Source organism: Physcomitrium patens, chromosome 4 (genome assembly GCF_059467195.1).
Source record: "Physcomitrium patens ecotype Gransden chromosome 4, ASM5946719v1, whole genome shotgun sequence".
Lineage (NCBI taxonomy): Eukaryota > Viridiplantae > Streptophyta > Bryopsida > Funariales > Funariaceae > Physcomitrium > Physcomitrium patens.
Genome location: NC_143413.1, coordinates 10600807 through 10672895, shown reverse-complemented (window position 1 = coordinate 10672895; position 72089 = coordinate 10600807). Strand labels below are relative to the sequence as shown.

At 33.6% G+C, this 72089-nt stretch overlaps 4 protein-coding genes and 1 long non-coding RNA gene across 9 annotated transcripts in view; 3 read left to right on the top strand and 2 right to left on the bottom strand.

Annotated features, from left to right (window-relative positions):
* Window positions 1-17056: 17056 nt before the first annotated feature.
* LOC112281051 (aquaporin NIP1-1) lies at window positions 17057-20933 on the top strand. Of its 4 annotated transcripts, none has more exons than XM_024517208.3 (6): window positions 17057-17555; window positions 18487-18904; window positions 19098-19322; window positions 19530-19724; window positions 19957-20018; window positions 20166-20933. In XM_024517208.3, the coding sequence occupies exons 2-6, from the start codon at window positions 18701-18703 to the stop codon at window positions 20365-20367; spliced, it is 888 nt and encodes a 295-aa protein (XP_024372976.1). In that variant the 5' UTR covers window positions 17057-17555; window positions 18487-18700; the 3' UTR covers window positions 20368-20933. The 4 variants fall into 4 exon arrangements, with proteins under 4 accessions (XP_024372976.1, XP_090105845.1, XP_090105847.1 ...); XM_090249719.1 differs by having other exon boundaries at window positions 17057-17661; XM_090249721.1 differs by lacking the exon at window positions 17057-17555 and adding an exon at window positions 17689-17938.
* A 9275-nt stretch (window positions 20934-30208) lies between these two features.
* Window positions 30209-35973, bottom strand: LOC112281423 (uncharacterized). Its single transcript, XM_024517924.3, has 4 exons — window positions 33792-35973; window positions 33200-33357; window positions 31847-32870; window positions 30209-31581 (listed from the first exon to the last, which is right to left on the bottom strand). Exons 1-4 carry the CDS (start codon window positions 35611-35613, stop codon window positions 30359-30361), a joined length of 4227 nt encoding a protein of 1408 aa, XP_024373692.1. The 5' UTR covers window positions 35614-35973; the 3' UTR covers window positions 30209-30358.
* A 3312-nt stretch (window positions 35974-39285) lies between these two features.
* LOC112281070 (uncharacterized) lies at window positions 39286-44065 on the bottom strand. The gene is made up of 13 exons (XM_073533207.2): window positions 43924-44065; window positions 43439-43749; window positions 43161-43228; window positions 42819-42900; window positions 42639-42693; window positions 42125-42158; window positions 41929-42009; window positions 41646-41681; window positions 41371-41496; window positions 41017-41087; window positions 40723-40887; window positions 40451-40524; window positions 39286-40320 (listed from the first exon to the last, which is right to left on the bottom strand). Exons 2-13 carry the CDS (start codon window positions 43662-43664, stop codon window positions 40184-40186), a joined length of 1155 nt encoding a protein of 384 aa, XP_073389308.1. The 5' UTR covers window positions 43665-43749; window positions 43924-44065; the 3' UTR covers window positions 39286-40183.
* A 1707-nt stretch (window positions 44066-45772) lies between these two features.
* Window positions 45773-46987, top strand: LOC141045284 (uncharacterized). Of its 2 annotated transcripts, none has more exons than XR_012217306.2 (2): window positions 45773-46530; window positions 46731-46987. It is a non-coding gene; the product is annotated as an uncharacterized LOC141045284 (long non-coding RNA). The 2 variants fall into 2 exon arrangements; XR_012217307.2 differs by having other exon boundaries at window positions 46712-46987.
* A 22348-nt stretch (window positions 46988-69335) lies between these two features.
* The window catches only part of LOC112281065 (alpha-xylosidase 1), a 5338-nt gene continuing 2584 nt past the window's right edge, over window positions 69336-72089 (top strand). Inside the window, exons 1-3 of the mRNA XM_024517231.3 lie at window positions 69336-70416; window positions 70558-71444; window positions 71579-72089. The exon at window positions 71579-72089 is cut by the window's right edge and continues 2584 nt beyond it. Of these exons, the coding sequence (XP_024372999.1) occupies window positions 70199-70416; window positions 70558-71444; window positions 71579-72089 (1616 nt within the window). The 5' untranslated portion in view covers window positions 69336-70198. The remainder of the gene's footprint in view (window positions 70417-70557; window positions 71445-71578) is intronic.

The following is a 72089-nucleotide window of genomic DNA, read 5'->3' as shown; positions in this document are numbered from 1 at the left end:
AACATATATAAAGTCAAAACAATATCCAAGAAGTTTCTAAGAAGCTTTTCAAGAAGGTATTATGAATATATCTACTTTTACATACTTTTGCTTATTCTTATTACCTTGATAACAATCATAGTAGATATATATTTGTAATACTCTGAACATCTTCCATACAAGTATGATTATTATTTCAGTAGTTGATATTGGTGATGCATGAAATTTCCACTCTAAGAATGTTGATAAGTTTGTAAAGATTTTCAATAGTTACAAATCTATTTTTACTTTTTTAAAGTATAATATCTATGATTTTTTCTTCTATTTGAAACAATTTAACAAATGTACAAGTCAAATTAGAAGAGAGTAATCTCCAACCTCTAATATCAAATGAAAATTTCAACAAAGAGGGATAATCCACTTTCTTCAAAGAAAAAATCAATATTAGAAAGTTAAAAAATTTATTCAAAGATAAGTAATCTACAACCTTCAAAATTCAATAATAGAAGTGGAATAATCCATTCACTTCTAAAACAAGATAAGAACAATGAATTAGCATTCTTGTTAAATTATCAAGGATGTAAATTTCAAAGAAAGAAAATTTCAATACACTCTTGTGTTATTTGAATCTTTAAAAAGAATATAATTATCTTTAAAAAGAATTTTGAATCTTCACTTTAAAGCTCTTTGTTTGTTTATTTGTTTGTTTGTTTGTTTGTTTGTTTTTTTTTTTATTATATCATGACTAAATTTTACTTCTTTGTAGTCTATTGTGAGTTCTTTGATATTGTTGGACTCTAATGCCATAATAAGATATTTTTAGAATTTTGATAAGCTCATAAGTAGAGTCATGATAATATTTGTATCTTCTATTAGCTTATCTACTATTATAAGTTAATTTGTAAGTGTCTTCTCCTTATTGATGTATGCCATGAGATTTTTATGTTCTTCTATTTTATAATTGTAATTTTTTTTCTTTATATGAAAGATATTAGACAAGGTCTTGTTCTTGTAGATGTTATCATGTATCTTTTATATTTTTACTAATCTTTTGTAAGTAATAATATGAAAATTGTTGGTTTTATTAATATTAATTGCAATGAATTCAATTTTTTTTTTTTTTTAAATATTTATATTTTTGTTCTTTTATATCAACATGAATATTTGGAACTTATAAAAAAATTGAAATTAAAATTGAGGGTGTTTTAAGAGTGAAAATATTAGTTTATTTATAAAGAAGACATTATAGGATTGTAATGCAATAATAATAATTTTTAATTTTGGAAGCTTTGAAATTCCTTCTCTGGATCTATTTTGAAATACTATTCTTTAAACATAGATTCAAATAAAGATGAAGGCTTAAGAATCATTGAAAAGTTTAAAGGGGATAATTTTTACTGTTGGAAAGTATAAATAAAACTTTTTTGGCTTTTGTGTATCTTTATATTATTTTAAAGATTCTAATTCCTAACATCAGCAACAACAACATAATGTACTCTTCACAACATAGATTTTAAATAATTTCAAAAATCAGAAACAAAGATATGAGGGTCTATAATCTATTGAAGAAAAGAGAAGTAGGAAGTTTTAATACTTACTATTATCAAGGTTGCACATAAACAAAAATTTGAAAATTATTAAAAAAAACATCATTTACATTTCTATAAAAAAAAAAAAAAAAAAAAAAAAAAATCAAAATTAGTTACCTTTGTTGTAAGGCATTTCTTGAGTTTTAGGATTGTCATTACATATTGACAAATGTTTTTCACAACATCTTCATAAGAAATTAGATTATAGTATATTAATAATGATAAAAATTCAACAAGTTCATTATTTTTATTATCAAATTTTATATAAGACTTTAAAAAACATCAAAGAAAAAACAATATATCAATTATAAGATGGAAGTAAATATCTTTAGATTATTTTTATAATACTAGAAAATTATTATATATATATATATATAATTTATCTATAGACGTATTATTTTTTTTGGTAAAAAGATTACTTAGTTTACTTATTTAAAAAAAAGACAAGATCTTAAAATTACCATTTTATTCTTAATATTTTAGATGTAAATTTTAATCAATATTAATCTCTCAAATACATGTTAATAGTAACTTCATTTGAAGGTTGTAATGCTTCTTTAATATAAATTATAATAATATAGAATATATCAAATAATAAAAGAAATTAGTAAAAAAATATAAGACTAAATTACTTTGATATTCTTGATGTATAGTATCAATTTAGTTACTATTCTTAGTAAGAATTATTTTAAATTTTCTAAATGGAAATCAAAGGACAAGAAACTTTTTAAGCATATATTCTGTCAAGGACAAAGACTCGATGAGGAAAAATATACACCAAAAGGCTATCTCGATATAATAAGTCAAAATATAAACAAGTAGGTATATTAAAAGGAAACTGGAATGGCTATTGCCACAAGACAAGAAACTAAAGACTCTTGAACCTGGACTAGAAGCAAGAAAGGAGTTGACAAGAGTGAAGAAGCCTTCACTCTTGTCTCTATATATACTATCTAACTAGGGGCTACGTGGCGACGTTCTATAGGACCTCCAATATGTGTTGACTTTGTAGGACACATGCCTTGACTTACAAGGCAAGTTTTTCTACGTGTGGGCCACATAGTTAGCTTGATCTTCAAGCTAACAACATGTGTGGCACATGGCCAACTTGTTGACTACGTTTCTAATCCAAAAAGTCAATTAAAGACACCTATGAAGTCAAAGTAGCGTCTAGGAAGTTTCTAGGAAGCTTCTATATTAAATATTATATAATTAACTTATTTTTATCTACTTTTACTTACTTCTACCTATTTCTATATGTAATTATTAGCTTACATGATTATGGCCGTGACATTACCCCCCCTTCTAGAGACGAGTTCCACGAGGAGCGGTCATCATATGTTGAGGAAATCTATGATGCGACGAATTATATTGGCCACATACTCTGATCTCTGTTCTCTTCGAAGATGATTGATAGGGCCTCTCAACCATCGGTAGTGTCCCATACCAGGGCGGGAAGACCACCCAGTTATTTGATCATTATTGAGGCCTTCATAACTTCCTTCGAATAGAATATTCGGAACACCATCAGCAGTTGTTCCTACCTCTAGCAAAATCACCAAACATCGGGAGTCCCTTCCCAAATCATGATACCAAACGCATTGTATCTCACCATCTGTTCGAGGAAGAACATGTCGTTCTTGAAGATCTTCATCTCGATTGCGTCGTCTTGAAGGTTGTGACAATCGTAATGTCTCGTCCGGCAGGTCAGCAAACGAAGGTTCTTGAGTTGAATCCGCTAGTTGTTGGCTCTCCATCTAATTAGCATCACAAATGTAAAGAAGTTACAAACAAAGATAGGAAATTGAATGTTATCTTGCCTCAATCTTGTCTCTTTTATAAGAGAGATTTTCATCTTGGTTTTGATGGATGTCGTTGATGAAAAACTTTGACTTTAGCTGATGCATTTGCTAGATTCCTGGATGGCTCCCATGTGCGTTCACTAATATCATATCCGCGCCAATGAACAAGATATTCCAGCTTATTTCGGCGCCGCCTTGAGTCTAATATCTCTTCCACCTCAAATTCTTCATTATTATCTACTTCTATAGGAGGCGGTGGCATTTGTCTTCTTCCTTGTATATCCACTGTCTTATATGGTTCAAGAAGAGATACGTGGAATACAGGATGGATCTTCATTGACTCCGGTAGATGTAACCGATATGCAACTGGGTTGATCTGTTCAGAAACAGAAAAGGGGCCAAGCCTACGATAGTCCAACTTGTCACAAGGTCGAGTAGTCTTGATATTGCGACGAAGTAGCCATACCTTATCACCCACGTTGATTTGTGGTTGCTCCTTACGATATAGATCTGCGTTTATCTTTTGTCGTTCTTGAGCTTCCTTCAATTGTGTCTTCTTGGTATTGCATGTAACTCTGACAACCGATTTGCCATATCTTCTGCTGCAGGATTATCAACTTTTGAAAAATCAAAAGTATCAAGTCGTGGATGATAGCCATAATTGGCAAAGAAAGGTGTTTGTTGCGTGGAAGAATGTACCGTATTATTATAAGCAAACTCTGCCAATGGCAGAAGGGTTGTCCAATCATCTTGTTGGTAGTTGATAGTACACCTTAAATATTGCTCCAAGACTTGGTTTACGCGCTCTGTTTGTCCATCAGTTTGAGGATGGAAAGCCGAAGATAGCTTTATGTCCACTTTTAAAATCTTGAAAAGGGTCCTCCAAAATCTTGACACAAATTGAGTTCCCCTATCCGATATGATATCTTTAGGTAATCCATGATAGCGATAGATATTATCAATGAAAAGCTTAGCTGTTTCTTCACTTGTGATAGATTTTGTACATGGCACAAAATGTGTCATCTTGGTGAAACGATCTACTATCACAAATATAGAATCATAAGATGTTGAGCTTGGAAGATCTGTGATGAAATCCATAGAAACAGAAGACCATGGTTGTTCTGGTATAGGTAATGGCTGAAGAAGTCCGTAAGGTCGATGACGAGGAATTTTTGATCTTGAACAAATATCACATGATTGTACAAAGTCTTTGACTGACTTCCACATTTGTGGCCACCAAAAATCTCTTCATATGAGTTCCAAAGTCTTATTATATCCAAAGTGCTCTGCTGCTGGAAAGTCATGACGTGCTTGAAGAACACGTAAACGTGCTTCTCCTTCTGGAACATATAGGCATCCTTCAAAATATAATAGATTATTCTTGAACTCAAACTTAGAAAGATCATGAGACTTGGAAGAATTATTCTCGATATCATAAACAAGAGGATCTGAGGACATACTGGACTGGATTTGCTTGAGAAAAGTTGAATCAACAGTCAATGTTGATTTCATTGCTCGGAGATGAAATTGCTCCGGTTTCAAGAGGACCGTTCTTTGTTGCTCAAAAGCTGCATCTCCTTCTTTTGGTACAAAATAAGAACGTCTAGATAGGGCATCGGATAAACCTTGTTGTTTTCCTGGCCGATAAGTGATAATGAACTCGAATCTTGACAAAGACATACTCCAACGAGCTTGACGACAATTCAACACGCGTGCTGACATGAAATACTCGAGGTTCTTATGATCTGTATACACAGTGACTGGACTAGAAGCGCCTTCTAGATAATGACGCCATTCTTGAAAGGAATCCACGATCGCAAGAAGTTCTTTATCGTGGATCTCATAATTGATCTCGGCTGCTGAGAATTTTCTTGAATGAAAAGCTATCGGATGGAGTTTGTCGTCTGTTCCCATTTGTGATAAAACTGCACCCAAGGCAAAATCTGATGCATCTGTTTCCATAAAAAATGCCTTGGAAAAGTCAACACGATATAAGACTGGTGCAGAGACAAACGATGTCTTCAAGGCTTCAAATGCTGCTTCCGCTTCTTGATTCCATTGAAATTTATCTTTACTAGTCAAGCGTGTAAGTGGAGCTGCAACTTGTGAGAAATCTTTGATGAAGATCCGATAGTAATTAACAAATCTCAAGAAACATTGGACATCTCTTACCATCCTTGGAATCTTCCAATCCACGATTGTTTGAACTTTCTTAGAATCCATCATGAGACCATCATTTGAAATGATGTATCCTAAAAAGTCAACTTGAGTAGTGTGAAATACACACTTTTCCATCTAGGCGTACAATCCTGCATCTCTAAGTTTTTGTAATACTTGACGAACATGTATTTCATGTTCTTCGACATTCTTGGAATAGATCAGGATATCGTCTAGATAGCAGACAACAAAATTGTCTAAGAATTCATGAAATATATCATTCATGAGATGTTGAAAAGCAGCTGGTGCATTCGTGAGTCCAAAGGGCATGACATTATATTCGAAATGTCCATACCTGGTTCGAAACGCAGTCTTCCATTCATCTCCTTCTTTGATCCGTACTAGATTATATGCTCCTCTTAGATCTATTTTTGTATAGATCTTAGCTTGATTCAACTGGTCAAGGAGTCCTGATATCAAAGGTAATGGATACCTGTTCTTGATTGTGATCTTGTTGAGTCCTCGATAATCAACACACATTCGTAAAGATCCATCTTTTTTCTTTACGAATAGAATTGGAGCTCCTTCTGAAGATTTTGAATGGCGTATGAAATTCTTCGCTAAATTCTCGTCAATATATGTCTTGAGTTCAGCCATCTCATCTTGCGATAAACTGTAAATTGGTCCAAATGGTGGCTGAGTTCCTTCCTTGAGGTCGATTGAACAATCATATGGACGATGCTTAGGAAGAATATCTGCATTCTTTTTCTCAAAAACGTCTTGATACTCCTGATATTGACTTGGAATGCCACTTGAAGTCTTTACGTTTTCAAAAATAGGTGCAGCATAAATAGCAAAAGTTGATCCTTCTTTTGCTGCGTGTATAAATGCTTTTGCACCTATCAGTACGGGTTTTACTGTACTAGACTTATAATTTTTTACTTGGTTCGTAGAACTATTAATAACGCTTTTGGAAAAGTCAAGTTTACGCAAATTCCAATCTATTCGAGGGTTATATTTTTTTAGCCAGGATAAACCTAAAATAACTGGATTGGACGGGGATTTAATTATGTTAAAAGCTATGTAGCTATCATGACCGTCTATTGTTACTTTTATAGGATGAGTTTCATGAGTGACATCTCCAGAAGACAAGGGACGACCATCTATGACTTCTACATGTACTGGTTTAGGTTTCTGTACAAAGGGTATTTTACGACTTTTAACAAATTGTTCATCTAAAAAACATGCTGAGGCTCCCGAATCTAATAAAGCAGAGGCTTTGTAATTCTTAGGTCCTAAATATAAGTCTATTATAAAACAAGGAGAGGGTTCTGAGGAGAGGATAGGACCTTCATTAGGAATTGTACAAGGTTCCAGCTGCACGGTCCCTATTGTAGCTGGACAAATCCGTTTTCCGACATGTTGTCTTCTTTGACCGTCGTACCCCTCATTTTATAGTTGCGTCGTTTCTTTGGACAATGTTGAGTAGTGTGCTTAGGTTCTCCACAATATAAACATAATCCTTCTTGACGACGACGAATCTTTTCTTGCTCAGTTAGAGGTTTAAAACGTACCGCGTCAATTTGCATGTCTTCTACTTCCGAATGTATGTTTGGCAAAGATGTTGATGTTGCCATTGAGTAATAACGTTGAGGTTCCCATGAATGATTCTCAGATCGAAATTCAAAAAGTCGATTATCACATTTTACCGCAAAATCGATTGCTTGACTCAAAGTTTGAGGATCAGGTAAGTTGAGCATCAATTTCTTTACTTCGTATTGCAATCCATAAAGAAATTGACTGATGAGTGCAGCATCATCCCTCTTGATGTCAATTGCAAGTTGTCGAAATTGTGAAGCATATACTGTTACTGAGCGATTTTCTTGTCGCAGAATTCGGATCTTATTTGTTGCAACACGAGTTGCATCGTGTTCACCATACATAGATCGAAACTCCACCAAAAAAGCTTCCAAATTGTCCAATATTGGATTTCGTTGTTCAAGAAAAGACGAAAACCACGATAATGCAGAACCAGAAAGTAGAGTGCCAATAAACCTGACTTGTGATCCTGGAGTTGGATAGCTTTGCGATTGAAGTTCAATTGCCAATTGTACTTGATTGATGAACCCTCGAAACTTTGATCTCGTACCATCAAATTTCTCAGGTAAGGCAATTCTTGGTTTTCTAGTGCTTATAGGGTGTTGTACAATTGGAGAAGGAACGTGATTTGTTGTAGATGTTGAAGCAGCTCCGATCATCTCTATATCTCCACTTTCTGCTATTCTTGTTCTTTCATGTGTTGGTAAATTGAGTTGATGCATCGCAAGCATTAACTCCCTCATTTGCTCTTGCATTTGTGCCATTGCACTCTTCATTTCAACAAGTTCTGCCATAATGACACTAAGAAGAAAAATTTGTTTGATATTGCTCAAGACAAAAGAAAAGAAAGACTTGATAACAAAGAAGATACTAAGAACAATATCAGTTTAGAAGTGGGTAATCCGCAAACTTCTAATACGCTTATGTCTTGTCAAGACATAGGGGTAATCCACTCTTACTCAAGAAAAAACAAAGCTCTGATATTGTAAGTGTACTCTTGTCAATCTGTCAAGGACAAAGACTCGATGAGGAAAAATATACACCAAAAGGCCATCTCGATATAATAAGTCAAAATATAAACAAGTAGGTATATTAAAAGGAAACTGGAATGGCTATTGCCACAAGACAAGAAACTAAAGACTCTTGAACCTGGACTAGAAGCAAGAAAGGAGTTGACAAGAGTGAAGAAGCCTTCACTCTTGTCTCTATATATACTATCTAACTAGGGGCTACGTGGCGACGTTCTATAGGACCTCCAATATGTGTTGACTTTGTAGGACACATGCCTTGACTTACAAGGCAAGTTTTTCTACGTGTGGGCCACATAGTTAGCTTGATCTTCAAGCTAACAACATGTGTGGCACATGGCCAACTTGTTGACTACGTTTCTAATCCAAAAAGTCAATTAAAGACACCTATGAAGTCAAAGTAGCGTCTAGGAAGTTTCTAGGAAGCTTCTATATTAAATATTATATAATTAACTTATTTTTATCTACTTTTACTTACTTCTACCTATTTCTATATGTAATTATTAGCTTACATGATTATGGCCGTGACATATTCTACCATATTCTAGGATTTCTTAAGCACCATAAAGATTATCATGTATATACTATAGTATACAGTGAAATTTTTTTATGGTTTTGAATGAGCAAAGTATGTCCATAAAATTACTAGTAATAAAGAAGAACCATTAATCACATCTTTTCTATTATTAAGTTTTTTTATTATTTAATAATAAAAATCAATTATTAGGCACAAAATAGTAGTTTTATTTTCTTGCTTAAGATTTATGATCATTTTTTAAATTTAATAGATTTAAAGAAAAAAAGTGATATGTAACATAACTATTTTTTAAAGTCATTTTTACATGCAAGAATTGAGAAATTCCTATTAGCATTATAGCTATAGATAGCTCCATTTTTTTTCTACACCATTTATTAGATTTAGGTTTTGATGCTTCTTCTAGCTCCTTTTTAAAAATCAAAGAAAAAATGAAGACTAATGTTAGAATAATGTAATAAAAAAATTAAAAGATGAATATTGTAATATTTGTCTAATGTCTTACATTTTATTTGATAGTATTTCTTGAAAGGACTTTCAATTTTTTAGTTGGAATAATCAAAAGAAATTATCTCTTTAATACCTAAATCATGTAAATATTTACAAAAAATCCATTCAATTAATTTCGAATTATTAAAATATAGGAAAAAAAAACTTTAAACATTAATTTAAGAAAAATTCTATACATGTCAAGGCTTTTTATTAAAAAGATAAATTTAAGAGAACATAGATGGTTGAATTTTAAAGGATTATAATTAATTTTGATATAATTATTTTATCTAATTTTATAATGTAATTTTAATAGAATGTAAAAATAAAACCATGAAGTTAAGAAACATAATTGAGTTATATAAGATACTTTGCATAAAATGTAGGTGGCTATGGAGAAAAATCACACAATGTCAAGAATTGTGAAATACTTACCAACTTGACCTTTTTCCTGTATTTTTGAAAATTTATAAAAAATGCTTTAAAATAGTCACAAATAAATTTAAAATTCACAAAAACTCCAATGTTAGAAGTTTGGATGTTAAGAAAATATTCTTTTAAAGAATCGATTTGGTATTATTGTGCTTAACATTCTTCTTATTATAAACTTATAGATTTTTTTTTATCTTATTATAATAGATCCAATTTTTTATGTTCACTATTTCCTTTGATAAGATTTTATTCAATGTCAAATTTCTAGTCAAATTATTGAATAAAAAATAGAAAAAAATAAAAAAATTGTACACTTAAGATTAGAAATTCCTACAAAAATATCAAAAAAAATTATTTAAAATTATTAAAAAATCTAAGATTTTTTTTGGTTTCCTTTAAACCAGCATTTTTTTTCAAAAATAGCATCAATTTTATTTTTAGTAAATCAAGTACTATTAGGCTAATGTATTTTATTACTTATAATTTTTAACAATAATTTAAATTAATTTTTTTTAAAAAATGATTTTAATATTTTTTAGAAATAACAAATAGGTTTTTTATTATTACTATTTTTTCCATAAAAACAGTGATTGTTCTCACAAACTCCTCATAATAATCAAAATTGACAGATTGTTAGAGAAGATTTCAATAATAGGCTTCAGATTCTTGGACTTTGCTTGGATATAGAGTACCATGGTTACTCCTATTTTAGAAATTGCTTTTTAAACAACCTTCTTCATTTAACCATTTAATTTTTTACTCATGGTCTTTATTAGATACATATAGAAGAGACATCTTCATGCTTTTGTTATGTCTATATTAACTTCAATGATTCTATTTAGAGAAATGATATCTTATTTTTATTTATAAATAAATATTTGTTTAAAATGTAGCACCATTATCTTTGATCAATTAATTTCTTATATTTCATAGAAAGTAGACAAGTATAGTAATGTGCTATGTTGTTTTGTGTACCCTACAATAAAACAAAATTAGATGCATATGAAAGCTTTGGATTTTAATAACATGTCTTTTTATAAGTGTTTTAATCTTTTTCAAAGATGAAGGAAAAATATATATACTATATGTTGTAAAAATAAATAGTTTATTTAAACTATAATGAGCTTAAATTATTTTTTATAAATTCTTCTAAACTCTTAAATTGCAACACATTAGTTATTTCAATTATAAACCCATGATAAATTATATCTTTTAAAATCTAAATCTTATATTTTTTTATTAAAAAATCTAAATTAAAAATATTAAAAAATTTCTAAATAGATTAATAGTTGAAAAATTCTATCTTTTTTATAATATATTCCTTCAATTATATATAAATTTTTGATACATTTTTTAAAAGACGTCAATGCATGGGCAGAACAATCAATCAATTAATAAGATATTGTATTAATCTAATCTTAGATGGATTCTGAAGTTTTATCTTAGTAATCAAATATTAGTTCAATCTTATCTTTATAGCTTGATAATGCACAAATATAGTTGATAACACCAAAGATGAATTGCAACTCTAATTAGTTGTTATAATGTAAAGCAATAAAAGTTATTGTTTCTATCTAAAAATAAGTTTTGAAATTAGAATTTTTTATTTTTTATTTTTATTTTATCCTTTATAAATTATAAAATTAAATTTTAAAAGATTAATACTTATAGTTTCATATAAATAGTGCCATTCTATAAATTGTCATACATATGAAAGAATCTAAAAGTATTGTCCCTTAAAAATAGTTTTTATTTCATATAGAAGGTTAATAAAGTATTATAATAAAATTTAAAACCATTAAAGAATATTTTAGCATATTAATTATTAATAAGTAATTTATTAACTATGTATAAAAATACAAAGTCTTAATTTTGATTTTTAATTTTAACTTTAATTTTTTACTTTTTCTTTTAATTTTAGTTTCACCTTATGTAAAATTTAAAATTTACTAAATCTACTTCATATATTTTTTTAATTTGTTATATTATTAATATGATTTTTATTCTAAAATAATTAAATTTAATATTTTAAAATAAATATAAACATAAATTTAAATATATATATATATATATATATATATATATATATATATATATGAATAGATTTAAAAAATAAAAAATTAATTTCTTAAAGATATTATAAAATTTTAATAGATTTGAAATATCTTTATTCTACACAGACTCCAATCTATACATGTTACAAAAGAAAATAATAAATATTTTATTACCAATATCATTATTATTTTTTATAATATCATATGTGTATCTTTTATCAAAATATATCAATTTGATCAATTAATACTACTACCTAGTCAAGATAAAAATCATATAAAGCATATTATTAATTTTTAAAATATCACAACTTAATTATACATCTTAATAAAATTTAGAATTGCAATTTAACCATTTATTATCAATTTAGTTTTATAATTTTTTATCTTTTTAGATGGCCAACTTAAAAAAAATTATAGAAAAATATTAATGTATACTGACCTGCATTATTTATTATTTAAATGCTTTTATGGAAAGTCATCTATTCCATGAATTTACATGTTGTAAGAAGTATTTAATACTAAAGGTCAAAGACCAGCTTTACCACCAAGAATTTGCTTTGATTTTTGTATTTTTATTTCTTAAATTTTTATAAAAAATATCATCTTTTTTATTTTAAAAGTTTTTAAAAAATTATTTAAGATTTAGATAAAAATAATAATATTTAGATTCATATTTATTCTATTTTTTTAAAAAAAATTGAACTAAATATTTATTTTAATCTTAAAAAGCTATTCAATCTAAAAATTATACTAAGATCATTAAAAATAAAATCTAAGATTATTTAATTTTCATCTGTATATTGAACAACAAGAAATAAAATAATTTTTTTACTTCATTTCTGATACTTGACGAATAAATATATTTCTTTTTAGAGACTCTTAAATTAATAAAAAAAATATTTCACTTTGCAATTTGATATTATAATTATATTTGGTATTCTAAAAATTTCTTTTAAAATTAAAACATCATTTTAATTTTAGCTTTTATAAACATAAATTAATTAATATAAACATATTAATTATACATATGTATAAACATTATATAATTTTATGTTTATATATGCTATAAATATTATATAATTTTAGCTTGTATAAACATAAATTAATTAATTTATATATATTTTTTGTAATATTTTACACTTTATGAAAATTTTTAGATATTTTTTGTTTAGTTCTTATATAGAAATATTTTTATAAGAATTAGGTCACAAGCACACCCTAAATTGATATATACACACCCATTAAATCTATATGCACATCCAAGGCTTCTAATTGGCTCATCTAGATTCTATTTCTCTTTGTCTTGGCATAGGTTTTGGCCCCCCTCCTTCTCTTCTTTCCTTTGGCATGGATCTTGATTCTTCTTCTCAATAAAGAAAAAAACAGAAGAGGCGACCAAGATTTGCATTGGGACAAAGAAGAGAAGGTAGAGGAGATTGCAACCTACACTAAAGCAAGGAAGAAAGATCAAGATCCACATTAAGACAAGAAAAAAAAGATCTGGATGAGCCAATTAGAAGCCTTAGATGTGTATATAGACATAATGTTTGTATATATAACAACTTGGGATGTACTTGTAGCCTAAGCCTTTTTATAAATACATACACAATAATAGTTTAAAAATTATATAATATTTATCTTTTAAATATTACTGTACTTTAGTTTTAATTTTGAATAATATTTTGGACTATTAAAAATTAAATATGTGGTTTTTGTATAAGAAATTATAATTATATGTTTAAAAAGTAAAAAAAATATATTTTAAAAAATATATTAAAGTAGAGATTTTTTTAATAGATTTATTAAACTCAAAGATATAATTTAAAATAAAAAAAGAAAAAAGAAAAAATCTTGATTTTATTTTGAAGAATACATATTTAATTTTAGTCTCAATTTTATTTAAATTTTAAGATCAAAAGAAAATTAATAAAATATTTTTAATATGAAAATTTACAATACAAACTCATTTATCATTTGTTTAGAATACTTCAATTTAAAAAAATGCTTAGAACATTTTTTCCAAAATGTCTATAATACAGTTTCCTTTTTTGGAATATGCAACTCAAACAGATGAGCTATTGAGTTGCATTGAGTTGCATTTTGTGGAAAGCTCAGTTCCAAGCTCAAATTTCCCAATAATCTCCAAGTTTGTGTGAACAATGCTTCCTTCTTACAAGTTGCAGTGTGAAAAGAAAAGACAAAATTCATTCTTTTCTATTCTTTCCTAGCAACATTCCTGTGCGATAGCAACATGACGTTAAAATACAAGCACCAGAGCAATAAAAAGCAACGGCATCTGATTAAAAATTCTATAAGAATGCTTCTGCAGGAAGCAGAAGTCTCCCAAGTGTGGCATGGTCGCAAGAATCATTTGTGTATCCTCTTTTGGTGTGCAAGAATGTGAGGATTGAGCATCTCCCTTTTTCAACTCTTTGCAGGAATGCTTCGGCTGGTGAAGGCATTCAATGCTCCGGTGGGACGCTTTGTTTTGTTTATTGCATTTGACGACCTTTTTCAAACTGGGTTGGTGTGTGAGGCTAGCAATTATTATGATCCGAACCAAAGCCTGAAATCTTCCTTCAAGTTTGTCTTCTAGATTTCGATCACTTGCAGGTATGTGAGAGAGGACTTGAAGCGGCTTCAAAATTAATCCTTTTGATGCAAGATCATCCAAGCAAGTCTTTGATATGCATTGTTTTTTTTTTTTCTATTTCTTTTTTCTATTTTTTCTATTTCTGAGTTATTTAAGACTTCGTTTTTTTTCAGTGATTCTTAGCATAGGATAGAGAGATGTCGTAGTCGATTTCACAGAATCTTACAATATTTATGGAGTCAGAGAGAGAGAGAGAGAGAGAGAGAGAGAGAGAGAGAAATGGGGCAATAATCATAGCTGAAGTGAGTGAGATATGAGGTTTTGCGTCTCTGGACTCTACTGTCGAAGAGGCTCATTGAATCCATGGCCTGCAAGTTTAAAGAAAAGTGTGGGACTTATTTGCGTGCTTTTCATACCACGGTTCATAGAAAGTCCGACACGTCGAGCAGGGGTGGAAATGCTCCAAGTCTGAAATCTCGGCATCAATCAACATTGAGGATGAGGAGATGGCACAAGCTTGACAAGTTGTCGGTTTAGGTTTTACCCACCAACAGTCTGGTCAATCATAGGAATGCTTTGGTGGCTCCCGGCCATAATTGACTGCCTCTTTCAATCACGCGAAAGTCTTTCTCTTACTTTTGTAATTTTTTTTCTTGGCTGTCTGTATGTGTGTATGTAGTGAATATATGTATAGAGGATGTTGGTGGAGTGGGTTAATTTGTTTGTACCTTGTCGTGACTTTGTGTCTTTCTAGACTCACGAGGGGTCCCATCCGCGTCAGCTCATACTCACTGCGGAGGTGAGAAATAAATGCCTCCCCAAGCCCTAAACCTAGTGCCCACAAGGTTTGTGGCTGTCCCTGCGTTCTTCACAAGTGTGCGTGCTTATCGTACCCTAACTTTGCAATATAATATAGGCAAATGAGATCTTACTGTAACCTTCCCGACTGGGTAGTTCTGATGAGCACACCGATCAAGCCCGTTGATTACCGGCAGAAGGAACGATACTTAACATGTTACTACTATCTTCTAGCCTCAAGGTTTTCTTCGTGCTTGAGCGCAATGATAACGCGACCTCTGACATCGAATAGTCAAGCACCATCAATTTGCTTGAGGTCCGGTGGGGAAATCAGAACGCCGCGGAGCAATCCTCCAACATGAAGTGACACTACTGGGACTAGTACCTAATCAGGACCTCGATCTAGCAATTAGATAAGTTACCGAGACACCAATGCATACCAAGCAGAGGGAGTAGAGATCACAATGTAGACGAGGCCCAACTGAACCACGAGAAGCTCATGAAATAACCTTCAACGCTACAGTTGGGATAGCTAAAGATCATATCATGCGATTGACTCCACGAGACTGTTCACTGACTGCTCTGGAATTACTAATCTTTCGTAGAGGATCAGATCAACAACCACAAAGTCCTTGTTCACTGAAGCCAAGCTGAATCCGAGCCATGAGCTTGCGATTTTGGCTGATGAAAAGCCATTGAGCGGCGACGCGGTGAGTATAGACCCTCTGAAAACACCAGCTGTATGTCCTCACACTCAAAGCACAACACTGTTGCACACACAGCCTTGGGCAGAAGCTATAGGGACTGAATCTTGCTCGTCGCCTCTGATCCCATGTCAGCTTTGTGTTTTGATCAGTGCTCGGAGACCATTCCCATGGAGGATTCGCTCGCTGCAAAACTTCGCCGTCATCACAGTAACGGCTTCGATCTACAGAAAGGAGACGTCATTCTGGAATTCTTTTGCATGCTGCCCTCCTGCCCTCTGGAAACAAGTTTTGTGTGAGGAAAACATGAAAACTTCATCATTTTGCAATTGGGCGTCATAAAGGTCCCGGTTTTAGCATTTTGTTTTTGCAAAGGTTTTTAATTATTAGGGCTGCCCACTGTGTGACTGACCACATTCTTGTCGGTGAAACTTTGTGGTCATGTCGATGGGCTTTTGCTCAAAGTAATGTGGTCGTTCAGAAACGGAAATTTAGCAGTTGTGTAAAGTGGGTGAGTAGGTTTGGCTTTTGTGTGAGATGCTCTCTTTGATCATTTAATCTTCACCAACTAAAGGATTTTGCGGTCAGTGAGGATTCCTTTGCTTGACATTCATGTTAAAATTATGAAGGTTCAAAAACTGTGTGTAAGTTGTAGATTCATTTTTTAATACTAAAACTTTCTCTGTGATGACTGATGTTTTGTAAATGGAATTAAACTTCAAAAAAAATAAATAAAAGAAAATAGAAATGATAAATATATGTACATACATGTATGGTTCTTATATGAAAATGATGTACAACAATCATGAAGTGCAATGATGTAGAATAATTTAAACTATTCTACATTATCTTGTAAATTTTCTTCAGTAGTAATATATATATATATATATATATATTTAGAGAGAGAGATTCATGCAAAGTATCTACATTTTCATATTTAATCTTTCAAAGTACCTACTTCAATCTTCCTCAACTTAAAATCACTGACTCAGACACACTCTCACTGGTACACATGTGTGAAGCAGAGAGAGGTAATGTGAGTGTTGCTTATATTCAATTGACCCAAGAATAAGAAAGCGAAATGGGAATGGCGCAAAGATGGAAACTTCCATTTCAGTTAAAAATCCACAAAAGCTATGTAGTTGGACCCAGCAGAGGAAAACAAGGGGAGAGGGCAAATGATGGAGAGTAGATGAACGAGGGAAAAAAATTGGGCCCACTGGCACAGTTCATCGAAGTGGGAACAGAAAGGAAAGGGAGAGTGCGAAGGGGCGTGAATACCAAGACAGAGTGGGATGTATGAAAATTGAGAAATGGGAAAGGGAGAGAGAGTGTGTGTGAGTGTGAATGCTAAGAATACTCTCGCATGCTTTGCACCAGCACACACAGCATCGCAGCTGACGCTTGTCAGAAGGGAGGAGGGCTCGGTGACCTGCTTGCCTGTGCTCACTTCCCCACCGAGCTAGCCACCTGCCTCATCATCCCCCCGCTCCTGTTATCAACGCTCTCGCTGCTGCTTCTGCACGTGCAAGTGCAAGTGCAAATTACACGGTGCTGGTGGTGCGATTTGACACGGTGCTGGCGCTGCACTTAACGATTAGATTACAAGCCTCGCGTCACGGGGCTCTCATCCCTCTACTTTGCCTCTCTCTCTCTCTCTCTCTCACCTACACACTGTGAGTGTGAGTGTGTGCAACTGTGTGTGGGTGGGTGTTGAGCAGGAGCTGTCAGTTACTGTCTTGTCCGAGACTTCATGGATGCACACGAGTTCGTCTTTTATCAAGTGTGCAGAGCAGGTGATCGCACACCTCCGAGTCCATCCTTGCCGCCGAGTCTACCCTTGGTCAACTAGTCATTATCATGGAAGTCAAGGCGCGAATCAGGTTGCCGTAACTAGTTGCTGTGAGCGTTCAGTTCCCAGACTGCACCGGGTTTGTTGCTGCAGTTTCATTAGTGCCGTGACTGGGTTTTCGCGGGGTGTGAGTTGACGTAGTTGTAGCCTGCACTGCTGAGTAGGTGATCCACGCTTTTGCGAGGCAGGTGTGCTGATTCGGCGCACCAGGGGAGGCGCGTTGTGCACAATCATTGCATTGTGAAGAGGGAGTAGTAGTCTTGCTTGCGACAGATACCTATCATATCTGGGGCAGAGCTCTAGTTGTACAATCTTCGTCTTTACAAGGTTGTCGCGAGTGCAAACTTGCACTGCCGTCGATGTCTCGCAGTGGTTAAGAATTTTTACAGCCTAGGTCGCTGGCATCCTTTGCAGCTGGTCGTTGAAAACTTCTTGCTAAAACTAAATACTACCCTGTATTACTGTAGACTACGCTGTCACTTATCCCTGCCATGTTTCATCGTTTTAGGGAGTGGGATAATGCGAATGCGTGATTTGTCACAATCACTTATCCTTGTAGAAATCCGTGCTGGTCTATGCTTATTCGATAGCATTGATGTAATACCACTTGCCTACTTAAAGCCCTAATTTTCCGGGGGAGTTTTTGATTGTTGAAGCTGGATTATGGGCGCGTATCTAGAGGGCTATGGATGATGTAGGCACACGCATTTATAGATTTTTATTGCATTTTCCCCAGATTCAAAAGCAACTAGCCATCGCTGTAGGACGCCGCCCCTGCGAAGAGGCATGGCTGCATTGCGATTGTACCATGGGCTTGGCACTCCCTATTGCAATAATTCATTGAGTTCTCACTTTCGTACATCCGGTTTCTGCAGGTCTTGATTCGTGAGGTGGTACTATCAATTGTTGAAACCGTAAATAACAATCGTTGAAACGCGCGTTTCACCACCAGGCACCGTGTCACGAAAATTAATGGTATCCTGAGTCGAGGGTGGTCCTTTCAGTCAATTACAAGTTGTGGAGTCTTGTGCACTGTTCGAACGGAGCCCAGAAAATTCCAAATCTCGACGATTGAATTCCCCTCGAGACATGGCTGAGATCAAAATCCGTATGCCTCCAGCCGCAGGGCCTCTATCGGCTGAAGATATATTGACAACGGAAGCTGGTACCAAGGGATCCCAGGATTTAAAGCAGACTGGACAATTACCTGTAGTTATTACACAAGAAGTCGAGCGTGGACGCTACAGCACCTTCGTAACATCGCTACGGCCACGCACATCTCTTATTCAAAAGGTGCTGCTCAAGACCTATGGCAGTTTTCAGAGTCCGTCTCTTTTGTGGGGTCAAGGAGGTCTCTAGGAATGCATGCTACTGTTTGGGATGATGCAGACTGATTTGACTTACGTAAGCAGTCTATTAAGTAGGCTTCAAGGGATCATAGACCCCCTAATCTAAGGGCTGCATTTCACATGGGAGTGCTTCACAGTTGGTGGCCGAGATAATCAGTACATTCATCCTTGTCTTCACCGGATGCGGTGCTGTCATGGTGAATGAGATCAGTAATGGCAAAGTGACATCCGTTGGAGTGTCTCTTGCTTTCGGGCTTGTTGTCACGATTATGATCTATGCAGTTGGCCATATCTCGGGTGCGCATATGAATCCTGCAGTGACGCTAGCGTTTGCCGTTGCGAGACACTTCCCCTGGACCCAGGTTAGCACCGAAATCTTAACTCGTGCTTCTCTAACGACATTTTGTTCCAGTGCTCCTCACGTTATCTTAGCATTTGAATTATTTTTTGTATTTATCGTTACAATTGGAGATAATACATGCTGGACTCGAATCTAAGCTTCAGCGATGACAAGCCCATTGGAGCTTAGCAGTGGGGCTTATTTGTTGAGGTTTTCTTGGGAGTATCAGGTTCCATTGTACGCGGCTGCACAGTGTATCGGATCTATAACAGCATCATTCATGTTACGGTGGATCCTCCATCCAGCAGCCTACGAAGGCGCTACATTGCCTACGGGGAGTGACGTACAGTCATTCCTTCTGGAGATCGTCATCACGTTCATTCTGATGTTCGTCATTGCTGCTGTCTCCACCGACACCCGAGCAGTAAGATCAAAAGAATCCGTCTCATAATTACAGCGATGATTATTATTACTGTTATTATCCATGTTATCATTCTCTAAAATATGGTTCGTATTACTACTTTGATCATTACGACACCAAAGCACTCGCAAGTTGATTAAGCCTCTGGGAGGGGGGGGGGGTTTGCGCAATGCACTCGGTTCACGATGATGAGAACTTGAAGTTAACCAATTGCTGCTCTTTGTCACAATTTCAGTGTGGAGAATTAGCTGGAATCGCCGTTGGTTCAGCGGTTGCCTTAAACGCGCTCATGGCCGGGTACTTCAACTCTCTTCTGCAGTCAGCTGCCTGCACTGTTCTGTAGCTAAAACAACTATTAGGATGGATTGAGTCTACGTCTACAGCGCAAATTTGCTAAAAAAAAAGTACCGACGCCAAATTGAATGAATCTATGTTATGTGACAGGTCCATATCGGGGGCGTCGATGAACCCAGCGAGGTCACTGGGTCCAGCTACAGCCTCAGGGAATTATCACTCCCTGTGGGTGTACATGGCTGGTCCCACAATCGGAGCTCTCATGGGGATGCTCACATACAACTGCATACGCCTACCAAACCAGGCAATGCAATGCGCCTGCAACAAACCAGCGAAAAGCTTCCGCCGCTGATGCCAACTCAAAGCCGAACCTCATGGTACCCATGTTCTTCTGACGGAAGAATAAGACGTTGTCGATGATCGCTAATATCTAGATTTTCACCACCGCGTGAGTTTTCGATCGGAATAGTTGTGAATCTGCCACAGCAAAGGATATCATGAGCTGCCGCATGGTATATGAGCTTTACCATGCTGTCCATATCTAGACATATACAAACCGACCACGGTAGTCACAAATGTGTTTGTCTTCGCCTCACACACAGATTCATGACCTCGGAGGAACCCACCTGCAAACAAATCCTTGCAAACTTGTGCAAGCTCCGAAGCTTCGTTGTGTCGGTCTGGACCTGCAAATTTCAAGTGGAGGATTTCCTTGGATCCAGCTTTCAACCAGGCTGAGATTCTTTCACATTTCCAATGCTAGAAATGCAACCTGGTCATGTTGGCAGTTTCTTGCTACGACGTGGGTGTTGCTCAAAACCCTAAACCGTAAACTGAAACGAGGCTACTTCTTTTTTGTTACGAATACAGTGTAACAAGTGAATGTTTTAATATCAGATGTGGTCACCTTTGGAACTATGAACAGTGTTATAGCAGTAAAATTTTAGTTCCTGCAGTGTAAATAAAACCTGTGTTGAAAACAATAATTATTTAATTAATTACGTGTGAGAGGGTTAGAATTTTTTAATGCTAAAGAATCAACTATAAAGTTGTTTGTATCAGAAACAATGTTATGGTTATGTTGATCAAAAGGTTTAGGGCTATAACCAATATAATAACTTATTTAGAATCACATAATATCATAGAATGATATCCTAATGAATTGCTGCTTAGTAATAAATAAGTTTGCAGTGGAAATTTCAATTGTAAAATCTCCACTTATACAGTGAAAATTGAAACACAAAGGTATCAACGTTATTGCAAGAAAATGATAATAAAATATAATATTCTTTTCACACAGTAATCATGTACTGAATGTCATTTTGATTTGCAAAACAACAATACAATGTTGTATTATATCTTTACTTACTATAGGAAAATAAAAGAAAAAAAAATAGTTAAAATCAAGTAAGAAATATTTTTTATAATTAATATACATTTATATATACATAATTAAATTTATATATATATATATTTCTTAAAAAATATATAGAAAATAATAAATTTATAGATAAATAAAAATATCATGTAACATTTTTGAATAAAAAAACATAATATAAAATCTTAACAAATTCATAACAAATAATCATAATTGAATTATACTTGTATTATATGCATCTATGCAATTTTAAAGTATAGCAATGAATTGGAGTGTCATAACAATAGTTTTTGGAATTCATTTTATAGATCTTTGGATTAATATTAATGATTTTAGTAAACACAATAACAAAGAAAAATTACTATGTGACAAATTTTAGATATGAGTAAGAAGCTTATAATCCAGAGTGTTATGATAGAGATTCAACTAAAGAATTTAGATGTCTAAATTATAATGCTTATACAAAACTTGGTATGTAAATAAATTATAATTATTATGAATGTTTAATATAATTAATAATATATTTGTAAGTTAATATGCTTAGTAGACAAAAATAACATCACTTAACAAAAGATACCATATTACTAAAATGAATGCCCAAGGTCTAAGATTATAGTACAATAGTAGTATAATGTAGACTATTCTTTGCTTCATCACCTACTACTACTACTTCCACCAATACTTACTTTGCACTTTTTTTTTATGATAATAAAATAAAAAATAAAAATCTAATAATAGAAAAAATAAGATTATTTCAAAGGTCAATAATATTAATTTAACTTGCTTACTTAATTCACTTATCTCTATCTAAAGTTCAGAGCATTATACAAGCATACAACTATAGAAGAAGATCTAAAGCAACTATGCAAATATAACAAAGTAGGCAATGTGCAATGCAATGAAATAGATGTGTTGTTTGTCTCTTGAAATATCTTATGATAAATTTATTAAATTTATTGAATCTAACTTAAATTTGTATCCAAAAAATAAAAAAAAATGTATATTGAAACATGATAGATGTAATACTTGTCTTTTAAAGTATTCTATGCTAAATTTCTTGAATTTTTCTAATATAATTTGAATCTATCTTTATTATATTTGTCCAAAAATGTTTAATAATTTTTTTATATTCTTAAAAAGGATTTAAAAATTAGAGAGATAATTATTAAAGTCAAAGAATCTAAGGTAGAAATAGAAGGAGTTTTGTACATGAGCTAAGAAGAAGTTTTGGCTTTACAAAGCCTCTTCACAATCTACCTTGAGCAATATGCTAAAGAATTATAAGAATCTTAAGGACATGCAATTGGTGTAACTTTAAATAAGAAAAAAAACACATTATTTATTTATCCAAGTTAGATAAGGCATTGACAAATTGAGTCTTTTAACAACAAGCAAGTAAAGAAGTAGTGACAAGAGAGCTAGTAATAAAAGAGCTTGTATATTAAAAAATGTATTACTTTATTAGATTTTTTAATATCAACAAAAAAAAAGGTCTTTGAATTTTTGGATGAATATCTTTTATGCTTCCAAAAATATTTTTCTTTAAATCATTCAATTTAGTTAGAGAAAGTACATCAATTGATATTTTTTTTGCCTCATTGCTTCTCACTTTGATAGAAAAGGTCTTAAAGTATCTTCTAAGAGATATATTTAATATAGATAATAGAAACCTCTATTTTTTAATGGCATATGATTATACAATTGCATGGAAGCAAATCAAAGAAATAAAGATTAACAAAGCTTGCCTTATAATAAAATTGACAATGTATACAACTGTAAGTAAAAAATTGGAATTTCTTATTATTGATAATGCAATGAAGCCTCATTACTTTATTAAAAAATTAAACAAAGATATGAAATTTTATTATTAAATTAATAAAAAATATAAATAATTGTGATATTATTTTACAAATAGTTGGATGATCTTCAAAAAATATGAAAGCTACAACCTACAAGATTCTATTCTTTTTTAACTTTTCATCATTCTATGGAACAAACAAATTAAATCTCAAGTATATTAGGATTGTATTGTGTCTTTCCAATATGATATGAAAATTATAGCCAATGGATGCTAGCATAAATATCACTTTCAAGTGATATTATTAATACTTTTAATAATAAAATATAATTTCTAAAAAAACAAAAAAAAACAAAAAAAAAATAAACAGATGATTAGAAGATTGATTAATTAACATTGATTTATTGCTTGGAATTGTTTAGATTTTAATTCTTGCATCAACAATTTTCAATTACTTTTAGCACATATAGTTATTTATTTCTTTTTTCTGAGAATTTCAATATGATAAGGATGAATATATCATTAATAATAAGTTCATTAATAGTATCTAAAGACTTCAAGCCTACAACCAAATATTAATATAAGTTCTTTTCAACCTTGTTGCATAAACTTTAATAGAACATAAGTAGCTATTTGAAAATAAATTGCTAATAAATGGTAGAAATAGGGAAGTTAAAGACAAAGATGAAGAGCTAGAAGTTGAGTTACAACACATGGTGTCCAAAACAGAAGAGTTTTTTGCCTTCTATGTTATAATCGAGCTCCTTAACATTACAAAGTACATGCATTTTTTAGTGTACATGGTGTCAAAAGGCCTCTTATACAAGCAAAGTATTTTTACCTATAATAAACTACTATAGCTCAATAAATTATTAGTGAGTAGTTCCAAAAAAATAGATAAGTGTTTATTCTAAATAAATTGCAAAAATATTATTTTTGTTTGTCAATATACGTCTTTGTTTGAGGTAGGTTGCATTACATAGTATGGTCTTGAAATAAGTTCACTTTGTAAGAATAATTAAGTTGTATTGCCTACTTGAACTATCAAGTAATTGGAAGGTAACAATATAGATGTAATTTGGTTGTAGATGTCTATAACTTGTAGGAATGAATATCCATCATGGGACTTTTTTTCTTAAATTCTAAAATTTAAATCTTATAAGAATAAAGACAATTGTTGTAATATTGATGAATAAGATTTTTTTTCCTTTCTCTTCTTAAATACTACAATTATTGCATGATTGCAACGAAGTAGAATTACCATTTGATAATTTTTATTCAATCTTTTAGTAATCAAAATTTGTAACTTATTCAATCAATATTTTAGTAATCAAAATTTGTAACTTATTCATTCCATCTTTTAGTTTCAACATTTGGCTTTAAAAAAAACATCTCTAATAGGTTTAAGAAAGAGACATGAAGTTAAAATATTAAAGATGTCATAGTTGCAATATACACATAATGTATATAATCTTAGTATATATAATGTTAAAAGGCTTCCAACAAAAGTTATGTATCTTCAATTTATTGTAAACAGCAATAGATGCTCTGCTACAACAACCTTCTATAGTTTGTTAAATTATTAATAATATATTAAATAACAAAAAAAATATTGAATTACTTCTATAGAATGAATTTAATTAAGACAAATAATATTAAGCAATAAAGTTTATTAAGTTACAAAGAGATTATTTTATATAAATCTTATTTAGATTAATTATATTAAAAACTTTAAGTACTTCAAAATTAAAAAATAAAAAATAAAATATTAATATAATAATAATTTAAAATATTAATATCTTATTTCTTTGATAATAATTTATTTTAAATATATATATATATATATATATATATATATATATATATATAAATTTTTTAATAAATAAAAATAAAGCCAAATGGTTTAAATTTTTTAAAAAATAAAATAAAAAAGATAAATATTAGTTGAATCTATTATATTTTTTAAAATGACATTAAGCTTCTAATTTTGTACAGCAAAAAGACTAGTCTTATACCCAAGAACTTGGAAATTTTTTATATATAATACAATTGAATAGTTGTTGTATAAATAAAGATTGTTATAAATAGGAGATAGAATATTAGAAACATCATGAAGTATGCAATCAAAAACTAAATAAGAATACATAACAAATATTCTAAAGTGCCTCCACTTTGTTGATTAAGGTAAGAAGAACATATCAATCTTAGATAGAATTCAAGAAACTTAATAATCATCCAAAATATCATCGATTTTGTATTAAGTGAATCAATTGATTTTAAAAAGTGTTGTAATCAACATGTAAGATAATGTCAATTTGATCCAAATTCAATGGAGTTGACAAACAAAAGAACCTAAAGCGACAAAATTTAGAATGATTGGAGAACCAAGAAATTAATTAATATATTATTTAGCCTCTAATTAGTAAATATATTACCTTGCTATCATAATTCAAAATGATTCTTGATGTGGCTAATTTTAAAAGCCATTTTTAATATTAAAAAAAAAAAGATCTTTACCAAATAACTCTCAACAAATACAATACTTGATTCCATTGCAAATTGTGCTAAAAGGATACTACATAGTGTATAGTGTGTCTTTTGTTTGACATCAAAAGTTATAAATGTATTGCATTTGATTACATCTAAAGCATTGAGTTTTACTCTCCAACTATTTAATAAAGTCTTGAAGTGACTCAAAAAGATGGTAGTTTTTTTATGACAAACAAATCTACCTTCATAGCTTGACCTATTTGTAATAATATAGATAAGTTGCTACTATTTGAAAACACTCTTAATTCTATAATCTTTCTTTTTTATTTTTTAGAGGATGTTCTAATATTTTTTAATTCAATCTCCATTCTTCACTATAGAAATCAAATAAAGAATAATATCTTCTTTGAGAAAAAATATAAAATTTATTATAGTCTTCTAATATTGCTCCAACTTTTGTAATTGAAGTAAATTTTTTTAGTCCATCTTTTATATATTTGGAGCACCTTAGGCTCTAAATGATGTAAAAATAATTCAAATGCATAATCATCATTAAAAAAGAAAAATTTAGGTATTTTTTTATCCAAGTTTAAAATTTTAACTTTAAATTTAGCAAAAAAATGCTTTTAACTTATCATAGGAATTGATTTCTTACTATTCTATAATGATTGTCTTCCATCTTGTGAAACATATCTATATTCCAAATTCAAAACCTCGTAGTGGTATTCAATGGTGAACACACTTAAAAGCCTCATCAATATCTACAACTAGTCCAAAGTCATTGATATAATCATGTTCTAAGTAATCTAATAAAAAATATTGATAATATTAACTTTTGGTCTACACCATAAATTTAAAAAAACTGCTTTGATATCTACAACTATTTAATGGCTTAAAGCCAATCTACACCTATACTTGCAATTACCACCAATCTTTGCAATTCACTAGTAATTACCTTCAAGTCACTACAAATTCAACAAATACCTTCTACTTGATGCAAATAGGAAGATTCCACTAACCATCAATTTGACCTTATCTCTTTAATATGCCTATAAACATAGTACAATACAAAATTAATCAATAAAAATCTTTGGCAATAATGCATACAACTAAGAAAAGATCTTGGAGGCAATAGTCCAAAATCCAAACCAAATCTTCATTCCAATAATATATAAACAAAATTCATAAGTAAATTAAAGCAACCAACATCTACATATAAATGATAGATGATAGATGATAATAAAGAGAGATGAAAAATACAAGATAAATAGAGATAGGATTGCCACCACTTGCTACTACAAGTTGTCCTTGCCTACCACAACATACGGTCGTAGGCCATAGATTGCTACTACAAAGAACTTCCTTTCAAAGTTGATGCTGCCAAACTCAAAGTCTTGTTTCTACCTTTACTTTGCAATCCAAATGCATCCCTCACATCTACAAACCTTGCAAAGTAAGAAACACCTTTCAACACAAAAGTACAAGTCAATGTGATGAGATTCAAGCAAATGCTATTATATCATCTAGTTCAAATTGTTACAAGAGTCTCCACTTCCTACAACCTCTTCAAGTATTTGTTCTACAAAAAAAAAAAAAAAAAAAAAAAAAAAAAATGCATTAATTGCATCCTCTCCTATTGATGATTGCTTCAATGCACACTTCTAATTCAACCACACATTTGATACATTATAAATCTTTCTACTTCATATGTACAATTTTATATTTTTATTTTTTTATTTTTTTATTTTTTAATAAAAGGAAGGACAAAGCTTATACAACTCTACCTACTTAAGCTAATCTACTATTGCGCAATACATCAATCCAATCAAAAAGCACTGTCTAAAACAACTAGCTACAAGAATTTGATAAATGCAACCTCCTCTTAAATAATAAGGGGCATATGTAATAAGGATTAATCTAGTAAGTAATACTAATTAATACCTAAGATGTCATCCCTTCCTTTCTATACTATCTTATTAGAAAGTGCTACACGAATATTTGAATAATTCCAACTCCATAATAGTCTTTAGTACCACATTAGTCTCTAGTTCAACAACTCAATGCCATATTATATCAGCTTCTAGTACTATACCATACCTTAGGACTACATGAGCAACCATCAACCTTAACATATAAAACAATATCTAAAAGCAATAGTGCAAAACAATAATTCTTGTACAATCCACAAAAATTGAAGAAGAAAGAATTCTTTTTCATTTATTCCTTTTCAATAACAAGATCAACTAACATATAATATTAAGTAGATGAAAATATATTAAATTAAAGCAAGGTACATCTATCTAACATGGTTTGTCACCTAATGCCATATCACATTACATAGTCTATTTATTATAATTGTAGCTATCATAATTTTTTGCTTGTGTTAAAAGTAGAAATAATTGGTTATAATCATTAATTGGAACTATTGAGATTTAGAATGTATCAATTAAAAAATAAATATATACTTACGTGTTCATTTATTAATTTTTAATTTTTAATTTTTAAGTTAATTTAATTAATAAAATATAGTTTCAAACTTAACAATGCTCAAGACTAAATGCAACTAAATTCAAATGTAAATACATACATACACCTTTTTAAATAGTAAATTAATTATATTGATTTTTTTTTGTACTACAATTTAAAATACAACCATTTATTGGCAAATAAGTTCAAAACAATCAAAACTTAAATAACATCCATTATATATAATCAAAATTAGGTAGCAACTTGAATTAATATAATCTTAAGAAAATTTGTAGCATACATTTTATTATAAAAGTTGTACAATACCTCTCCAAATGACTTGCAACCATGTTTCTAGCCTTGATATTATCCTTCATTCACACATGAATCTATACAAGACTCTTATTGATTGAAATTACTCTAATATGTATTGTTATTGAGTTTTAGTATATTTGCTTTGGCATTGATAATGACAATGATATATTACATATAATCAAACAATATTAATTTCCTCTATATTATTTCAATACTAATATTTATATAATCACTTAATGCTTGTTTTACAAATTGTTTATAACTAACTCACATTGCTTGTACTTCAACAAATAAGATCCTTTACAGAAATTAAATCTAATTTTTTAAATGTAGATTTGATTTTTTTAATTCGTTTTAAAAGTTTCTAATGAGTTTTTATTATAATTGGATTAATTTTTTCACTTGTTTAAAATATTTAATTATAAAAAAGTACAACCAATTTGATGTTATTTACATATATATTTTTTTTATTTGTCTGATAAATTTAAGAGAATTATAAAGTTTTATTAGTTAATAAACACGTAAAAATTAACGCTCTGAATTTTCTTTTTCTCTTTCTTTTTTCCTTTTCTTTTGATAAGTTTTTTATCAAAGAAATTTTAAATTAAATCTACAAAGTTAAATAAGAGTTGAAGCAAAGAAAACATCTGTACACAGATTACCAAACAAAGAGATAGATTAAAATGAAAATAAATAAAGCAAGCATGATACCATAAATCAAATGTAGTAAAATAAATTGTGATATCATAGATAATTAAAAAAAACAGGAAAACTTCAGCTAACAATGAAAAAAGTAAATTTAAGTGACTTTGAATATAATTTTAGAAACTTTTAATAGAAGTATCAAGCCAAATATTAATAAATAATAATAACAATAAAAACAGTGAATAGATTAAAGCACCACTTATTCCAAGAAAAGACTGTCATATTATGGTCTACAAAATAATATTTTGAGTTGTTTTTACTTTTTAAAATAATTACAAAGTCATATTTTCAACTTATGTGAATAAAAAATGAAAATAAAAACTAAAACATATTTCTAATCTAATAATGTTCAAGTTTAAAAAACTTGATTAGTCCTGTGAGATGCATATATGTACAAGGACTTTTGGCATTTAAAAAATAATTAAGAAAGAAAGGTGGTCAACTTAATATTATAGATATTAAATATTGGGAGGTATTCAAGTTGTAATTTAAAATACCAAATATTTCATGTACTTATCTGCAGACATGTGCAAAGTACTTGCTATTGTGTGGTTTTAAAAATATTTCATAAAAATCCTCTTATATTTTTAGTTTGCAGAAGTTATGTGGGTTTTATCTGAAGTTTATCAATATGTATCGTCTGGAGATATATATTATTTTGGAATCTCAAAACATGATAAAAGCTTGTTCGTACGAATAGGAAGTAGTCAAATTGAACTACCAGGCTATTTACGAAAGCTAATTTCCAAATGTTAATGAGGCATTTTTTGTAATCGATTACTCTTCTTTTCTTCTTTATTCAGTGTCCACTTGACCCTGCTGACCTATGCATGTACATTACGAACCAAAGCGTTTTAGATCCTTTATTAACAACCCCAACAAATCCAGCAGCACCATTTCAGATTTTTAAACCAACGCTATCGTGACACCAAAGCTTCAATATGATGCAGACTAAGATAGTTCAAGATTATGACTGCAGGGCTTAGAAGAAATGGACTTGGAAAGATATACGCTTGGTGCATAGCTACCATCGGAAAGAAGTGAAGCAGATGAAACTGGGTTCTGTCCTGCAATGTAGGACTGAACTCGGAGTACACTAAAAAGATGTGTACATTTGTGTTAGTGATTACCACTAAATACATGGCTACAGTTAAGTGATTTCAATTACCTTGGCTAAAGTGGTATACTATGCTATGAGAAGAAGCGTTTCCTTTTCGACCACATTCGCTTACCAAGAACGGATGCAGTCACAGCCGCTTCTTGCTGCGAAATTGTGGATGGTGACGCAGAAGGAACTCCAGCACTCGACTTCTTGCTGCTTGTCCTGGGCACTTCCGTAACCTCAAATTGTCCATGAGACAACTCCATGCCCAGCTTGAGATTGATCCAAACCCTCAAGGAATGACCAAGTTGAATGATTCTCTTTTTCTTCCACGACTTGAGGAATTCTAACATAGAGGGTTCAACACGTAGAAGAATCTGAGGCCATGTAGAGGCATCAGAACTTACATCTGGATGATCAGCAAGGACACGTCGAATTGCACGTTCAATCTTGGAAAGAGTTGTTTCCAAAGCCTCCACACGTCCAGTGCCTTTACAACAAGCGCATGAAGAATGGATAGTATATGTTACACTTGGCCGGACTCGCTTTCGAGTCATTTCCATTAGTCCATATTCTGATATTTCAGATATACTAACTTTGGATCGGTCCCTTTGTATCGCCCTCCGCATCTCCTCGTACACCAACTTCTCATCCTCGTGGTTATCCATATCAATGAAGTCTACAACTATTATGCCCCCTATATCACGCAGCCTTATCTCGTGAGCTATCTGCTTAGCAGCAGCTAAATTCACGTTCAGAATTGCCTCTCGTTGTTTCATGGAATGTCCGAGCATCCCTGTGCCACCGTTCACATCAATAGATACAAGAGCTTCAGTCTCCTGCATTACGAGGTAGCCACCATTCGGAAGTTTTACCCGTTCGCTAAAGAATTTGTCCAGGTCTGATTCAACGTTGAACTTATCAAAAATTGGCACTTTCCCGCTATAAAGGACCACCCTGTTCATCAAATGTGGAGCTACTTCTTGAAGATAATTTATCACTTCCTGGAAACTCTGGGCTGAGTCAACCACTACCCTAGAAACTTTCTCTGTAAAAAGATCGCGTATAATTGTTAATGTCTGCCCCATCTCTCTATGCAAAAGTACTGGAACAGCAGCTTCTTCTCCCCTCTCAACAGCCACTGCAGCAGCTGCTGCCTTCTCCATTATTTCTTTCCATGCGTCCATCAGGCGTGTGAGATCTCTTTCTAACTCTTCTTGTTCATGACCAATAGCCTCGGTCCGGACCGTGATCCCCAAGTCTTCAGGTTGCAATTTCTGAGCTAAAAGCTTCAATCTTCGTCTCTCAGGCCCTGCAATTGATACATGAAATCTTAAGAAAAGCTACAATCATTTGAAGGTACAAGACCAACATGTATACACGAGTTATGAAAAACAGATCAAAAGGAAGTTGACAACCTTGTATTGCACTCACGCGTATTACATAAAATAGCTGAAAAACAGTACAAAGCCTGTGTCCACTGCAACTCAAATGTGTTTTCATCCTTGTCTATGATTGAGAGGAAAAAACATTATGGCGAATATTAAGAAGAATAGATAACCAATCAAAAAGTATACCTGTGATACGGGCAGAGACTCCTACTGAATTTCCTCGAGGTATGAGAACCCAAAACCTTCCAGCAAGAGAAGGAAAAGCAGTAAGCCTGGGTCCCTTTTTCCCCATTGATTCCTTCTTCACTTGCACTATGATAGGCATTCCTTCTTCCACATTCCGCCATTTGCTAAATTTACGCCCAAAATTTACGGTTATTGGGCTACCCTGCCTGTGTGGCTCCCAAGCCTTTGATAATTTTTTCACTTGCACCTTCTCTTCTGGTGAATCTTTGAAATTCTCAGCCTCTCCGGAAACTCTATCCACTACAATACTCCTCGCAATTCCTTCTTCGTAAGGTTCCTCGTCTTCATCTTCGTCTTTATTATCTTCTTCATCTTCTTCTTCTTCTTCTTCTTCTTCTTCTTCTTCTTCAGTGAAGTTGGCGTCCTCATCAGATAAATTAAGGTCCACGTCCTGTAGTGAACCTCCGCTAACTGAATCGGTCGAAAGATGGTTCCCAGACCCACAAACGGGTGGAAATGTATAAGGATATTGATTCCGTGCTATGTCAAGAAGGGCTAAACGTGGACCACCAATGTCAACAAACACCCCAGACATTCCAGGTAATAATTGCTTCACCCTTCCCAAGTAAATGTTGCCCACTTGAACTTTTGTGTTGACGGGTTCGATGGAGAATTCCACAACTTTTTTGTTCTCGAGAATAGCCATCCGTTGCATAGTACACTCGGAGGTGTTTATTAAGATCTCAACCTCCACCTCAGGTTCCTTCTTCACGTCTGCAGTATCTGGGCGCAAGTAATTATCACCGACCGGAGACAGTTTTCTAGGTTCCTCGATGATTGCCGGAGCCTCGCTTACTTCCTGGTTTTGTGTAGACTGAGCTTCTCTTAATGATTCTTCGTCCATCTCCGTAGCTATTATTGACTCCAAAAGCCAAGGCTCCTCCGTAGGCTTTACCAGCATTAGCATCCTTTCCTTGGACCACTGATCAGGAGTTTCTGAAGGTGACATTTGGAACTGAGGTTGCTGTCTCCCAGAACAGTAAACAGTTAGCCAGAGATATTTATCAAACAAGAACAAAGACAAACAGAGAAAAAATTACTAACGTGATTGGTTGCTTCACCAAATAGATGCTGGAGAGAATTAAAAAAAAGAAAAAAAGAAGATAAGAACAACGTCCATTTTTTTTTGCACCCAAATGCAAGAGGAAGGACGTTTCAAACAATCTTAGAATTTCGAGAAGGGAACTAGTATCGCCAACCAATCTGGATGCACTAAGCGGGAACTGGTTGTCTCGACACGTATACGTCAGAATATGTTAGACCCAAAAGAGACGAGGAAATTTTTGCGTTCACCTTAACGTATCTTCCGGGCTTCTCTGTCTCCGCAACACTACGAGTTTCTCTGTGAAGGGCATCTGAGTCTCCATTCCAATTATTGAGATCTGTGCTCTTTTCAGCTGATTCCTTGATTTCAATCATCTTTGTATCCTCAAACACTGGCTCCTGCGAGACTGCACAAGATTAAACATGTTATTTTTAACAAGGATAAGAAAGCAAAGATTTAGAGTGCATCATTTTCTTCTCGAGGGTAATGATGCTTCAAAGGAGTGTCTCATAAGCAAAACTAATAATAAAACATGAATCACGTGAAAGGGTACACTAAACTAGGGCACTAATCACAATGACAAAGAGTATTCGAATAGTCGAACTTGCCAGTAGCAAAAATCGTAACACACCTAAAAATCTATCTCATCCTCTGACTATTACGCACTTCTTGTTTGTAATACTCAACGAAGTGCACACATCACCCATTGTAACTACACTGAGTAAGAACACATAAAGAAGCATATTGCAACGTGCTGATATCTGACCAATCAAGACTGAATATTGAATCAGACCACTAACGTATATAATAGACGTAAACCTGTAGTAAGAATTTGAATACCTTCCTTGCGCTCTGCAATATCTTGAAACGAGATAGAAGCTTGAGATTTCGCCTGTATTTCATCCCACCACTGGGGTCCCCAAGTAGGAGCCGGAAACTGTACTCTAGATGATCCCTCAATGTCTTTTACCTCTCCACTTTCAGACGGAGTATCAGAGCCCTCGCTTTCGCTCTCGATTGCAGCCTGTGCAGTAACCTTCTTATTTGATTCACTCTGTCGTTTCCTTCTGCTTCTCCTCTTTGGGGGAGAAACATCCGCAGCACATACAACATCCGCACCTGCAAATGGTTCTTTGAGTTCCGGAGGGGTATGCAAAACTGACTCATCTTGATTGATAATTGGATGTACATGTACTCCCGCAGTTTCATCATCTTCTGAACCACTACTTGATACTGTCTCACTATCTGTTGTTTCAACTAATAATACAGATTGTGCAACCTGTGCCTTATCTACGGTGTTGTCATCCAAATCTGCCACAGCTCCTGGCTTTTTTCTAGGTTTCTTTGCCCGCTTCAACTTCTTCGGTTCACCATTTTCTTTGTCAGTTTGAGCGTCTGATTTCGTTTTAGAATCGACGGGAGTAAGTCCACCAGCATGTCCCTCATTCACAACTTCTTCAGAGATTTTACCCGATTTCTCATCTCCCTCAAGTCTTTCCACTTCACCATTGATACTTGACAATGCGGTTACTTGGCCTATGGTGTGTAATTCCTCATCACCTAAAAGCTTCACGTCTTGGGCCTCCTGCCCTCTCTTTCTTCTTGACCGAGGTCTCTTCTTAGTTTCCTTTTTCTCAATGCTTGGTTGTGCGGCCGGGATAGAACCGTTGGTGACACTCCGTACTTCTGAATTCCGTATTCTGTCTCCATGAATAAGCTCATTGTCAACATTTGTGGAAGAATTCAAAGAAGCATCCTTCGCAGATGATTCCGCACTAGAGATGGAATTTGAGCCTCCTTCGTTCATGGACGTTGCAACGCTACCATTCGGAGCCGCTTCCTGACTATTGGAATTGACATTCTTTTTTCGTCTCGATCCGCCTACAGAAATAACAGGGGATTCCACTTCTCTATCACTAATCTCCAATGCTTTGCCGTTAACATCCACTCCTGCTTCACTAGCCTGGCCTGCTTGGGCAGGTTTGGAATTCGCACTGCTGGCAGATACAGCTGCTCCATCTCTTTTAGCTGAACTGCGCCTACGCCTGCGGCTCCCAGTCGTTGCATTGGCGCCCTGAGATGCAGACACGGATTCTTCTGCTGCACCATTCGTGCTCACCACCCTAGACTTATCTACAATTTGCTGCGAAACCTCAATTTGTGCGTCCTGTCCCTCGCTCAATGTAGGAGAACTTTTCACCTCTGAAACTTTCTTTCTCCTACCCCTCGAAGCACTTTTCCTCTTCGGAACCGGGTTCTCCGAACTCAACGGAGAACTTTGCTCAGAACTTGATTCACCTCCATCAACCACGTCCACACACACTACGCTGCCTTCTGAAGGCGCAAGGTGAACTGGCTCCTGACCTTCCAACGCCTCCTCCACCGCCTTCACGGGTCTATTCCTTCTCCTCCTCGATTTCGAACCAGGCTTGGCCTCCTCCAGAGCTCGAACAACGCCATTAGTCGCACGACATTGACCCGACCCGCTAGCCAGAAACCCTCCCCTAAAAATTCGCACATCATTCCACCTGCACAACGCGCGCACCCTCAAGCTCGACAAGGGAGCCAAACAAATCCGCCTGCAGCTAACCGGCAATCCACCGCGCCATGAAATCGCCGGATACACGGCAACCACAGAAGGGAGAGACATCGACCCGGCCATAGACTAAGACGACAATGCAGTGGCAGCAGCTGGCGGTACATGCCATACCCTCGCCAGCTACGCCTCTCAATCTCTCCTACCTCAACGCCATATCCTAAATCCACAAAACACCTTAGACGGCCTTCTACACCGCAAAACTAATCCCCGAAACAATCCACCACAGCTAAATTTGCAAACAGTTCCATGCCCGCTGCAATTCCCAAGCTTCTGACGCACCAAACGACACCGCGAAAGCGCCGCGAAGAAGAGGAACGAGGCTTCTTCCTACAGTACTCTGAACTGTGTTTGCTGCTGCTTCGCAATACGACGCAGACATGGCGAGGAAACCGAAATCGTAGCTGGAACGGAAATCCTGCAACAAAGGTGAAGAAGGGCGGGTTTTGGCACACGGCATGGTTAGGGTACCGGGATTTGGATCAGATGGGAACCAAGGTCTGGTCACCATGTGCGGGGATCGGTAACCGTGTGGGTATCTGTCACCGTATGTGGGCATCGGTGACCGTGCTTCCCTATTACAACTCTTGTCGGCTTTGGTGATGGGGGTTCGTTAGGCCACACGGTAATTCGCTTAAGTTGACAATAGAGACCTCGTTTTTTTGATGAGAATGGCAAAGACTATTGAATACACGATGTTGGGTTTGGTTTTTTTATAATTATAATTGGGTGGAATTTCTTTTAGATGTTGGTGGTGTTATATATATTTTGTGGACGTAATTTTTTTCAAATAAACAAATGAATACTTGTCTAAGATTTGTTATTGAGATTAAATAATTCAAATTTATTTTTCCTTAATGTATGTTCATTTTTTTTAAATTTTTCTAAAATTTATAATACAATTTATTATAATATTTGTAATATTTATTAGTAATTTTATTTTTAATTATATTATAAATTAGTATTTTAAATTTATAATTACAAATTAATTATAAACTTAATTAATTTATAACTGTTATTTTAAATTCATAATTTAAAATTACTAATACAATTGTAATTATTTTAAATTTATAATACAATTTATTATAATATTTTTAATGTTTAGAATATTTGTAATATTTATAATATTTGTAATATTTATAATATTTGTAATATTTATAATATTTGTAATATTTATAATATTTTTAATATTTATGATATTTGTAATATTTATAATATTTGTAATATTTATAATATTTGTAATATTTATAATATTTGTAATATTTATAATATTTGTAATATTTATAATATTTGTAATATTTATAATATTTGTAATATTTATAATATTTGTAATATTTATAATATTTGTAATATTTATAATATTTGTAATATTTATAATATTTGTAATATTTATAATATTTGTAATATTTATAATATTTGTAATATTTATAATATTTGTAATATTTATAATATTTGTAATATTTATAATGTTTGTAATATTTATAATATTTGTAATATTTATAATATTTGTAATATTTATAATATTTGTAATATTTATAATATTTGTAATATTTATTGTAATATAAATAGATATTAACAATAAATATTACAATATTTATTATTACAATTATAAATGTATATGCTCTATTGGAATTAAAGATATAAATTCCATAAAGGATATTTTAAATTTAAAAAAAAATAAAAATAAAAATAAAAATAAAAATTATTAATCATGAGTATTTTTTTGAAATTAAATTAATGAATATAAAAATAGAAATAAAGGTTGACTTGGTAATTATTAATCTTATTTTTGACATTAATTGGAAAGATATTTTGTCCAAAGTAACCACCAAATTTATAAGAAACAAAATTAAAGAAGACAAGACAAAAAGACCAAATACCTTATGATATAAAATTACAACATCTTCCTAAAGAGTCTACAACCCATCAATTTGGAATTAGCAAAACTCTTAAGATTAGTTTGATTAAAATTGGCAATTAACTCCAATAGGTTCTTAAATAAGTTGAATATGAACCAACATATTATTTTAACAATTACAATACAAATAACTTGCAATAGCAAATGATAGAAGTTGAATGAAATCTTGATCAAAGAGAATTTTTCACTAACTAACTGTAAGTTAAACTTTGTTTTGGTCATTTTTTAAAAAATAATAATAGAAATAATAATAATAATAATCTAAAAATAATCAGTTTAGATGAGACATAAGATTTTAATAAGGTTGGCAAAACACCAATTATAAGAAAATTCCTTTCATCCAAGTTTATTATACACTTATATTACCTCTATTTAATTACGATGGCTAGCCAATTGCATAAGTGGCTACTTTACTACTTTATTCTAAGTTGATTTGTTCTAATCTAAGAATCTAATTTTTAAGTGGATTAGATATGTCCCACCCCCCTTGGATTTCTTATCTTGATCCTACTTGATTCGAGTTACTTGGTTTGAGTTTGTCTATTATCTAGACCATATTGGTCTAAGTTTGTCTATTATCTTGTTCCTATTAGTCCTAGTCTAATGCCAAGTTAATCAAGCCAATTAATCATGGTGTAATTAGAAATCAGTAAAATGTGTAAGTTTGCAATTGAAATTCTACACATGATAATAAATAATTGAAACTAAAGAAGTTATCTACTATTATTGTGCAAGTTTAAAAATTTTATTCCTTAGAATTTTAAAATTCAATCAATCATATTCAAATACAAAAATAAATAAATAATGCATTTAAATATAATCTGTTTCCTGGAGGACTATTTATTAAAAGTGTAGTTTTTTAAAAACCTTAAAAGCCATGTAATTCTCTGAATCTCAGTAGATATTTATAGCATGAGTTTGGTGTCTTTTTTTAGTAATAAGTGTCATGATAAGTGGTTTTTAATTTCAAGCATAGAATTTTAGTTAAGTTTTAGTGTTTTGAAATGTACATAAACTTTTTTCCTTTTTTTTTTCCAGAATTTCTAGCAAATTTATGCATTCAAATCTCCTATGGTAATTTTGTTTCAATTGTAAAAAATAGATAATTTTAAAAAAACTGATTATAGATTCTATATATTTTAAATATATAAGTAACCAAAATATCTATGATTTTTAATATGTATTTTGGGTTTTTAAACTTTTCAATAAATAAATATATATATATATATATATATTCATTGTGGTTGCAACTTTAGACTGTGCTAGTTAACAATGTATTTTTCCTCTATTGTTCATATGAACTGTTTAATACAACTTATAATATTTGTGATGTTTTTGTTAAAGAGTAAAACTTTAATCAAATTATTTTTTAAAAAAATTGTAAGTTTTATTTTTTTTATACAACTTTGTGTAAGATTAGATACATAATAAAGAATTTAATGCTTCTGCAATAGAATTTAAAATTTTATTAGGTTTTCTTTTTTTAAAATTTTAAATTCATATTAATTCTTAATAAACCATTAAAGTTACCAAATAGTAATTTTATTTTATTTTTTTATTTCTAAAACATATATATATATATATATATATATATATATATATATATCTATATATATATATATATCTATATATATATATATATCTATATGTACAATATTGAAAAAAATGTAAATGAAATAAATTATTTTTATTTTGCAAAAAATAATTCATGTTAATAAAATTTTACTTAATTTTTTTTCTTTTAAAAATAATCTAAATAGAATAAATACAAAACTGGAGAAAATATTAGATATGTAAATATAATGTATCATATTGTGATGTCTTTGGTTTTCAAGATATTGATTCAGCCCACTTTAATTTAACCAATATTAATAATATTGGTAAGTTCTTCTCTGCAAAAAGCTTGGTACTTAGTTTTTCTTTGCCTTTTGTGCCAATGCATAAAATAATTTAATCCAACACTATAAATAACTTATCAATTCACATTTGTTAGCTTATCATCATTTCCAGAATTCATACTGATCATAAAATGTAACTTATTAATAATACAACTTATATATATTTTTGTAATATTCCCAATGCGTTTATTATTCTATACCATAATAACCACATTGACTGGGCACTTGGTTGTGTGGGGGTAGATTATAATGAAAATTAAAAGAAAAAAAATGGAATTGTATATTTGGAATGAACGCAATTATAACTTGTAGATAAAAATAATTCATGTACTGGAATCAAATGAATAAATGAAAATCTATCGGTGACACATCACAGTGCACAAAACTTGCAACAACATTTGAACAAATCTAATAATTTACCCTCCAAAATAAGCAGAAGTCAAGAATGAACAAATTCTGCACGCATAACAAATAGATCCACACAACTATTCACGCATGTCTTTTATAAATCAACCAAACCAAATTACCAAACCCGTTTTCTAAAACTACTGTAATGAAATTAACCAACCAACAAACAAAGAATGATAATTGCAAATAAATAATGTTGTATTCAAAAGTGCAAGAAAACGTGACAGAACACAAAAGTCCTCCCTTGAAAAACAGTGGATACAACCTCCTCCTAAGCCTAAACCACCTCCCTTTGATGATGAAAAGAAGAAATTCGATGTGGATGTTCACATCCCCTCACCGACACGTCCACCGACACACCGACAACCTCAAATCAGCTGTCAGAATGGGCGAGAGACAAAAAAAACTTCGCTTAGAAGAGATGGTATCTGTCGAGGTGGGTGTTTTTCATAATAATTTTGAATTCATGCGAGGTTATGCGCAGCTCCTTGCAGATGAAGGAGAGCACTGGCATCACACATCCCATCCTGCCCAGCACCACAATCTCCTCTGCAAAGCCCAACCAAGTGAAGATCACACTGTTGTTACAAATGCACTAGCTCAGTGAGCTTTTCTAGCGATGGAGGTGCTCATGAAAGTTTCGACACAGCGAGGGAATGGTTCTGTGAGGATTCAGTACCAGGAAGTCTTGCAAGGCCCGCACAGAGATGCTCGAGCAGTGCTTTTTTCATCTTTCCTCCATTCTCCAGCCAACTTTGTACAAGCAGAGGTTTATGGCTAAGTAGATGATGGTTATATCACAGTTGTACTAAGGATGACTACTTTTGTGATTCAGAGGATGGACACAATGACGAAATCGGTGTTGGAAAATAAAATTGATCAGGCATGTTTTGTCAGAGCATACGACGAACAAATGGTTGCTAGATTGAGGAGATGTGAAAGAGTTCTTACTCTTTTAACATGAAGATGAGAACATCCAGTAGTGGGTCCGCAGACGGCTGGTGCTCGGTGAATACAACAACACGCTCATAGAAGCGCTTGATACTGAGCATTCTGACCTCCCACGCCGAAGTTCGGTGAGTTTGCGCGGCGTTATAGTTTTGCAGTGCATGGTTCCTGTGCGTAAGCAACGTGTCTAGAGACAGTCAGATCATTCAACTTTGGAGCATCAAACAGCATTACAAATGTTTCTGTTGCAAACCTGAATTTAGTGCCACATAGCTTCCAACGGTGAAATGTGCTTACCAAGCGGCGGTTGTGTCTGGGCTAAGACGGCCAGAATGTTTGTTTAGAAGTTTGAACACATTGTTTGCTACCTGCCACATATTCAGGAAATACAAAAAAATTAACTAAACATGAGATGATAGGCAGAAGTTCTCTAGGAAAATGTTTTGGTCTGGCGCACCTTTAAGGAGAGTAGTGGCACTACCATATTGTGAGCACTTGAAATAAACCTTGAATTACGTGCAGATATAGGACTATTCCTTTTCCGAAAGTCCATCGGATTTAATAGAAAAATTACCCTCTCGCTGCTTCTGGACTCGAGAATGTGATAGATTCAAGGGATACAAAGCACAATGCATAACGAATAAAACTTACTTCAGCCGAAAATGGTGATGAGGAGCGCCATTGTTCACGCCGATCCTCACGCATTATAATGTCATCCTCCAGCTCTCTCTCCAACTCGAGCCTTAATTCCAATCTCTTCTTCTTCCAACCGAACACCTGTACCCTAGGATCATATTTCCGGAGTTAAATAAACTTCCTTCACCAAGGAAGACAAGCACTACTAGAAAAATTTATTCCTGTATTTATTCCAAATGACATTGAAAAATAAAAACTGCAAAACACCAGACTGAGTGTGCCGAACTTACGAGAGAATCATCTCGAGGTGGATACTTCTTACTTGCCTGTAGCCACATTTCATCCGACCCATCCAACTCAACTCAGAATCACAACATTTACATCAAAAGCAGTCGGAAATTTATGTGCTTGTTGAAATATCTCAAGTTGAGTGGGATCCAGTCAAGCAGTCAAATGGCAGCTCTTACTACAATCACAAATTTTGCAGTAATCAAGCAATGTCTCCGGTTAGGATTGTTGAAACTGTAACGCCATATCTTTGTGCTGGGTTGGGAAAGGACTGTTCGTAATTACCTTGGGGCTCTTCGACTTGGGGGTTGTCGGAGGTGATGGTGCACTTTGGTCTTTCATTGAGGAAGTCGGGCGGCTGATGGTCTGTGATCACATATTGTCCACTCATAACCGAAGATTTCTTCAGAGAGACTTTATCTACTCAACTTAAGGGACGCTGATGATTCTAGAGTGTCAGGGAAGAATCCAGTAAAGTTACCTCGCTAACTGATTTGGTTGCAGTTGATGGTGGTCTGCAAAGTGGCACGAGGCATGCTTTAGATCAGCAACTAAGTGACTCATTGGATTCTTCACTACGTAAATATCAAAATTCAGGTACAACCACGAAGACTTAGTATTGATGGATCTTGGAACGCTTGGTTTATCCCTGGCTCAGTACTAGTAATCCTCCTCTTCCTCATAGCAACTCAACAGACTTGAATATGAAAACGAATCAAAAGACCCTTCCATTTGTGAACTCAGAATAGGCGATGAAGAGGTGGGCAAACCTGGGTTGAGGATCACTACGTCTTTTAGCGAGGTAGAAGAGTGTCGTCTATTGTATCTATGTAATGTGCATCGGGTGAATATGATAAAAGCAGCCGAAGTATGACCCAGAAAGAAAGTTACTGGTTTTCAAGGACAAGTATGGTACATGCATGGTTGATGATTGCAGATTCGGCAATTGTGCAGGCACATCCAAGCCAACAGTGGTAACAATTACAGCTAATTACCCGTCAGTGTAGACTGGTATTGCTTTGCCACCCGCTCCAAGGACATATTGCTCCCCTAGAGAATGTTGAGAACAATTAACTTTTCAATTCTGGACTAAGTGTCAGGTAAACTCAAAACATACAATTTAGATGCTAAGCATTCGATTCTGTTTCTGTCAGTTCAAATGTCAGGTTGGGCACCTTCTGCGGGTGCCACGGTCACTCTCCTTGCAACTGACTTCATCATGCCTTCTTCAATCCTCTCAATGTAAGCACCACCTTGCTGCAATCACGAAGCATGGAATCGCATAAGGTCACATGCACCGCAAAGACCTGCCTTCGAATGCGTCCCAGTCAGTACTTTTTCCCTGCTTTAAACACAACCAATACGGACTTGAAGACATTACTTCCGGAGAGGCCATGGCACCTACTTCTTTCAAGCTGGAGAATGAGGTAAACACATAAAAAATTAAATACGCGGTGCACGTACAGCAAGCACGATGAAAGAGTTTTAGTAATCTGACATGTGGATATGTAAATTACCCTTATCAGCTTGGCAATTTTGTCTGTGGCGAGCAAAGGTGCTTTTGGAAACTTGACGTGATCTGAATCTGAACTACAGTCCAGTATCACTACATAAGCAGAAAAATAGATTGTGTGTTGACATCCTCAAAAGCAGACGGCGCACCAAAAAAAGATCACATTCACAGCATTGAGTGTGTACCAACAAAACCACTGAATTAGAATCGACTCTGTGAAGGTGAAAATGGAAAACCCACCATGGGATTGTGTTTAGATTTGAGAGTGAAGTAAGTAAGCACCGTGAAAAAACAGCAGACCCATTATCGTAAGCATGCGATCCATCTCCGAGGCTGCTTGGGAATGCTTCAACTGCTGCGCTCGTCTCCTTTTCGACGGTGACATCTGCGCCTCCTCCGCGGCTGCCGCCATCTGCTCACGCTGCTCATTTGTGACAGGAGGCACAGGGAAGAAGTCGAAATTTTTTAATTTATCGAAACTATCTGCGCCGTAGGGCGGCTCGGGCATAGGAGGATCGCGGCTTGCGTGAAGGTTTGGAACACCGAGGCAAGTAAATGGCTTCCCTAACTCGGACCATACCCCGCGTTGCTTTCTGCGAAGCCAACATCCTCGCCATTCATAGAGTATCGACACACCGAACATAAACAGACTCAAGAGTTTCGCTAATACAATTGTATACATTGTATGACCACTTATGACCCAATTACAACTCATTCAAGTCGACACATAACATGGGTTTATACAGAGAGGATGTATCAGCACTTACCAAAGACCTATTCGGGCATTTAAGTTGTGGAAGTCATTGAGAGTCGAGTGGCACCTGCGCTGGGCCACGGCAGTTTTGGTAATGACTTCACGAGCTACTACCTCCTCCTTGCAACCCATGGTTGATTCAATCACGGTAGGCATTGGGCGGTTCTCAGAACCTTTAAGTACCTGTCATGCAACAGTAAACCATTTCGGCAATTAGACGAAGCCTGGACAATCGCATGTAATTCAAATATTCTGTGCATGGTTACGCCTAATTGCTTTTTGCTTCTGATAAGAACTGTAGAGGATTCTGCAATCGTTATTGTCAACATGCTTTCTCTTCGTCCTATAAGAAAGAGAAAGGCAACACGCCGATCGCTATATATTGATACTGTTCCAAGGTCCAACGGATAATCCACCACAGTTCCCTCTCAAACCTTTGCACCTTGAATTTGACTTACAAAAAAATAGTTTTCGAATTTCTTGCTTGCAGTGAAGGTCTTCATCTTCAGATTGCGCTCATGCAGTTCCTTTTTGATGCCATGAATCAATGGGCTCTGCAAGGATGTGACAGATTCTTGCCACAACTTGGGCTCCATATCTCCGGCAGCTTTAATGATTCGTGGCGTCATATCAAGGTCCCCTACGATCTGCAGTGCATGAACCAGACATCTTGATCAATAGCATAAAGAATTCAATCTTTATCTTTAGTGAAGACTTTTACAGATGTTCTTCTCTTTGCCATGATTTAACAGCTTCAACATCTTATACTTACCTTCGTGACTTTCTCATGTACAAGTTGTTTTCGGACGAGCTCTTCGGCGGGGGGTGGCTCATAAAGCCCCGTCCCAGATACCCTCCTCCTTGAATCGCCATTCCTGGAGTCTGCTAATGCAGCTGGGTTAGTCGCCTGTGCTCCCTCGTCCCAACCATTTTCGGTACTTTCACTTGGTACCTTCGGAACGTATTCCATATTGTTGTGCATTTTGGTTTCTTAAGGTTATATCTCGCCGAGGGAGGGAAAATTCAAGACATCAACTGCTGTTCAAGACGCTAGATCGTGCATTAGACCAGGATTGGAGTGTCCAAATAATCAGCGTTGCGGTGAAACCTTAAGATCACTGAGAGTCGAGCACGAATAGGGTCTTGAAATGCTAACTGAAACTTTACTGCGGCTTTCTATCTGCTCATATTCCTCTAAGTAGCCTTTGAAATGCATCAAGAAACTATTCGAAACAACGTTTTTCTTTTTTTCTTTTTTTTCTGGTTTAATCATGGGGATATTGAGTGATTAGGATATAATAAAACTGTGTTATAGATGAGGATGAATTCATTTCTTCAAAGAGACGGAATTCACCACCACCTTATCGTGGTGAGACCTAAACCTTGGATAAACTTCATTCCCACCTTTGAACATGATGGTCAATATTGGAAAGCCCGTATCATCATCATCAATATCATCATCATGTTAAAAAGTCCGTATCAATATCATCATCATGTTGAAAAGTCTTCAGACACAGGGCAGCAATATCCAAACATTACTCAAGCATGGAATGCGACACCTGAGAAGTATGCTACACATGAGACTTCACAGTTCCCTTCATTTCTCCAGAACGATCCTTCTGAATCTTCATGACGGAGGTACACAAGCGTTTGATTGAGCTGGGGATCTGATATCCAAAATCATGTCTGAGAGCGATACCACCCAAAGTTCATCCGCGGCGTGAAGTACCCCGTCCAACCGTGCACTTTCCGCAACTGCAAGGTCCCGCTTCACATCACGGTTTCCAAAGGATGTGACTCCTCGTAATGGCTTTCTGTACACAAATGGCACATCCCCATTCCCTCTGTTCTGCACGAAACAGTGCCACGCAACCTCGGCACCCAAATGGACCAAAACAATAATCGTCCACACACAGCTCCAGGTACAATTAGACCAAGGCAGGAACCTTCGACTAGCCACTCACAATCACTAAGAGGGAGAACACAAATCCAATAACCGAACACTGAGCTGAAAAGTCTCGGGGAATGAGAGAACAACAACGGAAGCAGCTACGAGACTGCTGCGATAACATGCAATGGGTTTATGGGGCAATGGCATATACCTTGACATCGCAGAAGTACGCAGCAAATGGACACCGATCAGTGATCCACACCCTGCTATTCAATTAACAACCGTAATTCACACATTCAGCTTCGTTAGCGGAGAAAATCTAAACTTACAGTCATGAAGCTATAAGACGCAAGCTATCTACATCGTATACAACCCCCCCACTCCCCCCCCCCCCCCCCCCCCGACGGATTGTACTAATCTACCCTGCCTCAGTCGATCACGGAACAGACAATTGCGCCGCGTTGTTCCTGCCATTAGACAAATTCGCGGAAGATCTAGACAGAGATCCTTGCCGTCTTCCGTGGCGGCGACGAATCCATGACCGGTGTCATCTGCGCAACTAAATGATCGCTGGTGCACAGAGAATTATAGATTAACTCGATGACTCAAGCCGCCGCGAAATAGAAAGCGATGAATCCGCGAGACATTTCTCGCATTGCCGCAGTTCCATCCCACGGCGGCCCATTTTGCGGGGGTATCGTTTCCAGTGTTTGGCTATAATCATATAAGGTGTGAGTTTTAATTTCATTGTTGTTGTAGAAATGGTCACAATATTTGACTATTGTATGAACAAAAAGTGAGTAATGTCTAGCTTTTTTGAACAAAATATGAAATGCTTGATGATTGTTTTTTACTTCTTCTCATCATTTTGATCCAATTAAATGCAATTAATTTTTATTTGACTAAGTAGGGTGGTATCAATGACATAGATCTTGAAGAAAGAAATCTTTAGTACACTCTTATGTCACTTAAAAGAACTAAAAAGTCATTCAAAGATGATATAGTATTAAATTAGAATAGCTATTACCAAAGACAAGAAGACTAGAATGTCTTGAAATAAGATTAAGGATTAGAAAGGTGTTGATAAGAGTGAAGGAAGCTTCACTCTTGCCTTCATATATATTCTTAACCAAGAGTTATGTAGTAATGTCCTATAGGACCTCTAAAACGTGTTGACTTTGTAAAACACATATCTTAACTTATAAGGCAAGTTTTTTATATATGCACAACATGTTTAGCTTCTTCCACAAGCTATCAATACATGATTAACTTGTTGAATAATTTTTTAACCTATCAATTAACTACAAACACATGTAAATTCAAAGCAATATCTATAAAGCTTCTAAAAAGCTATTCTAAAAAATATTATGAAATAAATCTATTTTTTTATCTACTTTTACTTAATCATATATATAAATACTAGAATAAGTATAAATGTCTGTGACATTATCTCCATCTTTTTTCATAGACAAGTTCTACAAAGAACAGTCATCATCTTTTATAGATCTTACAATTCTTCATCTTGACTTTGATGGATGTTGTTGATAGAAGGCCATAACTTTTTTTGTTGCATTTACAAAATTCTTTGTTAGCTCTCATGTACATTTACTAATATTATATCCATATCAATGAATAAGATATTCTAATCTATTTTGGCATTGCCTTGAATCTAAGACTTTCTTTTACCTCAAACTCTTAATTATTATCTAATTTTATAAGAAGAGGTGGCATTTGTCTTCTTCTTCAGATATTCATTGTTCTATATGGCTCAAGAAGAGACATATGGAATATGGGATGGATCTTTATAGAATTTGATATAATTGATAAGCTACAAGATTGACTTGTTTACAAATAAAAAAAGATTCAAGTCTATAATAGTCCAACTTATCATAAGAACAAGTAGTCTTGATATTATGACAAAATAGCCATATCTTGTCACCTACATTGAATTATAATTGTTCTTTACGATATGTATATACATTGATCTTTTGTTATTTTTGAACTTCCTTTAACTAAGTAAAATAGGACTAGACTATCTACCATGGGAGGTTGTATGATGGATCCTACCTGGTCCACTAATCTAATCCCAATTCTAGAAACTTCCATGGTTCTAATTATCTATATAATTATCTTATCTATACCATGTTATAGTTAATCTCCCTCCACTAATACAAAACGTCCTCATTTCACTTCTGGTGGTATCTTCAAATTGTCTCTTAGTAATGGGTGTGGTTTTGTGTAGGTTCTTACGTTGCATTGTGAATGGGATAACCTTTCCAAAGAACTTTGTACTTGAGTTGTGGATGTCCATTACCACGATAAGGATAGCGATGCTCTAAAACACTACCCACTTCATTTTCTTGTTGGTCATCAATTACAACTAGTGGTGGTGGTAGTTGGTATCAATCCGGAAAGCACTTTGGTTAAGTATGAAATTCGTTCAATTTCAAAATATGAAAGATTAAATGGACTTAAATATGTGGTGGAAGCTCGAGGGAATATGCAACATCAAAAATCACTACAGAAATACAAAAAGATCTAAGCCACTGAGGTACTCATTTACAAATTTGGGTTGATGTAGCAAGAGGCACATTGGCATTGGAAAGTAATACCTAATTATCCTCTCTAAAGATCTTGTATTGCTGATGGTTATCCACATATTACTTCTCTCGATTCTATACAATAAAGAAGCAATGCCATGCCTCTTGTAAGCTGTTGTATAAATTCCTCCATTATTGGATTCTTGGTATGGATAGAACAATGGAGAGTTGTTGGCGTAATTAGATGTTGATCGATATTAAGAAAAAATAGTGAATGATTGGTACTTACTTAAATACTATTATTATAAGAAAATTCTAAAGGCGTCAAGTATTCATCTCAATCATTATGATGAATTGCCACAAATGCATGTAGCATATTTTTGAAGATTTGATTTACACACTTTGTTTGTCCATCTATTTGGGAATAGAAGGCTATAGATATGGAAAGTCATGTACTTCGTAGCTTGAATAATGTTTGCAAAAAAATTCCTATGAAACGTGGAACTCAATCTGAAATGATGATATGAGATAATCCATAGTGACAAAAGATGGTATCAAAGAAGATTCGTGTAAGTATTGGGGCATTAATATTTGAGTGCATTGCAACCAAATGAAGTTGCTTCAAGAGTCAATTTACGAAGACAGCAACCAAGGTATGATTATGAGGCGTCTATGGTACATACGTAATGAAATCCATAGTCACCTACTCCCAACATGTTCTAGGTAGCAAAATTAGCTACAATAGTCTAGAAGACGCTGCGATACATGCTTTGTTACATTGACATGACTCATAAAAGCATATAAAGGTTCAAACATCTTAATCCAACTTATCCAAAACCATGTCCTTGATATCTATTCTAGAGTCTTTTCTTGTCCTAGATGTCTAGATATTAGGATATCATGTCCTTCCTAAATTATGCGCATCCAAAGTTTATCATTGCTGGATATATAAATTCGCTTCTTGAAATAGAACAAGCCATCACTAAAAGTGTAATCTTGATATTGTATATTGTTTACTTTCAACTAATTGCTAATTATCTTGAAATAAATATCTTGATACATAACTTCCTTCTATTTTGCCTCTTTTGTTAAAACTGAAATGATATTACTAATGGTAGTAATTTATGCCTTATCTTTTTATTTGTCCTTCAATTTTGGTCTTTGCAATAAGTTGTCTAGCACAGTATGTTGTTGCCCTTGTTTGTACTCAAGCTGGATATCAAAAAGCTGTAACTGTTCTTCTCAACAATGATGCTATAATTTCATATTTTCTAGATGCAAATCATATAGCAAGGATCGATGGTCAGTCCAAACAACCATTGGCTTCCCTAATAGATAGTGTCGCTACACCTTTGTGGCATGTACAATTGCTAATTGCTCTTGATTACTTACAAAGTAATTGTACTTTATCCTTATGAGTTTGTATGATTCATATGCCACAAGTTGAAGGGCCCTACTAAAGTCTTATTAAAAGTCCGCTCCAATAGCAAAGTCAAAAGAATCAATATCAAGCATACAAAGGAGATTAAGATCATACGACTATAATATTAAAGCAGTAATGAATGTCTTCTTTAATTTATCAAAAGTATTTTGCTGCTTCATTTTTCATTCAAATGAGGCACCTTTTTCCAATAGGCTTATTAATGAAGTAGTGATGTAAGCAAATTGCCAAACAAAATGGCAATAGTATCTAACAAGGCTTAAAAATGAGCGAACTTCATTAACATCCTTGGGGGTTGGCCAATCTTCTACTACTTTTATCTTATCTTATTCCATATGCATGCCTTTGGATGATACTACATGCTCCAAAAAGGTGACTTCTGACTTCTAAAGTTCACATTTTTATTACTTGCAATAGAAACGACTATCTTGCAGTCAGGGTAGTACCTCTCATAGGTGTTGTTCATGCTTTTTAAAGATTTTATTATATAAAAAGTTATCATCAATGAAGATGACTATATATTTGTCCAAAAGGTCTCAAAACAATCTATTCATGTGATCTATGAAAGAGGTTGGAGCATTGGTGAGGCCAAAGGGTAAAACCAGCCATTCAAAATGTCCATAGTACGTACAAAATTTTGTCTTTTCTACATCCTCTCTTCCAATAGGTATTTACCAATAATCGCTTTAAAGATCCAATTTACTAAAGATGGTCGCATCTTGAAGTTGGTCAAAAAAATCATCCATGCATGAAAGTGGATATGTATTTTTAACAGTTTGTTTATTGAAACCTTGATAGTCAATGCAAAGGCAAAATCCACCATCTTTCTTAGGTGCAAAGAGTACAAGTATTCTCTATGGTAATGTGCTTTCTTGAATGAGGCCTTTCTCCAAGAGTTTATTCAATATCTTTTGCAGTTCTTGAAGTTCTTTTGGTGTTAGGTAATAAATTGGTCAGGTTAGTGGTTTGGATGCAAGCAATACTTTTATTTGAAAGGGAGCACATCGATTAAGAGGTATGCCACTAGGTAGGTCAATTAGAAAAATATCTTTATATTCTTGTATAAGTTGCTCTACCCATTTTATTTTCTTGGTTGTCTTTTCTACCACTGACGTAAGATTTGGAACCACCATATGTATTGGTTGCTCATGTTGTAGTTGCTTCTTCATAAAGGTTGTTCCTACAAGTAAATCTTTACTTACAAATTATCTTTCTTCTACATTTAGTATAGAGGTGCGAAGAGTCACCTTGTGTCTTCCATCTTTAAAAGAGATTGTCCTTGATATCCAATCAACTTATTTATTTTCTATTTCTAGCCATGACAAACCAAGGATAATATCATACTTTAGCTTTGTCACCTTGAATTTTTCTCTTAAGATGTAAGTATCTGTCAATCTAAGAATTTTTTCTTCACACGTCTCACTCAATATGTTCTCTTGATCATCTACAAGGTATATACTTCTTCCCTTTATTTCCTTGGTTTTAATTACAAATTGAGTGGCAATTTCAGTTGAAATTTAATTTTTTGTAGGATCGCAATTTATAAGCACTTGACATGGTTGTCCTTTTAGTAGTTCCATTAGATGCATCAGTCAACTCTTTTTATAGTTGTCCAAGGCTTTGCCATTTGTCTCTGAGAGACAATGGCTATCTCCAATACTAGCCTTCGACGCCTTTATTGAGGAACCCCGTTTTCTTGCTTTGACTCATTATTGACTTGGTGAGTTTTGAGACTATAAACTCACCTTGTGTGAGTCATCAAATTAACTCACTTATTATTTTAGGATAAAAATATGTATTTAGAATGCTTTAAAATATAATATATAGTGAGTAGTATAAAAATCCTTTGAGAAATAGAAAATTAGAATGTTAGTAGTGGAGATGGAGTCTTAGTAAGTCTTGGAGGCAATTATCTTCATTGATTTAGTATTTTTATTAAGAATTATTTATTAAGACCATTATTTATATTGGTCTTCTATTTATATGTATTATTTATAAAAACTATAAATGTTAGTAGTTAGAAGAAGCATGAGAAAGAACCTCATGTCATTTTAGTTATTGATATAAAAAATAAGATTTATAGTGGATTTAAATTGATATTTATTATTAAAAAAATCAAGAAGGTAGGAAAATATAGCCTTACATGGATATTAGCATTATAGAAATAATATAGGAATTTTTAAAATTTATTTATAATTTATTTATAATTTTTTAGGAATTTTTAGAGCAATGTTTAAAATCTTGATAAAAATGAGTTTTACCACTTCAAAAGCCATTGTGAAGAAAGAGAGTAAGATTTGAAGGCCATATTCAATTCCTAAGCTGATTGGGTGTTTTTAAATACCATAATGAAGTCAAAAATACAAAAGAATGAGTTTTAATAGTAGAAAATAGGAGGACCAGCAGCTAGTCTAGTCCTTGTAAGAAGGAAGGTGTATAAGTCCCATATGGATTGTATCACCTTGGGTATAGGTAGGAAGATAAGACTAAGGCCTGAAGGCCTCTTTAGACCACCGATATACACTACATGTGAGCCTTGGTGAGGCTCAAACCCTTGAACTATAAACAAGTTATCTTTGAGATAAAACATTTTCACTTAATTTTTATTTATTTATTTGTTATTTTTAAACCTTCATAACTTACTCATAGTAATTCAGATTTACATGTTTTTTACATCATTGGAAAGCTCTAAAAATTAACTTCATAAAAATGTACTTTTTTATTTTTATTTTTTATTGGGCAAAAACTCCGTGAACAGACTGTGACCGAATTTTGGAATGTGTATTTGCTTGTATATATTTCTTTCACTTGTTTGTGTTGTTTCTTCTTTTGTTCTTCTTCATTGCATCTTCCACTTCACACTATCCATTACAAGCAACTCTTAATTGAGTCTATCTTGTAATTTGGATAGAGGAATAAAATTTACACTCATATCTTGTCTTGTTGGAACTTACACTTTGATATTTTAGACAGCCTTCGATTTGATGGCATGGCTTCCAAAAATAGAAAAATATTTTTTTATGTACTAATATTTGTCATCTTTGTAATGTCAATGATCCTTGTAGGGCATCAATTTATATTAGAATTGGTTTTTGTGCCGTAATATTAGATAGCAGCATAGGACTTCATACTATAGGTCATACTCTACGATTTTGGAAATCTATAGTATCAACCTTATCTACATTCCAAATTGCCTCTTTGAATGTTTGTAGATTCTTTAGCTTTACTTCTTGCTAGACTCCAAGTTTCAAATCTTGTAGGAATCAATCCATCATCTTTGCCTCCAAAACATTGTCAATTTTGAAATATAAGGACTTGAATCTAGAAACATAATCTTGTACCGATCTAGCTTCAGTAAGATTTGCCAACTAATTGTATGCTATCTTCTCCACATTGATAGATTAAAATTGATTCCTAAACTTAGTCTCAAACTCCTCCTAGTCACAAAATCTACATTGAGTTCCATAATTTTGAATTTGATTTTGCTACCAAATAACTACCGCATCTCTCAAATAATTGGCTGTATAAATGATTCTTTCAGTGGTATTTGCCCAGATAATTGGAACTATTGTTGCATGTTGAAGAGCCATTGACATACATCTTCTTGTCTAAAGTATGTTCCAGACTTACTCAATTTCAACCTAGCAGATGTCGACTCTCTTGTCCTCAAGGCTTCTATTTATCCATGCAAAGAAGCTATCTGGCCTAAGAGGTGTTATATTTGTGACTCCATCTGGGATTACTTTGCCATATCTCCCATATTATAATTTTTTCACTGGACTCCACTATTATAATGCCTTTTCACCTCCGGATTGACTTTTTAAGATTAGCTTGTAATAGCTACAACATAGTATCCAGTATAACCACAACAACTAACTTTAGACTAAATAATGATTATTGACATACTACCAAATATAAATAGTCTAACACTTGCTCTAATAATAATGAATCATGACTAGGCTATCTCAAAAATCGAAGATCCTTATAATCCACAACAATATAAAGCCTCCCAACAAAATAGAACAAAACAAATGAGAACAAAATTGAATGAAATTAAACAAAATAAGAGATTGTAGAATGGATAGAAATTGATTTTTGTAGGACATTGGTTAGATATTGGTAAAATTAATGAATTATCTATAGGGCAATCAATTCAAAAGATAGGATAGATGATTTAGTCAAAAAAAGTGGTTAAGTGAGAAATTTTGGTTGAAATCTCTGTTGTGGAGTAAGTATAAATTGGTTGAAGAAGAAGTAAAGAGGACCAGACTATGATAGTCATGAGCCAAGATAAGCTTGGTGCTACCTCTTGTTTTTATTTTCTTTATAGAAGAAGGATAATGGATAGATTTTAAATAATGTGAAGTAAAATTTTTTAATCAAAGAAAGATTTGTTTTATATGATGTCAAATAAAAAATTAAATTTATTATATATTAAATTATAAGTAGAGAATTGAAGAGTCAAGAATTGAAGATATTTATAAAATATGGATATGAATAGGAAAATTATAATACATTGATTATGAAAAGTTGAGAGTATTCCACAAAAAGAAGTCTATGGAGTCTAGAATTGTGTCAAGCAAATTACTCTAAATGACAATTAGTTTTGGAGAATTCCAGTGATTGGATTATAAAATATTTTATGCAGTCTTTTAAGATAGTGTAGAATTACATATTATTGTTATAATTTTAGAGAAGAGAAGAGATAGTGAATACATAAGATGGAATTATCAATTACAATATTTTATTTGTTAAAAGAGCAATTGATAAAATGAAAAAGATATTGTAGCATTCTTAGATGTTTTTAGCAGATCATAAGATAATTATCTACCTTATCCTAGTGTTTAGACTCATGTAAATAATCTATACTCATGTTCAAACTCTCCTTTACAGATTTATTCTGGGAAGGTATTTGAAGAATAAATAAAACAAAAATCATAGACATAAAAGATAAAATTGAGCAAACAGAAACAAAATAGAACAAATCTGATTAGAAAGATGCAGAATCAAACTTTACTAAGAAAAAGGATTCAAAGCCATACCTGACCAAATGCCCCAAAAGGCCCTAGTCAGTCCTATTTATACCTTATCCTATCACCCTAGACTTTCTAGAATGTTCTTAGGTGGTAGGCCCTACCTAAATAACCACCTTAATTTTTTTTAGAATGTTCTATGGTAGACTCTATCTACATAACTATTCTAAATTCTTTTTAGAATATTCTATGATAGATCCTATTTGATTTACTAAGCTAACTCCAATTCTATAAACTTCTATTATTCTAATTATTTATATAATTATCTTATCTATACCTTGTTATACTGAGCCTTCATTGTTATATATAGCTTTGATAAAAAATTTACCTAATCTTTTGCCATAGAATAATCAACTTTTGAAAAGTCAAAAGTATCAAGTTGTAGATAATAACCATAATTGGCAAAAAAAATATTTATTGAGTAGAAAAATGTACCAAATTATTATATGCAAACTCTGCCAATGGCAAAAAAGTTTTTTAATCTTCTTGATGATAATTGATGATATATCTGAAATTCTACTCAAGAACTTGATTCACCTATTCTGTTTGCCTATTAGTTTGAGGATAGAAAGCTAAAGAGAGTTTCATATCCACTTTTAGAATCTTAAAAAGAATTCTTCAAAATCTTGATAGAAATTGATTTTTCATATCCAATATAATATCTTTAAGTAATCTTTGATAGTAATAGATGTTATTAAGAAAAAGTTTAGTTGTTTCTTTACTTATGATATCTTGATAAAATGATCTACTATCTCAAATATAGAATCATACAAACCTAAGACTAAAAGATCTATAATAAAATCTATAGAAATGAAAGACCATGATTTTTCTAGAATAGGTAATGGCTGAAGAAGTCTATAAGGTCAATGATGAGGAATTTTGGATCTTTACATGAATTTACAAAGTCTTTGACTGCTTTTCACATTTGTGGCCACCAAAAATCTCTCAACATTAGCTCTAGAGTCTTGTTGTATCTAAAATATTCAACATTTGGAAAGTCATGACAAGCTTAAAAAAACACGTAATTAAGCCTTACCTTATAGGATGTATGATTATTTTTCAAAATAAAATAGGTTTATTTTTAGACTCAAATTTAAAAATATTATAAGATTTAAAAGATGTATTCTTGATATCATGTACAAGAAGATCATAGGACATACTTGATTTAATTTTCTTAACAAAAATTGAATCAATAGTTAATATTGATCTTATTTCTCAAAGATGAAAATGCTCCAGCTTCAAGAAAATTATTCTTTGTTAATCAAAAGATACATCTCTTTCTTTTGGTGTAAGATGAAAACATCTAAAAAAGAAGTTTGATATATCTTGTTATTTTTTAAAGTAGATAAGTGATCTTGAAATCAAATCTTAATGTAGACATGTTCTACCAAGCTTAGCAATGATTCAAAACACCTACTGATATGAAGTATTCAAGATTCTTGTGATCTGTACATATGATGACTAGACTTAAGGTGCCTTTAAATAATGATGCCATTCTTGAAATGAATCCACAATTACATAGAACTCTTTGCTATGGAAATGAATAAAAAACTAATAATTAATCTTGGCTACTAAAAATATCCAAAAATAAAAAGCTACTAGATAGAATTTGTCATCTACTCTCATTTGTGATAATATTGCACTTGAAAAAAAGTTTGTTCCATCTATAATAGTTTGGACTTTCTTCAGATCTATCATTAGTCTTTTGTTGCAAATGATGTATCCTGAGAAATCAACTTGAATAGTATAGAATATATATTTTTTTAACTTAGCATATAATTTTGGTCTCTAAGTTTTTATGACATATGACAAACATGAAATTCATGCTCTTCTATATTCTAAGAATAGATTAAGATGTCATCTAAATAATAAATAATAAAATTATTAAGAAATTCATAAAAGATATCATTCATTAGATATTAAAAAGCACTTAGTGCATTGGTGAATTCAAAAGATAGGACATTATATTTGAAATATCCATACTTAGTTCAAAACACTTTTTTTTATTCATTTTTTTAAAAAAAATATACTAGATTATAAGCTCTCCATAGATCTATTTTTGTTCAGATCTTTGTTTAATTCAATTGATCAAAAATTCTTGAAAACAATAATAGAAGATACTTATTTTTTATTGATAATCTTATTAAGTCCTCAATAGTCTATGTACATTTGTGGAAATCCATCTTTTTTCTTCACAAATAAGTTAGGAGCTTATGCTAGAGATTTTGAATGGAATATGAAGTTTTTAGCTAAGTTTTCATCAATATACTCTATTAATGCATCCAATTCATTTTGTAATAAGCTGTAGATTAGTCCAAATAGTAGTTGAGCTCTTTCTTGCAGATCAATTAAACAATTATAAGATTCAAAAACGTCCTAAAAATCTCAATATTAGCCAAGAATATTACTTGACATCTTTTCATCATAAAAAATAGGCATAGCATATATAACAAATGATGATCTTTTTTTTGTAACATACATGAAAGCTTTTACTCCTACTAGTAAGTATTTGGATATATTAGACTTATGTATGCTATTTGACTAATAAGATTTTAGATTAAAATATCAAAAAAACTAAGATTACAAAAAATCCAATCTAGTTAATAATTTTATTTTTTTAATCATAATATTTCTTAAAAAATTAAATTAAAGAAAAATCTTATCACATTAAATATTATTATAATATTAATAACTTAAATTAATACACCTAAATAAATAATCCTATGAATAATATTTCCAAAAGCTAATAAATGACTATCTATGACTTCTATATGTATGGATTTATTTTTCTTGATTAAAGGTATTTGTTGTATTTTGATAAAATCTTTGTCTGTAAACGAGGTTGAGGCTCTTAAATCTAATAATGCAAAGACTTTGTGATTTTTAGATCATAAACATACATCTATTGTAAAAAATGTGAAGGATTTGAAGAGAGAATAGGACCTTTACTTAGTGTTGCATATAATTTTAGCTGCACAATCCCTATAGTAGCTAGAGAAATTCATTTTTTGACACATTGTCTTCTTTGGTAATCATGCTCCTCATTTTGTAATTATGTTGTTTCTTTCAATAATGTTGAGAAATGTGTTTAATTTCTTTAGAATATAAGCGGAAACCTTTTTGGTGATGTTAAGTCTTTTCTTGCTTCATGAAGGATTTAAAATATATTGTATCAATTTGTATTGATTTTGGCCTTGATAAATTAGTTTTGAAAAACTTAAGAGGTACCATTGTTGTGATGCACTTAATTTAAGTGCATTAAAGATATTTAGAGGATAATTAATTTTACTTATAAGAAGAGAGGAAAAATATAGTATTAATATATTTAAAATTTTGAATAGAATTTAGAATATGAAGTTGTTATCTTGGATGGATTATTTGAGCTTGAAGGTATTGCTTTTAGGATAAATATCCGACTCTATAGTACTTCAAGATGGATATTAGAAGAAGATTAGAAATAGAAATTTTTGGCATTAAGGATTTTAATTTTGAAGGGGAGGAAGAGAAATTGGGGTCAAAAGAGGTAGAAAGGAGAGGTCAATGGAATTTTGGAAGAGAGAGACAAGATTCAAGTTTGGTTTGGGATTTTGAAGGCCACTTATAAAAAAATTATCTTTTTATTTTGAAATTTTGAAGAAAGTTAGATCATATTGTTAGCTTTTCAATAAGCTATAGCATGCAAGAAATGGAGCTATGAAAAGGGAGAACCATGCGAATTTATAAAGAGAGGATTGCTAGGATTTTCGGGCAATGAGATTCAAGACTAGTTCAAGGTTTCTTATTATATTATTTGAATTTTTGTTTTTTTATTTTGAAATATTTTTAAAAAATTAGATCTTCTTATTAGCTTTTCAACAAGATACTTTACATAAGAAGAAGAGTTGTGATGAGGGAGATTCATATGAATTTGTTGGACAGGATTTGTTGGAATTTCTGAGTGGCAAAATTCAAGACTAGTTTGGAACTTTCTATGCCATTTATTGGATTTTTTTTATTATTATTATTCTGAGAATTTGAAAGAAACTAGTGCATTGTTAGCTTTCCAGCAAAGTCTTAGCATGCAAGAATAGGAGTTGTGACAAAGGAGATCTAAGCTAATTTGTAGATGGGAGTTTTGAGGTAGTTGCTGCAATAAGAAATTTTTTTCTTCTTTGGTTTGGCTTTCATTTTCTTAAGATTTTATTTATGGAATTTAATAATTTGAAGTTGTAACTTGAATTAAACTCAATAAGCTAAAATTTTCTTAAATTAGATTAGTAATAAACTATAGATATTTTAATAAGATGAGACTTGGAATTAAGATTTGAATTAAGGATTGCGTATATCTTGGCACAAAAAAGAAATTATTCTAAATTTTGTACTTAATCTTTGGCTATCTTTTTATATTTGACTTCATTTGGACAATATTGTGTTTCTTACAACCCACTTGCAATCAAGGATCATATGTTCTCTCAAGGAGGCTCTCCTTTTTGACATCGTCATTACTTGGCTTATTCTTCTCTAATCAAGTCTTTATTTTTGACACCTTTCAAATAATTAATTATTGCATGTAATGGCTTGAACAATAAATTATTTCAAAGATTTTTCGTTTTACATTGTGATAATAAATCTTTGATGTTATCCTTCAATTTATATTAAAATTGATTGATAAAGGCTTTTTCATTCCAATCCACATCGCAAATAAAGTTTTAAAATTTAGCAAGCATACATGGTGGCTAATGGTAAATCTTGTTGTAAAGATAAGAGCTTCATCTCTGCTATTTATTTTCAATCACTTTCTTCAAATATGGCCGTAAACACTTTTAAGAATGAATTCAAATCATGTAGGAATTGTGAATCATTTTCCATCAAAGGCACAAACAAAGAGAGATTACTTCTACATAGAAGTGCACCTATAAATCCATCTCGAGTTAATCCATAAGGATATTTGAAGAGATGAAATCTTAGATGGAGCTTGATTTGTTGTAAAAATCCTCAAAATTTTGATCTTATTCCATCAAAATTCTCGAGCATACTAATCCTTATCTCTATTGTATTTGTAGAAGCAAAATTTCCTGGATTTGGTTGTCAGATTGATCTACTTACTTCTTTCACTATACAACTTCTTGATATAGACTCTGAACTTCTTTCATAAGTGTAGGAATAGCACTCTATAATTCACATTGAAAATAAGTGAGATTTTAATTCTTGGAGAATTAACAAGTGCGTAAAGATTTGCAATAGTTGCAAATCTATTCTCACTTTAGTTGAGAGTAGCATCTATAATCTTACCTTAGGTAAATAACTCAAATGAATTTAAAAAGTTAAATGAGAGAAAAATAATCTGCAACATTTAATATTAAATGAAAATTTTGACAAAGAGGATTAATCTATCCTCTTTAAGGAAAAAATCAGTGTTAAAAAATAAGATTATTTATTTAAAAGTAGGTAGTCTACAACCTTCAAAATATAATAATAGAAGTGAGATGATTCACTCTTTTCTAAAAAATAGAAAAAATAGAAAGTTAGCACTCTTGTCAAATTGCCAAGGATATGAATCTCAAAAAAAGTAATCCTCAATATACTCTTGTGTCATTCAAAAGAACTAGAAAATCACTCAAAGATGATATAGCATTAAACTAGAATAGCTATTGCCAAAGACAAGAAGACTAGAAAGTCTTGAAACAAGACTAAGGACTAAAAAGGCATTGACAAGAGTGAAGAAGGCTTCACTCTTGCCTCCATATATACTCTTAATTAGGAGCTATGAGGCAATGTCCTATACAACCTCCAAAACGTGTTGACTTTATAAGACATGAATCTTAACTTATAAGGCAAGTTTTTTATATGTGTGTAATATAGTTGGCTTTTTCCATAAACTATCAATACATGTTTAACTTGTTGACCAAGTTTCTAATCTATCAATCATCTACAAACACATGTAAAATCAAAGTAGCATCTAGAAAGCTTTTAAGAAGCTTCTCTAAAAAGTATCATGAAATAAATCTACTTTTATCTACTTCTACTTTATCATATAGGTAAATGTTAGAGTAAGTATGTATGTTTGTGACATATGGTTTACAAGAACCAATTGTAATAATATTGATTTGACTATGATTAATAAGTTTATTAATTTAAAATGAGTTGAGTGGCATTGGTAATAAACAAGAAATTTTATAAAGTTTTAAAAAATTAGGTTGAATAAATCTCATATTTAAAAAAAATTATAGATTATAATTTATTACATTAAATTAATTTTTAAAAAACAACTTTCTTGCTTCTCTTTCCTTTATTTCATCTTTTCCTTTTACTCCCCCCCTCCAATCGTGGTGATTTAAAAAACCCTAATTCAGAATTTGGACAGTGACTTATCATCACCGTATAAGCCTCACCAATCGACGTCACTTAGCGGATACAGTCCACGTGGCAATGTAGAGGAGCTCCATGGCGATGGCGGGAGAGACAATGATAGCCCCAGCCACACAAGCTAGTGAGGTGGACGCCATAAGTAAATGCTCACGTGTCTCACCCCCAGCTGTGGATTCTTCGTGGTAATATTACTTTATCTCCATCTTCATCCAACGGTTGTTTTACTCTCTGTCTCTCGGCGACGTATCCCAAGCAACTTCCTCGGTCTTTAGGCCTCTAAGGCCCTCGGAGACGTGGACGCTCCACGCGGCCGATGGTCTGCCCACGCTGGTCTGTAACTACGTGTCGGAGCACTGAGCCAGTGAGGAGTGGTAAAGGGATGAGGTGGCAAATCCCCCTCTGCCGAAGGCTTCAATATCAAGTTAGGTGGCCTTATCAACAGCAACAGGGGAATGCACAGTGGATAAGAGAAATTGTGATGAGTTGGCACATGGTTCCTCCCGATCGGGGTGAGTCTGTGGTCCGTTATTTACAACTTCGGTGTATGGCTGCCGAGTACCTTTTACTTTTTCCCCCCCTGCGGGTTTGGACTTTTAGCCTCCTTTCACCCATTTGGCAACACCTGTTGGGTCATGCTCCCATGTACTTTTATCGACTTTGTGGGTTGTGCCAACACGATAAAAGGCAAAGAGGTAAGAAAAAGAAAAAGAAAAAGGCACTGTTTTGATGTGGGATTGTCGTTTGATTGCATGGTTCTTACAATTATGAAAAAGATAGAAAAAAAAAAATATAAATGTAAAAATCTACAATTATACTGCAATTCTCAATGCTTCCATTTTTATTTTATTTTTTTCGAACCCTTGAATTTCAGTTTATGATGTAATATTCATTCACTACATATTGTCACGGCCATAATCATGTAAGCTAATAATTACATATAGAAATAGGTAGAAGTAAGTAAAAGTAGGTAAAAGTAAGTTAATTCTATAATATTTAATATGAAAGCTTCTTAGAAACTTTCTAGACGCTGCTTTGACTTCATAGGTGTCTTTAATTGACTTTTTGATTAGAAACGTGGTCAACAAGTTGGCCATGTGCCACACATGTTGTTAGCTTGAAGATCAAGCTAACTATGTGGCCCACATGTAGAAAAATTTGCCTTGTAAGTCAAGGCATGTGCCCTACAAAGTCAACACATATTGGAGGTGCTATAGAACGTCGCCACGTAGCCCCTAGTTAGAGAGTATATATAGAGATAAGAGTGAAGGCTTCTTCACTCTTGTCAACTCCTTTCTTGCTTCTAGTCTAGTTTCAAGGGTCTCTAGTTTTCTTGTCTTTTGGCAATAGCCATTCCAGTTCCTCTTTCAATATATATACTTATTTATATATATTTTGTTACCTCTCTTTAAATGTTATTTTATGACCTAAACATTACAAAGTCTCTGCCTTGTTAGATTCAGGAGCCTCAGCGTGTTTTTTAGATGAAGAATTTACTAAAAGACATAGCATATCTTTAATAAAGAAAATTAAACTTGTTCATGTAGAAGTCATAGATGGTCGTCCATTGTCTTCTGGAGATATTATTCACGAAACCCTTCCTATAGAAGTAATAATCAATGGTCATAATAGTTTTGTAGTATTTAATATCATTAGATCTCCCTCTAATCTAGTCATTTTAGGTTTATCGTGGTTAGAAAAATACAACCCTCAAATAGACTGGATTTTCCAAACTCTTACTTTCTCTAAAAGTATAACTAACAATGTAGTTAAGCAAGTAGAGAGTCATAAGTTCAGTTCAATTAAACCCGTATTTATAGGTGCAAAAGCTTTCTTGCATGCTGCTATGAAAGAATCACCATACATTATTTATGCTACACCCGTTTCTACTGGTGAAAAGACTTCAAGTGGCATTCCAAGCCAATATCAAGAATTTTAAGATGTATTTGAAAAAAAGAATGCGGATACACTCTTGGAACATCGTCCCTATGATTGCTCAATTGACCTTCAAGAAAGAGCACAACCGCCATTCAGACCAATCTATAGTTTATCACAAAATGAGTTGGCTGAACTCAAGGAGTATATTGAAGAAAATCTAGCCAAGAATTTCATACGCCATTCTAAATCTCCGGCAGGAGCTTCAATTCTATTTGTGAAGAAAAAAGATGGATCATTGCGGATGTGTGTTGATTATCGAGGACTTAACAAGATTACCATAAAAAACAAGTATCTACTACCTTTAAAATCTAGACTTTTTGATCGGCTGAATCAAGCTAAGATATATACAAAAATAGATCTTCGGAGAGCATATAATCTAGTACGCATCAAAGAAGGAGATGAATGGAAGACTGCGTTTCGAACTAGATATGGACATTTTGAATACAACGTCATGCCTTTTGGACTTACAAATGCACCAGCACCTTTTCAACATCTAATGAATGATGTTTTTCGAGAGTTTTTGGATGATTTTGTGGTATGTTATCTAAATGATATCTTGATCTATTCTAAGAATCTAAAAGAACATGAACTTCATGTTCGTCGTGTGTTACAAAAATTAAGAGATGCAGGACTCTATGCCAGGATAGAAAAGTGTGTATTCCACACTACTCAAGTCGATTTCTTAGATTACATCATTTCAAAGGATGGACTTATGATGGATCCTAAGAAAGTTCAAACTATTATAGACTGGAAGATCCCAAAAATGGTAAGAGATGTCTAATGTTTTTTGGGATTTGCCAACTACTATCGGATCTTCATCAAAGACTTCTCTCGAGTTGCAGCTCCACTTACACGTTTGACTTGTAAAGACAAACTCCAATGGAATCAAGAAGCGGAAGTTGCTTTTAAATCTTTGAAGACAGCGTTTGTTTCTGCACCAATCTTGTATCATGTTGATTTTTTCAAAGCATTCTTTATGGAAACAGATGCATCAGACTTTGCTTTAGGTGCGGTTTTATCACAAATGGGAACAGATGACAAACTTCATTCAGTAGCCTTTCATTCAAGAAAATTCTCAGCAGCAGAAATCAATTATGAGATCCACGACAAAGAACTTCTTATAATTAAGGATTCTTTTCAAGAATGGCATCATTATCTAGAAGGCGCTTCTAGTCCAGTCACCATGTATACGGATCACAAGAACCTCAAATATTTTATGTCAGCACGCATATTAAATCGTCGCCAAGCTCGTTGGAGCATGTCTTTATCAAGATTCGAGTTCATCATCACTTATCGGCCAGGAAAACAACAAGGTTTATCCGATGCCTTGTCTAGACGTTCTTATCTTGCACCAAAAGAAGGAGATGTAGCTTTTGAGCAACAAAGAACGGTTTTCTTGAAGCCAGAACAATTTCATCTTCGAGCAATAAAATCAACATTGACTGTTGATTTAACTTTCCTTAAGCAAGTCCAGTTAAGTATGTCTTCAGACCCTCTTGTTCATGATATCAAGAACAATTCTTCTAAATCTCATGATCCATCTAAATTTGAATTCAAGAACAACCTACTCTATTTTGAAGGACGCCTATATGTTCCAGAAGGAGAAGCACGTTTACGTGTTCTTCAAGCTCGTCACGACTTCCCAGCAGTAGGACATTTCGAATATAATAAGATTTTAGAGCTGATATCTAGGGATTTTTGGTGGCCTCAAATGTGGAAGGCAGTTAAAGATTTTGTACAATCATGTGATGTTTGCTCAAGATCGAAAACTCCTCGTCATTGACTTTTTGGACTTCTTCAGCCATTACCCATTCCAAAACAACCATAGTCTTCTGTTTCTATGGACTTCATCACGGATCTTCCAATCTCAGGTTCTTATGACTCTATATTCGTGATAGTAGATTGTTTTACGAAGATGGCACATTTTTTACCATGTACAAAATCTATCACAGGTGAAGAAATAGCTAAGCTCTTTCTTGACAATATCTATCGCTATCATGGATTATCCAAAGATATTATATCAGATAGGGGAACTCAATTTGTATCAAGATTTTGGCATACTCTTTTCAAGATTCTTAAAGTGGATATAAAACTATCTTTGGCATTCCATCCTCAAACTAATGGACAAACGGAGCGTGTTAATCAAGTTTTGGAGCAATATTTAAGATGTACCATTAATTACCAACAAGATGATTGGACAATTCTTTTGCCATTGGCAGAGTTTGCTTACAATAACACGTTACACTCTTCTACAAAACAAACACCTTTCTTTGCTAATTATGGTTATCATCCACGACTTGATACTTTTGACTTTTCAAAAGTTGATAATCCTGCTGCGAAAGATTTGGCAATTCATTTATCAGAGCTACATGCAACGATGAAGGCCCAGTTAAAAGAGGCTCAAGAACAACAAAAGGCTAATGCGGATGTCTATCGAAAGGAACAACCATCATTCATCTTGGGTGATAAGATATGGCTACTTCGTTGTAATATCAAGACCACTCGTCCTTGTGACAAGTTGGACTATCGAAGGCTGGGACCATTTTCTATTTCTGCACAAATCAATCCAGTTGCATATCGTTTACATCTACCGGAGTCAATGAAAATTCATCCAGTATTTCACGTGTCTCTTCTTGAACCATACAAGACAGTGGACATACCAAGAAGACGACATACTCCACCTCCTCCTATAGAAGTGGACAATAATGAAGAATTTAAAATAGAAGAAGTCTTAGATTCAAGGCGACGCCGAAATAAATTAGAATATCTTGTCCATTGGCATGGATATGGTATTAGTGAACGCACATGGGAGCCAATAAAGAATCTTGCAAATGCAACAAAGGCGGTGGAGGCTTTTCATTGATGACATCCATCAAAATCAAGATGAAAACCTTCTTTATAAAAGAAACAACATCTATGCAAGATAACATTTTACTTTCAATTCTTGTTCGTAGCTTCGTTGTAGTAGTGGCGCTCAAGAGATGGAGAACCAACAACCAGCGGATTCAACTCAAGAGCCTTCATTTGTTGATTTGTCGGACGAGACATAACGATTGTCACAACTTTCAAGACGACGCAATCGAGATGAAGATCTTCGAGAACGACATGTTCTTCCTGGAATAGATGGTGAGATACAATGCGTTTGGTATCACAATTTGGGAAGGGACTCCCGATGTTTGGTGATTTTGCTAGAGGTAGGAACAACTCCTAATGGTGTTCCAAATATTCTAGACACTGCTTTGACTTCATAGGTGTCTTTAATTGACTTTTTGATTAGAAACGTGGTCAACAAGTTGGCCATGTGCCACACATATTGTTAGCTTGAAGATCAAGCTAATTATATGGCCCACACGTAGAAAAACTTGCCTTGTAAGTCAAGGCATGTGCCCTACAAAGTCAACACATATTGGAGGTGCTATAGAACGTCGCCATGTAGCTCCTAGTTAGAGAGTATATATAGAGACAAGAGTGAAGGCTTCTTCACTCTTGTCAACTCCTTTCTTGCTTCTAGTCTAGTTTCAAGGGTCTCTAGTTTTCTTGTCTTTTGGCAATAGCCATTCCAGTTTCTCTTTCAATATATATACTTGTTTATATATATTTTGTTACCTCTCTTTGAGTGAAGGCTCACTTGTCTGAATTGCTTTTTCATCAAGTTCTTGTCCTTGACACATATTGGCTTCTAATGCTGTTGGATTCAGCTACATAAGAAGATGTCTTAGTGAAAGAAATACTTGTAAAGGTCATGTTTTTGTCCGCAGCTAAACTTGCTTAGTGTTGTAAAATTTGATGCAGTTCATGTCACTTGTACACAATATCTAGTATCATTTGAAGTTCATGCACTTGAATCTTAAAGGTTTTCGGTCGTTTGATAACAACCCTATATTTTCTTGTCGTGTTGGGCATGAATGCTTTGTATTCTATTGTGCTTGAACTGTAGCTTCAATGCCTTTATTCTCTGCTATGAAGCCTCATCACTGAACAACTAATGGTCAAACACATACAATCCAGCTTTTGTGAATATCCACAAATATCTTTGAATCGTCTAGATTTGAAGAAAAGATATTCATAAAATCTTGACTGATTTTTATTTTTATTTTTATTTTTTTTGGGAAATATTATTAAATAAAATATCTTTATAATCATGAAATTGATGCTTTTAAAAACATACAAATAAAACAAAAATGTTGTCCCTAAAATGTTTTCAAATTAAAAAGTCTCATCAGTATTATTTTCTTGAGATTGAATTGCATAACATGTTTGAGATGTAGTTTATAGACCTATTTGTGTCATGATCTAAGTATGTTATTGTAAGCTAATGTATTTACAATTTTTTTTTTATCTATTTATTTTCTTATAATTATCAAAAATAACTAGTGACATATGTGTTGGATATTAATTTGTAACCTTTCGAATTATATAAAAGCATAATCATTTATTTTTGTGCTTGAAATTTTCCAAAAAAATAACATATATATATATATATATATATATAGAGAGAGAGAGAGAGAGAGAGAGAGAGAATACTAAAGTTATATGTTTAGAGCTTATTTGAATAGGCATTATTATTATTTTTATTATTATTTTCTCAATAGTTTCAAAACTACATGTATGCTCTCACCTATGGATACTAATTCATATTTAGCTTGTTAAGTTTTACATCAAGATCAGAAAGAAAAAGTTAGAGATTATTATTAACAACAGTCAAGTTGGACTTCAGAAACAATATTTTGTTGAAACTATTTTCTGGTGTTTTATTAAAAAAAAGATGAGGCTTTAATACTATATGATCCAATAGTTTGCTTCAAAATAGAATCAAAGAAGTATTCAGTAAAAGGTAAAATCAATTACAACTTCATGTTATTAATAAATTTTTTTAATTAATAGTATTTTTCTTCAAAATTTTATTTATTAATTTATTTTACTAGTTGGAAATAAATCCATAAGCGCTTAGAACTCATTGTAAATTTTATTTACAATATTTTTATTTGATGCTTGTCAAAGTTTTGTCCCTTTATTTGTCATGATTATTGAATGTAATTAGTATTATTTTTTTAGAGGAGTTATATGTCAAAGTCTTTAAATGTCTTAAAGGCGGTAACCTTTCATTTTTAAAATTATAAAACTTATATATGTTGGCATTGAAGAGAGTTATTACATATTCTAGTTTGGTGGAGATTGAACATTTATTTTCTAAGTTCACATTTTATTTAATGTTCAGATTTCAGCAGATAATAATTACTGTAAAGTATAATAAATAATTTGTATCTAAAATTTTGATTCAAAATATTTCCTCTAAAAGTTATTATATCGTTTTCTAATATTTAATTATTTTAATTGACAATTCTATCAATTCGATTAAAATTTAGTTATTTCCAATGTGCATTGTTTTGTTGAGGTGTGCTTGTTCCGCTACTGGAGGATTATATCTGAACATATAATCTTCAGTTTTTATTATCATTAAATTTTAATTGGCATTAAACTTATTTGTATATGGTTGGATTTCTGAGTAAATAAAAATAAATTAAAATGTTCATTTCTTTTAAACCAAATTTTTTACACCAATATGCTTTAAAAGTATTCTTGTGAGTACTAATGAAGTAAGTAATAAATACAATTTTCCATGTTGATGTCAACCTGTAACTCCAGTTTTTGAAATAATTGTTTAGTAAAAGTTAACTGATATTGTGATATTATTGTTATTGTAGATGTTCAATTACTCAGATATGTTAAACAGATTACAAGCACTGGGTACTCGGAAGTCATTTTGTCTTTTAAATTTCGATAATAATACTAACAGGAGACAGTACGCATGATATTTAATATTTATATACCCAAGAAAAGTCATTCTACAACAATGTCTTGTTGTAAAAACCTTTGATCATAAAAACATCGTCTAAGAATTTTACCACACATATATATATATATATATATATACACATATATATAATTTTGAACTAATGGAACAAATAACAACTGCACCAACTACATTTAAATGATAAAAGGGAGGAAGTAAACTAACAGGCACTGAAAATAAATGGCAATTTAAAAAGTGTACGTAAAAATCAATGTTCCCATCATGTGTACGTGTCCCCGAGTCTCCGTGTTCCTATGTTCCTATGTTCCCATGTTCCCTAAACACGTTCCCGGTGCTGTTCCCGAGAGGGGTGTGCGTTGCGTGACGACAGAGGAGACCTGGGAGGGAGACGGCGCAGCGGCGAAGCTGAAGTGGTCCGCGATTCGCAGGATATTGGATGCAATTGTCCAGCGCGAGTGACTTGAAATCTGAATTCAGAGCTACAGTCATCTTCTCCTGCGATTTGGGGAGCGAGTCGATTGTCTTCCTTGCAACAAGAAGCCGCTGATTCCGCTTGAGCTGGCGCGACGAAATCTCTCTCGGACATCGAGTCCACCAACCTCACGACACGACGCCAGCGATCGTTGTTTCTCGCACTTTCAAGCTGACCCAAGATCGGGATCAACCGTCCTCTGGACCCACGTTCCGTTTTACCTCGTTGAACCCATGCAACAGCGCCACCGGTTAATGAGGTTGGTTGCGCATTCGACGGCGGTCAATATAAGAAACTGGTGGGCTTGCCGCAAATGAATTGTGAAAGTCTCCTCTGAGTCGTGCACGTTGCTGCTCCTCGTAGTTTCAAGCTGACCCAAGTTTATCCTCTTCTTTCATCTCTTTGACGGTTGGTCGTGGGAGTCCATTCAGAAACAGAAAGAGCTTTCGCGTGGCTGTCTTGGCTTCGTGCCGCTTCAGTGAGCTGCAACTGAGACTTTAAATTTCTTGATAGGTCAGTTGAGGGGTCTGTGATAATCAGAGCTCATAATAATCCATGGGCTCTTATTGAGACGGTCATCTGCTGGCACTCAGTGACGATGCAACATTGAGTTTATTGTCCCTGTGGACGCAGCAGCGTCAGAATCATGGAACGTTCATGACTTGTTTTGGAAATTTTGCACCGGTTTGTTATATAGGCATCCTCATTCAGTCCGTCAATCTGTAATATACTATGCTTGCTTTTTGCTAAATCCTTGTATATCTGTGAGTCCAACTCCCGTCTGGGAAGCGTTCCGCCGTCGGATATTTCGAAATGGAAATGAAGAGATTATTAGTTAGTTTCGTTTTGCTGTGGCTCGCGACTGTGGCAGCTGCTGCCCCTTTCGCAATCCTCAAATCCCTGGGAAGGGGTCACCGAATGAAGTCATTATATGAATTCGAAGACGGGTCGGGGTTTGTGGCTGACTTGGAGGTCATTCAACACACGGACACCTACGGTCCTGATGTCGGGGCCCTCCGCATCATTGCCAGGTACGAAGCAATCTTCTATGGAATGACACTGTCTCTCAGTCCGTTTGATTAAATGCTTCGTAGCCTCTGGGAATTGTCATTTTTCTTCGATATCTTTTGGTTTTCCCGGGTGTAACATAGTGGCCTCGGCGGATTTTGCAGGTACAATGCCGACGAACAAATGCACGTCCATATCACGGACTCCTCAAGCTCGAGGTGGGAAGTGCCTCGAGATCTTCTTCCACGCCCTTCGGCGCTTGAGACGTCATTGCAAGCACAATCCTCTCCGCAGCGCCAGCTGCAGCTTTCGTACACAGCCGAGCCATTTGGATTCGCTGTAACAAGGATTGCAACAGGAGAAACGCTATTCAATTCCACTCCTCCCGCCCATCCGAGCGAAGAGGCGGCGTTCAACTCCATGGTTTTCAAGGAACAGTACCTTGAAATCTCCACGCAGCTGCCAAGAAATAACTCCCTCTTTGGAATCGGCGAGAGCACCCGCCCCGATGGACTGCGGCTCACTCGCGGTAGAACCTATACTCTCTGGGCAACGGACATGGCTGCATACACAGTGGACGTCGACCTCTACGGAGCCTACCCTTTCTACATGGACGTTAGAGAAGGCGGTGCCACGCACGGCGTGCTGCTCCTGAACAGCAATGGCATGGACATCTACGTCGGGCAGGATCTCTTGACATACCGCGTGATTGGAGGCGTGTTGGATTTTTACTTCTTCGCCGGACCAACGCCGCTTGCGGTGATCGATCAGTACACGAAGCTCGTAGGCCGGCCAGCGCCCATGCCGTATTGGTCTCTCGGATTCCATCAGTGCCGGTGGGGATATGACAATATCGATGACCTCAAGGATGTGGTAGAGAGTTACAAGAAGGCAAACATCCCGCTCGACACTATCTGGAATGACATCGACTACATGGAGGCCTGCAAGGATTTCACTCTGGATCCCATCCGCTACGATGAGAAAAAGGTCCGGAACTTTGTGAAAGAGCTTCACGCCAACGGACAACAATACGTCCTCATCCTTGACCCTGGTACGACCTTGTAACTAATCCGTCCTTTTGTAATTCTGAAACATGGTCATGGCCTAGGTAATCGTTTCCGTTTGTTGGTTGTGCACATGGCGAGCAATGAGTTGATGGCCACTCGCATCCTGTCCACTGTGTAGGTATAAGTGTGGCTTACAAAGATTACATCACGCTGGAGCGGGGCTTGAAAGAGAACATCTTTCTCAAAAATGAGTTCGGGAACAACTACTTGGCGCAGGTTTGGCCAGGCCCTGTTTACTTTCCCGACTTTCTTCACCCTAAGGCGGATTCATGGTGGACCACAGAGGTGCGAGACTTCTTCAACAAGGTGCCCTTCGACGGTCTGTGGATTGACATGAACGAAGCGTCCAACTTCTGCAGTGGGAATCAATGCTCCTTCACTCCAGAGAGCTTGACAGTGTTCGCCAACAAGAGCGACAGCAGCAACAACGAGTGTGTGTTGCAGTGCGTAGAGGGAGCTTCCCGCTTCGATGATCCCCCTTACAAGATCGATCATGTCGGGAAATACAGCAGCATAGGCGATAAGACGATTGCGATGACTGTGAAGCATTGGAATGGTGTCCTGGAGTACGACGCCCACAACCTTTACGGCTTGTCCGAGTCTATTGTTACGCAGAAGGCTTTGACAAC

What these genes read in the sequence shown, in the direction of transcription:
- LOC112281051 (XM_024517208.3), top strand. Translation starts at nt 18,701, where the DNA reads ATGGCTGAGATCAAAATCCGTATGCCTCCAGCCGCAGGGCCTCTATCG. An exon ending in GCACATCTCTTATTCAAAAG is followed by an intron (nt 18,905 to 19,097) that starts GTGCTGCTCAAG and finishes AGTGCTTCACAG; the next exon opens with TTGGTGGCCGAGATAATCAG. An exon ending in GACACTTCCCCTGGACCCAG is followed by an intron (nt 19,323 to 19,529) that starts GTTAGCACCGAA and finishes TGGGAGTATCAG; the next exon opens with GTTCCATTGTACGCGGCTGC.
- LOC112281423 (XM_024517924.3), bottom strand. Translation starts at nt 35,613, where the DNA reads ATGGCCGGGTCGATGTCTCTCCCTTCTGTGGTTGCCGTGTATCCGGCG. An exon ending in AGCCCGGAAGATACGTTAAG is followed by an intron (nt 32,871 to 33,199) that starts GTGAACGCAAAA and finishes TCTGGGAGACAG; the next exon opens with CAACCTCAGTTCCAAATGTC. An exon ending in AGTCTCTGCCCGTATCACAG is followed by an intron (nt 31,582 to 31,846) that starts GTATACTTTTTG and finishes TATCAATTGCAG; the next exon opens with GGCCTGAGAGACGAAGATTG.
- LOC112281070 (XM_073533207.2), bottom strand. Translation starts at nt 43,664, where the DNA reads ATGCCCGAGCCGCCCTACGGCGCAGATAGTTTCGATAAATTAAAAAAT. An exon ending in GACCGTGGCACCCGCAGAAG is followed by an intron (nt 42,694 to 42,818) that starts GTGCCCAACCTG and finishes AACATTCTCTAG; the next exon opens with GGGAGCAATATGTCCTTGGA. An exon ending in ATACCAGTCTACACTGACGG is followed by an intron (nt 42,159 to 42,638) that starts GTAATTAGCTGT and finishes GCCACTTTGCAG; the next exon opens with ACCACCATCAACTGCAACCA.